The following is a 72,089-nucleotide window of genomic DNA, read 5'->3' as shown; positions in this document are numbered from 1 at the left end:
AAAATACAGTCAAGTAGAATTTAAATAGTATATTGTCGAGTGTGTGACATACTATTACCATAAATTCTCACTATTAATACAATTATGGTGTTAAGGTGTGTACACTATTTTTATCCCTAGAAGGCAAGCACCTTCTTTAACTGGGATTGGTGACACCTTAGAGTTATTCAGAGTTGGTTCACGTATCTTGCAGTATTCATCATAGTGTATTATCAAATTGAGTATGGGAGACACATTATCATATATTTGATCTATTGTGACATTGAGATTTATACTCTATTTCTGTCCTTAGAAGGAAAGCACCTTCATTATTGAGGACTGGTGACACCTCCCCAACACTCAATATGTTCATAATATTTCTGCCGTTGCACAGGAAAGCACCTCCATTGTTAGACGACACTGATAACTCTTAGATGATTGTATATTTTGAACCGATAGATCATATGTCACCACCCAACATTTCACCAAATTACCATATAATGGGTTTTTTGTGGCTTATATAAATCACGACTGTAGTGTATATTTTCTAAATTAATTAGGATGTTATTATTAAGGCAAAAGAGAAGAAATTATCTTAGTGTACAGCTTCACTATGTCCTAAGTGTTTTCATATATTTATTGCAGAATATAATTTAAACTCTTTATTCCGGTTGTCACTGTTAGCTTATATCACAGGTGTCTCATAACATTTCTAGATTTATTTTTTATAAGTGCAACATACTCCGCCTCCCTAACACACCTTGATCCAGGTACCCACATCTGAAGCAACTTGCTGTGATTCATCGGACCTGTGTACCGCTTCTCTGGTCTCCGCAAAGCCCCTTATTCCAGCACACGGCCCTCACCCGCTCTACCAGCCCGGCGGTTCCCTTCATCTCCTTGCTGCACAAGCAATAGTGGGCAACGCAGGACTAAACGACCTGGGACGCCCGGTCTTGGACCAGCCCACAGGAGAGGTATTTACTCCACCGATTGAGCACTGTGATTTGAACTCTGTGCTCTATTTGGGACCGCTCCGTTGTCTGCTATTCACAAGTGCCACATCAAGTGTTAATTTATGTGAGTGACTGCGGATTCTATACCAGCTGCTTCAACATATTATGACATCCATCATATTAGTACCATTCAAGGTGTACCTAACCATATAACATCATATACTTTTACCTATTATATTTAACTGTCATTGCAATCGTTTGTTTTTATTTTAGTGCTCATGGTTAATAAATTAATTATATATTTTTAAACGTTGGCTCTCACTTTTTTCCCTGGTACACTGCGCAGCCGTTCTTTCTTGTTTCATTAGTTTTTATTTGACACCCACTTAGTGTTTACGGCCGCGCGCTCTATCAGGGGAATCTCCTTTATTAATAAGTCTATTTATAGGCGCTTTTGCAAGCAGTTATTTGTTTTTTGTTTTTTCTGTATATGTACATTTGAGTTAGGTGGTCACAGCCCACCGCACCCCAACCTAGGGGTGGGGAGTATGTGAGTGCACCCCTCTCCAGGGAATGGCGAGTGCAGTGGATCCCCGTGTGTGTGTGTGTGTGTGTGTGTGTGTATGTATGTATGTATGTATGTGTGTGTATATATGTGTGTATATATATATATATATATATATATATATGTGTGTGTGTATATATATATATATATATATATACACACACATATACAGTATATATCAGTATATATCAGTATATATGTGTGTGTATATATATATATATATATACACACACACATACACTGCTCAAAAAATAAAGGGAACACTAGAATAACACATCCTAGATCTGAATGAATGAAATATTCTTATTAAATACTTTGTTCTTTACATAGTTGAATGTGCTGACAACAAAATCACACAAAAATTATCAATGGAAATCAAATTTATTAACCCATGGAGGTCTGGATTTGGAGTCACACTCAAAATTAAAGTGGAAAAACACACTACAGGCTGATCCAACTTTGATGTAATGTCCTTAAAACAAGTCAAAATGAGGCTCAGTAGTGTGTGTGGGCACCACGTGCCTGTATGACTTCCCTACAACGCCTGGGCATGCTCCTGTTGAGGTGGCGGATGGTCTCCTGAGGGTTCTCCTCCCAGACCTGGACTAAAGCATCCGCCAACTCCTGGACAGTCTGTGTGCAACATGACATTGGTGGATGGAGCGAGACATGATGTCCCAGATGTGCTCAATTGGATTCAGGTCTGGGGAACGGGCGGGCCAGTCCATAGCATCAATGCCTTCGTCTTGCAGGAACTGCTGACACACTCCAGCCACATGAGGTCTAGCATTGTCTTGCATTAGGAGGAACCCAGGGCCAACCGCACCAGCATATGGTCTCACAAGGGGTCTGAGGATCTCATTTCGGTACCTAATGGCAGTCAGGCTACCTCTGGCGAGCACATGGAGGGCTGTGCGGCCCCCCAAAGACATGCCACCCCACCCCATTACTGACCCACTGCCAAACCGGTCATGCTGGAGGATGTTGCAGGCAGCAGAACGTTCTCCTTGGCGTCTCCAGACTCTGTCACGTCTTTCACATGTGCTCAGTGAGAACCTGCTTTCATCTGTGAAGAGCACAGGGCGCCACTGGCGAATTTGCCAATCTCGGTGTTCTCTGGCAAATGCCAAACGTCCTGCACGGTGTTGGGCTGTAAGCACAACCCCCACCTGTGGATGTCGGGCCCTCATACCACCCTCATGGAGTCTGTTTCTGATCGTTTGAGTAGACACATGCACATTTGTGGCTTGCTGGAGGTCATTTTGCAGGGCTCTGGCAGGCTCCTCCTTGCACAAAGGCGGAGGTAGCGGTCCTGCTGCTGGGTTGTTGCCCTCCTACGGCCTCCTCCACGTCTCCTGGTAGCGCCCCCATGCTCTGGACACTACGCTGACAGACACAGCAAACCTTGCCACAGCTCGCATTGATGTGCCATCCTGGATGAGCTGCACTACCTGAGCCACTTGTGTGGGTTGTAGTGAGGTCATACAGGCACATGGAGGCCACACACACTACTGAGCCTCATTTTGACTTGTTTTAAGGACATTACATCAAAGTTGGATCAGCCTGTAGTGTGTTTTTCCACTTTAATTTTGAGTGTGACTCCAAATCCAGACCTCCATGGGTTAATAAATTTGATTTCCATTGATAATTTTTGTGTGATTTTGTTGTCAGCACATTCAACTATGTAAAGAACAAAGTATTTAATAAGAATATTTCATTCATTCAGATCTAGGATGTGTTATTCTAGTGTTCCCTTTATTTTTTTGAGCAATGTATATATATGTATGTATGTATATATATATATATATATATATATATATATATATATATATATACACACATACATACATACACAGTGGGGCAAAAAAGTATTTGGACAGCCACCGATTGTGCAAGTTGACCCACTTAAAACGATGCAATTTCCATCATAGGTACACTTTAACTGTGAAAGCCAGAATCTGGGGGGGGGGGGGGGGGGGGAAACTAGGAAATCACATTGTATGATTTTTAAACAATTTATTTGTATATTCTTGCGGAAAATAAATATTTAGACAATCAAAAAGTTTAACTCAATACTTTGTAATATAACCTCGGTTGGCAATTACAGAGGTCAAATGTTTCCTGTAGTTCTTGACCAGGTTTGCACACACTGTAGCAGGTATTTTGGCCCACTCTTTCATGCAGATCTTCTCTAGATCTGTCATGTTTTGGGGCTGTTGCCGGGCAACATGGACTTTCAACTCCATCCACAGATTTTGTATTGGGTTGAGGTCTGGAGACTGGCTAGGCCACTCCAGGACCTTGAAATGCTTCTTACGGAGCCACTCCTTAGTTGCCCTGGTGGTGTGTTTCGGGTCATTATCATGCTGGAAGACCCAGCCACATTCCATCTTCCATGATCTTACTGAGGGATGCCCAAAATCTCACGATACATGGCCCCATTCATCCTCTCCTTAATACGGATCAGTCGTCCTGTCCCCTTTGCAGAAAAGCAGCTCCAAAGCATGATGTTTCCACCCCCATGCTTCACAGTGGGTATGGTGTTCTTGGGATGCCATTCATCATTCTTCTCCCTCCAAACACGGCGAGTGGAGTTTATACCAAAAAGTTTGATTTTGCTCTCATCTGACCACATTACATTCTCCAAATCCTCCTCTGGATCATCCAGATGGTCACTGGCAAACTTTAGACAGGCCTGGACATGCGATGGCTTAAGCAGGGGGACCTTTTGGGTGCTGCAAGATTTCAATCCATGACGACGTAGTGTGTTACTAATGGTAACCTTTGTGACTGTGGTCCCAGCTCTCTTGAGGTCATTGACCAGGTTCCCCGTGTAATTCTGGGCTGATTCCTCACTGTTCTCAAAATCATTGATACCCCACGAAGTGAGATCTTGCATGGAGCCCCAGGTTGAGGGAGATTGTCAGTGATCTTGTATTTCTTCCATTTTTTTATAATTGCGCCAACAGTTGATCTCTTCTCACCATGCTGCTTGCCTATTGTCGAGTAACTCATCCCAGCCTTGTGCAGCTCTACAATTTTGTCCCTGGTGTCCTTCGATAGCTCTCTGGTCTTGGCCATGGTGAAGAGCTAGCAGACTGTTTGAGAGTGTGGACAGGTGTCTTTTATACAAATAACCAGTTCAAACAGGTGCCATTAATACAGGTAACGAGTGGAGGATAGAAGAGCTTAAAGAAGAAGTAACAGGTCTGTGAGAGCCAGAAATCTTGCTGCTTGGTAGGTGTCCAAATATTTATTTTCCACAATAGTATACAAGTAAATTGTTTAAAAATTATACAATGTGATTTCCTGTTTTTTTTTTTTTTCCAGATTCTGTCTCTCACAGTTGAAGTGTACCTATGATGGAAATTACAGACCTCATTTTTTTTTAAGTGGTTCAGCCTGCACAATCGGAGGCTGTCCAAATACTTTTTGCCCCACTGTACATACATACTTAAGCTTTAAACCAGGTAAGCGCATTTTCCCTTATGAGATAGCAGTAGCCAGGTCCCTAAAAAAAAACCTGAAAGTTTGTGATAGAGTAGGACTTGCAGTGAGATGGGGTCCTTTGATGTGGGCTGCAAGCTTAAATGCATTGTTCAATTCATGAACTAAGACCCCATTATTTATCCTTTTATGTATAAAAAAATATATAATATACAGTATATATATATATTAGTTCCCAGCCTGTCAAAATGTTGGAGCAACAGAACAGTAATGTCAGCGCCGGTGGCTGTACAGCGCCAAACAGAACAACACTTGAATTGCTCCGTCGGTGCATTTATATCGCTTGGATTCCCCTCATAGAGGTGAGGAGCAGCGTTAACCTTTTATTATATAGAATATTATAATATGATTTTTCTTATCAAAGTGAATTTTTAGTTTAGTGGCTGTTGCAGCTGTGAAGCAGCATCTATTGCCCATGTAGAAGTGCACAGAGCATGGAGACCCTTTCAATACAAGACTAAGATTTTTCACATTCAAAACTTTAGAAAGTAAAATGTGCCACTTTATTTAAATAGTTTATATACACAATCAGGTGATCACGTATTTTACGTATACATTGTCAGAAACAAACAAGGATAATCTGCTCAAGACATTATATTGTAGAAGACAAAAGTTTTCCTAAGGGAGCCAGGAGTACATAGAATTGAACCACTTCAGAGTCCTGAGATGGACTAACTTTTGTACATGGCCACCAATATTGTAACAAAAACAAAAAAAAACCCAGGTGTATTCACTGTTAAAAAATGGGATAGAATCTCCAGCACTTGATGTCTTTGAGCACAAGTTCATGTTGATATCAGGACTAATAAATCGTATAGGACTTTCTCTGTACATAATAGGAGAAGCAAGAACAGCAATGTCTTAACTGAGAAGCTATCTTGTCCATGTTTAGATGTTTCTTTATTGTTTTTTGTTCACATCAGACTTGAAGGCCCATTTATCATAGTATGTTTGTGGCTTAATCCCTGAAAACACCAGTTTTCGGGGGTTAACCGCATATTGTCAGCATCCCCTGAATGTATTTAGGAGGGACTGCAGCAGATCTCTCTGATACCTGCTGCAGTCCCTTCATTCCCGCCAGTGTCCACATCCCCCATAGGTTTCTATGGGGGATGTGATGCTGCTATATTCACCAACATCCGGAATGTGAAGCATTCCGGAGATTGGTCCACGCAGATACCGCTTGTAGCCCATGGGCTACACCTAGGGAACCCTCCAGGTAAATGGCCACTGGGCATGTGCAGAAGCTCACTGGGCACAGTGCAGGGACAGCTTCTCCTAGGGCCATGCAAATAGCCACATGTGTGAAACACAATTCTCTATTGCAGGTTAATACATTCGCCTGAAGCAATGGCAATTTACAATGCGATCCTGGGCAATTGAATATGTAAGCAATAATAAATGGGCCCCCAGTGATGATAAAGTCCATACCCTAAGTATATGCCTGGTCACTTGCGGTTCTGTACAGTAAAATAAAACACTGTTCATAAATAAAATGTCCATTACCAAAAAAAATTATATTTCTTTTGTATTAATATCCAAACTATCTTACTTAACACTGTTAAAACATTATGGCAAAACCTAATGTACCAATACCTTGTATTGTATATCCACATACATGATTAGGCACAGTGAACAAAATGGCTGAACCCTTTCCCAGCTATGTAATATGTTGAGCTCAGGTTCCCAACTAAGCATATTCAGACCCTAAAAGATGATTTAGCTGCAAACAGGAATCATTGCTCCCTAGGCTATAAGCACAACGCTTTTCAGGAGTGTATGAGCGAAAAACTACAGACCGAAATGATGATGCACCATATTGGTCCATTTTGCTCCTATGGTCGTGCAAACTGCCAGGTATGTGAAACACAATTCTGTTTGAGGAAAACTTCTCTATTCACAATCTGAAGATCAAGGCGCCGCTATATCACACACATGCATTTAGCTCCCATGTGGCATTGTTCTAACAGAGCCATACAGAGCTCTTAATGTGCAAAAGGATCACCTTGTTACTTGCAAGGTCTACAACACCAGTTGGCAGTTTATTTAGCTCAGAACATTTCACCCACCCATTAGAAAAACTTAGTAACTGCTAGAAGGGAGTATGGCACATTTCACTTTAAAGTGGGTATTGTGTACACCAGGCATGTCCAAACTGTGGCCCTCCAGCTGTTGTGAAACTACATATCCCAGCATGCCTTGACACAGTTTTGCTGTCAGAGAATGCTAAAGCTGTGTCAGGGCATGCTGGGATGTAGTTTCACAACAGCTGGAGGGCCGCAGTTTGGACATGCCTGGTGTACACTATTACATAGTAATAAGTAGAGAGTCACTGACCAGACTTAATAATAATAATAATTTCAGCAGCCTTTACTTAGAAAGAGTAGCACATGCAAAGATCAGAAAAACTTGCGGGTCGGGGACCGGGTATAGTGGACAGGGAGGCAAGGCCTGCTGGGTACTTAAAACTAACCCCTATGGTACCTGTCTCACTCCCAGACATCCTACACCCCAGCGTACTGCTCCTGTGCCGCCTATGGACTTGAAGAAAAGGATTTATCAAGGTAAGACCATAAATCCCATTTTTCAGATCCTATACTTTGCTCCGGTTGGTGCAGTGATCAAAATTTCGAGCTCTATATGTGCTGCTATTTCTAAATAAATGTTGGTGGATATATAAACAGTATAAAAAACAAAAGTCTTGTAAACGCCTCCCTACTTATTACTATGTGATGGCTTAACTTCCAAAGGATGGACTTTTGATTTCTTCTGATATGAGCGCCCCTGCAGTTGTTCACAAACCGCGAGTGCACAGACAATCGTTTGGATAGATAAACAGCAAACTGAAATTAGGTGAATACAAAGGTTTATTTGCGTGCATGCAGCTAGACCTTTGTGTTTATTCACCTACTCTCATTTTGCTTGTTTATGTTACTTTTCTGGCACGCAATGCAAGTTATTCCTCAAGGAGTGCACATTTATTTTATTTGTATGTATTTATATTCAACATAGTAATTCAGTAATATTTGGCATTCAGCTGAATATCAGATTCTTTTACAAAAGATACTGCCAAGTACCAAGCTGAATCTGAATATTACAAAATAGGAGTGTCCCAAGTTCTATACTTTTATCTTTTTAACATTTACTATTGGAATCAATAATTCTGTTCAATACACTAAAATTACAGGACAATTTGGATTCTGTTTTCCACCCCCGAATCTGTAAAAACGAATAAATAAATCCTTTATTATTCAGATAGCGTCTATGTCAAATTCTGAAGTCAGTGGTTGCATCTAATACCCCTTTTCCACCTGTTGCAGCCGGGAGCGTGACACGGCTGCGGCCCGTGCTCAGCCCCCTTTCCCACAGCGCTCACCAACCTGGCATATTGACGGATTAGTGACGCTGCTACTGATGCGGCAGGGGCGGCGCTGGGAGATCACATGATCGCCCAGCGCCGCCCTCCCATACACTGTGAATGGGAGCCGTGTCGCCTCGACACGGCTTCTGTTCACACTACACAGCTTACCGGGTTGGACACGTGTTCAACCCGGCAAGATACCCGGGTAGGATAATTTGCCGGGGGGGGGCATTTCCACTAGGAAAAAACATGGGTAAATGCGCGCCCCCGCACATTTACCTGTTTTTTTAAAGGTAGTGGAAAAGGGGTATAAATTGTGCTCTGCTGTACAGGCTGTTTATTAAATGAAACGGTCTAGCAAATGTATTTAAAAAATGTTTTCCCATATGGCTTGATAAATGCTTTAAAAGTGCATTTTGTGAATAGACTAGGTAGGGTTGTCCAAAAAGTAATGCCTAAATGCTCATAACTAATAGTAATATGCAACATTTATTTGAAACTTTGTCAGTTTAATATGTCTGCTAACTATATCCAGATGTGTCCACATACATCTTTGCTATATCCTGTCATGTATGGCACGGAGTTTCCATGCCAAAGACTCCATTTAGCCATGCCTTGTGATTTTTCTTAATTTGCTTTAATAAGTTACTTTATACATATTCTATTATGGCAAACAAAAAAATGTAAAATCCATCCACTCGCTACTCGTGAAAAACAGCTTAGCCGTGTTTTGCATGTTGTGCCAAATTGAGCAAAATAGCAAAGATGTAAGTGGACACATCTGTATGTATTTTTGTTTAGGTAGTCCAAGAAATACCATGGAATCCAAGATGAAACAGAGAGTGGTCACTGAATATCTGGAAAAAGACGGCTGCAGTGCTACAGAAATCCACAGAAGACTGAAAAAAACGTATGGTCCGCGTACAATTGACAATAGCAATGTCAGAAGGTGGATGAAGCATTTTAAATCGGTAGAATCGTCCATGTGCGACAAACCTCGTGGTGGCAGACCATCAACTAGTGACAGCAGAGAACCGACACAAAGTCGATGCCATGATTCAGAAAGACCATAGTGTGACCATCAGAGATATCAGTGAAGAACTTGAATGTAGCTATGGCACTGTAGAAACACTAATCAATGTTTTGGGATATCGTAAAGTGTGTGCTAAATGGGTTCCAGGGCAACTAACCAGGGATCGTAAGGTCCAGAGGGTGGAAGTGTGCAATGACCTTTTGAAACAAAGGCCCAATCAAAGCAATCAAAACACCCAAGTTCACCTAGGCCATAAAAGTTTAATTCACAGCGATCCGTAAACAAAGTCATGGCCACATTCTTCTGGGATTGCCGAGGTGGTATTCTCATTGATTACTTGAACCAAATCAATCAACAGTGATCAATACATTATTACACTTAAGCTGAAAGAAGCCATCCGCAAAAAAAGGTCAACAATTCCACTGTCAAATGTCATCATACACCACGACAATGCCAGACCTCACAATTCGATGGCAACATCTGCAGCCATTGCCAAAATGGGGTGGGCAATAATGCCACATCCACCATACAGTCCTGATTTGGCCCCTTCATCTGTTTGGCCCTCTCAAAAACCGTCTCCAGGTCAACATTTTGATGACAAAGAGGTTGTTAAAAACACCATATGTTCCTGGGTCTAACATCAACCCCTGGAATTTTTCCAAAGTGGCTCCACAGCTTGTTTTGAAAGGTGGAGAAAATGTTTGAGGGCAGATGGTGATTTTTTTTTTGAGTAGAGTCATTCTGTTACTAAGACTTGAAAGTATTTTACTGAAAATTGTAAAATTTGTATCTATAATACATTTTGAGTTATGAGCATTTAGGCATTTCTTTTTGACAACCCTCATATTATCTGTCTTGCTATTCAAATTGTTTTGGAAGTCCTTCTGACAACTTAGGTTCCCTTTCTGTGATTCATTTGGACAGTTCAGTCCCCTATGTGTGTAGGAGCCCAAATAGAGCCAATCCTAAACAACATCTGATCACGTCTGTTGGGATGGTGGGAAACATATAGGGGGTCATTCCGAGGTGATCGCTCGCTAGCTATTTTTTGCAGCGCTGCGAACAGATGGTCGCTGCCTATAGGGGAGTGTATGTTTGCTTTGCAAGTGTGCGATCACATGTGCAGCCGAGTGGTACAAAAAAGATTTGTGCAGTTTGAGTAGCTCAGAACTTACTCAGCCGCTGCGATCACTTCAGCCTGTTCTTGTCCGGAACTGATGTCAGACACCCGCCCTGCAAACACTTGGACACGCCTGCGTTTTTCCAACCACTCCCAGAAAACAGTCAGTTGACAACCACAAATGCCCTCTTCCTGTCAATCTCCTTGCGATCGGCTGTGTGAATGGATTCTTCGTAAAATCCATTGCTCAGCAACGATCCGCTTTGCATCCGTACGACGCGCCTGCGCATTGTGGTGCATAGGCATGCGCAGTTTGGACCTGATCGCAGCGAAAAAACCTAGCGTGCAATCAGGTCGGAATGACCCCCATAGCTAGATAAACACCATGGGCGGAATTCAATTCTTTTCGCCAGCAGCTGTGAGTGCTGGGTGCCTGACAGAGCAATTCAATTGTTACTCTGGTCGTGAACAGCGGCCTGTGCCTGCATTTCAGCAACCCCGGAGGTGGCATTCTGAAACGATCGAAAAGTGACCCATTTGGGTGCACAAAAACCCAGCACTTTGGTCTGGTTTAGCTTTTTATGCAGCTAAATCCAGGTTGTCTGGACACGATCAGCGCAAAAAAACAAACCCATATAAATATTGCCAACACCTCCACACACACACCCCGTCACTTTAGACAGGAGATCGGGCGCGATAAACAACTGAATTCCGTCCCTTATGTGTTTTATGTAGCAAATTTAGTTATAGACTTGACCAATAATCACTCTGGTCAAAGGAGCCGCTACTGCAGTATATGGAACTTACGGTATATAAAATGGTAGGACTCAAGCGACTATAGTCAGACATTTTCCGATAACTAGAACATCTACCACAATGTTCTGCAGCTGGACAATGCATAAATTGTGAAGTGTTTTACAGCAACAGTATGTTATAATTATTAACAGTCCATATGGTGACTGAGGAACAGTATGACAGGTATGGAGTAAATGTTATGAGGCCTTCTCATGCTATTGTCTATAACAAAATACTGTTTGAATTGTGCTTTAGCTCTGTATTACCTGCACTCACTAATTTTTTTTTAAATATGTTTTGTAGATATTGGGGGAAGGCCCAACCTCTGTTTTATGTAGTCTAGTCCAGTGGTTCCCAAACTTTTTTGAATCACGGCTCCCTGGAGTATCAGAATTTTTTTCACGGCACCCCTAGGCCAAAAGTTTCTTACTGAGAAATTTAGAAAGAAATTTTAAATTAAAGTAAATTATATTTAGACATCATCCTTAGGTTCAGTTCTGTGGTGAGTGACAGGATTCACTTCTGTTTGTACACCTATTTTATGATTGGCAGCCACAAGCACTAGTTCTGCCTGTTACATTGACAATAAATAGTTTGAACTGGTCCTGGACCACCAACCTGAGGCACCCCTGCAAGTGTCCCGCGGCACCTCAGGGTGCCTAGGCACACAGTTGGGAACCACTGGTCTAGTCTGATGAGATGAAGAAATCATGCGATTGTCGTTTCTACTAGCTACTGGTTTGCTTTGGATAGTAATGCTTAGAAACCAATCCATCTTATTTGTAGTGTCCATTTTCCTTTTTAATTTCCACATTTTATAAAAGTTGTGTATTAATCATTTTATTTTTAGGGCACCACAATCTTCTGTAGCACCCTCAGATAAATACCTGTTACCACACACTAATTCACATGGCTTTAAGTTACACAGTAATATGACTAATATCTGCCAGTTGTTATTTGTAAATAGTGGCGTTCACTTTCTTTTCAGTGGAAACCCCAGTGTCTCTTAGTGTCAGTGTTCTATTGCTCAAGGATCTCACACCAGACTAAGAACCATCTACTGCAGCTTCCATATTGACAAGCATATACAATACCTAAACAGCGTGTTGGTGGCATACATAGGCACTGGATCACCACTTTGTCCTGCTCTCCTGGTATAAAATAGTGCCACTAAAAAGTATTTTGTGTTAAATTCCTAAAAAGTTATTTTTTTCTCTCTGCAGCATGCAAAGAGCAATTTTCTTCTTTTTTATTCCCTGGTAAACATGTAACCTTGCCCAGCGTGTTATGTGTGGTTACTGCAAGGTGAAATGATTTCAGGCATGTAAGGCAAAACAAACACCAGCTGCTGGGAATGCGCGCACGCACGCGCGCGCACACACACACACACTGCCACACTGGTTCAGTCACATGTGCTGTAAAGCTTCTTGTCCCTGTTCTGTGTAACTATCGTCTCTATTGTAATCTGCCCAGACACCAAAGGATTCCTGTAAGGTGACGTTTTTCTGCTGCATGGGCATCCGTTTCTTGTCCCTTGAGAAAAAACTAAACCTATGGAAAGAGAATAAACAGTGTCAGATATACACTACAACAATGACTTCACCTCTCCAATCCGGGCAAATCTTTCCTTATCTAGCTCGGTACATTTAGATAGGCATTTAAATATAATTACAAGTCATTAGAGTATTGTTTTTCTGATGCACAGCTCCAGAGTGTTAGGCGAACAATGATAATTATGGGGGAAAATGAACTATGAGAATTTATACTTGGTCAATGAGCTACTGAAGTTTTTTTCCTGCAGTTCTAAATGGTAGATCCGCTATATAGACAAAGGTGATTGGACACAGACCGCAAACCGATCAATGACATTTTATTGACGCCAGTACTTCGTAGATCCACCACGAACAGGGATTACTGCAGACACCCTTCTTGGCAAACTGTCCACAAATTACTGGACAATGGAAGGTGGTATGTTTTGCCATTCCGCCTTAAGTATGGCGACCAACTGTGACTCTGAACAAGGTCGAGGTGGTCTAGAACCCATCTGTTGCTTCAATGCATCCCAAAGGTTCTTAACCACTTGCCTGGCATGGTCGCTTTAGATGCAACCATACCAGCAAGTGCTTTATCTCACCTGCTCACACAGGATGCGACCAGTCATATATAGTGTTAGCAGCTGCAGGGAAGAGAAACTTCCCTCTGCTGCTGCTCTCAGGGTGACCGGAAGGTCCCTCTGTCTTCCCGCACCCTGCCCCTGTGTTTGCCCTGCTGCCAATCACTGCTGATTGGTCAGCACGGCAGGACCCCCACCTTACAGCTGCAGACAATAGCAGCCACTGGAAAGTGTAAATCAAGCCCCCTCCCCAGAAAAAAAGAAATCCTCAATTTTTTATTAATTTTTTCTAAAATCATTTTGGATAAGGTCAAACTCTTGTTCTTCCTCTATTTCACTCATAAAGCCCCCCCCCCCTTCCCACCAAAATTTCTGAGCTGTTTTTGGGGAACAAAAATTGTCATTTAAGTAGTTAGTGCGGTTAAGATCTGGACACTGAGCTGGCCAGTCCATCCGGTTACTGAGTCCAATGACTTTTGTCTACATAGAAAAAACACTATGACAGTATGGAATACTGTGGCTAGGTATTGGTACCCACATCCACCAAGGATGTAGGAATAGAAGTAAAAAATAAGCACATTTTTAATGCTGCAGCTATGAGGCATCTAATGAAACTTTCTTATATTTCATTTTTCTGTACTAAATGGGCAACATTTAGAAAGATTCATCAGGTTTATTTTAACAATAAGTCTGTTGAGCTAACTTTAATACAGTTAGGGTCTACTACTATTATAACACTGCACATTTTATTTGCAAACCTGCAATACCTTCTGTCCCCACTTTAAACAGTCTGTGCATTCGTATCATATATGGCAGTGCTGGCAAAGCCCTCAGTATCTTCTATTGTTCCATTTTTTTTTATTTATTCTCATTTGGCATTCCGAATATGTAACTGTAAGAATCTGCAAGGTCAATTTCTCAATACAAAACAGCAGTAGCTACTTGTCTCTGCTTTAGGTCAATATTTCTGTGACCTCCAGAACATATTTGCCCCTTTAGCACATTATTTGAAATGGCTATAATGTTTAGCAGTGTAGTGACGTTGGACAAAAACATATGAAGTCTTCTCTTACTACAATGTACAAATAATTGCTGTGTTAGAACATGCTGTTAGTGCCACACTGCATAGCATGAGGAGTGCACAAAGGACCACTGCATTTCACCATGTACAAATGTGTTTCTTTAAATGCTTATTACTGTGTGAAAAATGACAGTTGTATAGTATGTACAAGATTATTACATTTATTAAGAACATTGGTGCAGATGTATTAAGCCTGGAGAAGGCATCAAGAAGTGATAAAGCAGTGACAAGTGCAAGGTGATAACATAGCAGCCAATCATCTCTAATATGTAAATTGAGTTATGAGCTGATTGGCTGGTGCGTTATCACCTTGCACTTATCACTGCTTTATCACTTCTTTATGCATTCTCCAGGCTTAATACATCTGCCCCATTGACGGTAGCACTGTCTGATACATGGTCTCCATATATATATATTTTTTTAATCATACATGCAACCCTCACACAGTCCTGTATCTGATCAAAGAATTCCTGTAATATATTAGCTCTACACTGGGTGCAAGGGGACTAAAGGGCCATACACATAAGGCGATATGCCGCCGAGGTGCCCGGTGCTAATATGGACGAGATTGTCCATATTGGCATGCATGTATAAGCGAGCCGGCACCAAAGATGTACGAGCGAGGGGCCACGCATCATTCATCGTTGGTGCCTACACACTGAAAGACATTAACGATATCGTTCATATCTTTCAGTGAAATCGCCTAATCTGTAGGGTCTATAACACAGGAGCTGTGGTCCTGCTCCAGCAGCAGAAATGAACTTCAGAAATTAAGAAGTCTGCAACACTGTACCAAAAATGAGTTGCAGGCAAAGAAAGTAGGTGGCACAGTGTCTTTACTGCATGATGTGAAATGTGGTTAGATTCTTCCATCCCAGACTGTAAAGGATCAATAATACCCCTTTCACACATACACCTAATATCCTGGGTTTTTGCACGTGAATGCACAAAAACCTGGGATTTCTGCATGTGTGAAAGGAAACAGCCTAGGGCCTATTTCAGACCTGATCGCAGCAGCAAAATCTTTCTCTAATGGGCAAAACCATGGGGGTAATTCCAAGTTGATCGCAGCAGGATTTTTGATAGCAACTGGGCAAAACCATATGCACTGCAGGGGAGGCAGATATAACATGTGCAGAGAGAGTTATATTTGGGTGTGGTGTGTTCAATCTGCAATCTAATTTGCAGTGTAAAAATAAAGCAGCCAGTATTTACCCTGCACAGAAATAAAATTACCCACCCAAATCTAACTCTTTCTGCACATGTTATATCTGCCTCCCCTGCAGTGCACATGGTTTTGCCCAGTTACTATCAAAAATCCTGCTGCGATCAACTTGGAATTACCCCCCCATGTGCACTGCAGGTGGGGCAGAGCAGATGTAACGTGCAGAGAGAGTTAGATTTGGGTGGGTTAGTTTCTTTCTGTGCAGGGTAAATACTGCCTGCTTTATTTTTACACTGCAGTTTAGATTTCAGTTTGAACACACCCCACTCAAATCTAACTCTCTCTGTACATGTTACATCTGCCCCACCTGCAGTGCACATGGCTTTGCCCATTAGAGATCATTTTTGCTGCTGCGATCAGGTCTGAATTAGGCCCTAAGTCCCAAGTCCACGACCCTGCTCCCAACCAGGGTCATGGAGCAGTGACCCGGGAATTTTCCAGCTTGCTAGACCCAGCAAATTCCCCCCAAAATTCCCACATATCTGAGAGCTGCATTACCAGTTTTCTAAAACTATACCATGTCGCACCACTGAATACATTTGGGGTTAGAACCAATGTTTTGGTTTATGTTCATTAAGAAAAAACAAATTGGCACTAATCTATTGTCAATTCTATTTAATTTAAATCTTGATGTCTTTTTTCAATATTCCCCTGTACAAGGGAATAAGCTCGCCATATTTTTGCTTCTTCGTTATCTCCCCATGATGAAGGCATGTACCTACTGCACCACTGAGACTTATGAAGTGATGGTGTATTGTGCATACAGATTATGACTGGCCATTCTGATTGGCAGCTGGAAGCATCTTTTCTGTTTATCAATCCCACTATCAGCCAGTCAGAATGTTACCAGCAACACATGAAAACACACGCACACTACATGCAAAATAATACATAAAACAAATGACACCCAGCAAAGCAGAGACAATGAAGATGAATCGTACAAGAGAGATAAGCCTTCTGATTGGCTGCAAAGTGGGATCATCTGCAATCAACCCAGCTGCTACCATGGGCATTATGGCTGTAAACATCCTATTGGAAAACAGACAATACATAGCAATAAAGATAAGGAATGTCACTAATTAATAACATTCACTTAAATAATAAAAACAGTGTATTATATGATATGTATGTATTATAAAAGTATAATACATACAAAATGGACTTCATATTTTGGGATATTAATTAAGTGCATTGCACCAACAAATGCAGTATAACAAAACATTGATAAATCGAACTTGAGAAGTCAATGGGCCTGATTCATGTTTGTAAGTAAAGCAACAAAGCAACCAACTGGGCAAAACCATGTTGTACTGCAGGTGGGGCAGATGTAACATGTGCAGAGAGTTAGATTTAGGTGGGGTGTGTTCAAACTGAAATCTACATTGCAGTGTAAAAATAAAGCTGTCAAACATTTGTGGGCTACATGCAGAAGCAGCCAGCATTTACCCTGCTCAGAAACAATATAAATGTATTTGCTCCCCTTGCATGGCAACATGGTTTGTTCCAGATATAAAGTTACTTGCTTATTTGCTTGACTTACAAATCTGAATCAGGCCCAATAGTCACAATTGGTCATTGCCATACCAATTTTGCCTTATGGGATCTGGGCCTTTACCCCACATACACAGACAAAAAAAGTTTGTATCTGTGCCATTTAGCTGTAAATGTGAAAGGATGAGCACCAGATCTGCATTGTATGTTCAAGTTTTATTGTAGTACAGGTTGAGTATCCCATATCCAAATATTCTGAAATACGGAATATTCCGGAATACGGACTTTTTTGAGTGAGAGTGAGATAGTGAAACCTTTGTTTTCTGATGGCTCAATGTACACAAACTTTGTTTAATACACAAAGTTATTAAAAATATTGAATTAAATGACCTTCAGGCTGTGTGTATATGGTGTATGTGAAACATAAATTAATTGTGTGAATGTAGACACACTTTGTTTAATGCACAAAGTTATAAAAAATATTGAATTAAATGACCTTCAGGCTGTGTGTATATGGTGTATGTGAAACATAAATGAATTGTGTGAATGTAGACACACTTTGTTTAATGCACAAAGTTATAAAAAATATTGGCTAAAATGACCTTCAGGCTGCGTGTATAAGGGGTATATGTAACATAAATGTATTCTGTGCTTAGATTTAGGTCCCATCACCATGATATCTCATTATGGTATGCAATTATTCCAAAATACGGAGAAATCCCATATCCAAAATACCTCTGGTCCCAAGCATTTTGGATAAGGGAGACTCAACCTGTATAATGTATTTACATAGATTATTCTCAAGAATGTATAACAATATGAAACAAGGAACTAAAAATACTGATAACCACCAGCAAAAAAGAAGTGGTTTGTGATTCCAGTGTCAGCCCCTTATGAACGAGGCAAATATAATCCAGTAACTGAGGCATATTTACTAAACAGCATCTTAACAAGGTCAACGCTCGTCGTCGGTTCTGTCCACAGGGTTTAAAAGAGCAATAACACTCCTTTTGCATTTAATCATGGCAGTGCAGTGTGGGAGTTTAGAGAGACCCCCTACAGACACTGAGAGGTGGGGGGGAATGGGCAGAGTACAGTCAAAACAGATACAGTGAAGGAGCCGGGTGCCCTCTGCGATGTAATTAGTAATATACATCGCAGCAGTGGGTGCCCAGCAAATAGAAATAGAGGTGGTGGCTAGTTCTGCACACAGGACATCTGTGCATTGGCACGGGCCGCACCACCTTAGTCGCATGTAACATCAGATGTGATGTTTAGATTAGTTTCATCCAATGCCAAGAACATTGATTTTCTGTTGTCATTTTCAAGAGTAATCAACATACACAAATCTTACTTAACCATATGATATAAATCAATGTGGAAAGCCGCACAATTTAGACTGAAAATGTATTTACACAAGAGGAGTGTGGTATGATATGTTGACATGGGAATATCGACATAATCATAATGAAAACATTCATCATAAATGTTGACAGGTTAGAATATTGGCACATAATTCCTGGTAGTCCAGCAGTGATTTACGTACTCCTGACGGCTCAGAGGCACCTGGAAAAAACTTTTTTTTTTAGATTTTTGCAAATTTATTAAAAATAAAAAACTAAGAAATCACATGTACATAAGTATTCACAGCCTTTGCCATGAAGCTCATAATTGAGCTCAGGTGCATCCTGTTTCCACTGATTATTCATTGAGACGTTCCTACAGCTTAATTGGAGTCCACCTGTGGTAAAGTCAGTTGATTGGACATGATTTGGAAAGGCACACACCTGTCTATATAAGGTCCCACACATCACAGTGCATGTCTGAGCACAAACCAAGCATGAAGTAAAAGAAATGGTCTGTAGACCTCTGAGACAGGATTGTCTCGAGGCACAAATCTGGAAAAGGGTACAGAAAAATATCTACTGCTATGAAGGTCCCAATGAGCACAGTGGCCTCCATCATCCGTAAATGGAAAAAGTTCGGAACCACCAGGTCTCTTCCTAGAGCTGGCCGGTTGTCTAAACTGAACGATCGGGGGAGAAGGGCCCTAGTCAGGGAGGTGACCAAGAGTCCGATAGTCACTCTGTCAGAGCTACAGCATTCATCTGTGGAGAGAGGAGAACCTTCTAGAAGGACAACCATCTCTGCAGCAATCCACCAATCAGGCCTGTATGGTAGAGTGGCCAGACAAAAGCCACTCCTTAGTAAAAAGCACATGTAAGCCCACCTGGAGTTTGCCAAAATGCACCTGAAGGACTCTCAGACCATGAGAAACAAAATTCTCTGGTCAGATGAGACAAAGATTTAACTCTTTGGCGTAAAGGCCAGGCATCATGTTTGGAGGAAACCAGGCAGCGCTCATCACCAGGCCAATACCATCCCTACAGTAAAGCATGGTGGTGGCAGCATCATGCTGTGGGGATGTTTTTCAGCGGCAGGAACTGGGAGACTAGTCACGATAGAGGGAAAGGTGAATGCAGCAATGTACAGAGACATCCTGAATGAAATCCTGCGAGCACTCTTGACCTCAGACTGGGGTGATGGTTCATCTTTTAGCAGGACAACGACCCTAAGCACACAGCCAAGATATCAAAGGAGTGGCTTCAGGACAACTCTGTGAATGTCCTTGAGTGGCCCAGCCAGAGCCCAGTCTTGAATCCAATTGAACATCTCTGGAGAGATCTGAAAATGGCTGTACACCGACGCTTCCCATCCAACCTGATGGAGTTTGAGAGGTGCTGCAAAGAGGAATGGGCGAAACTGCCCAAAGATAGGTGTGCCAAGGTTGTGGCATCATATTCAAAAAGACTTAAGGCTGTATTTGCTGCCAAAGGTGCATCAACAAGTATTGAGCAAAGGCTGTGAATAGTTATGTACATGTGATTTCTTCTTCTTTTTTATTTAGCAAAAATCTCAAAAACACTTTTGTCACGTTGTCACTATGGGGTATTGTGTGTAGAATTTTGAGGGGAGAAAAGAATTTATTCCAGTTTGGAATAAGGCTGTAATGTAACAAAATGCGGAAAAAGTAAAGCGCTCTGAATACTTTCCGGATGCACTGTAACTATAGATACTGTAATGCTGTAAATGTTGACCTAATGACTACATCCCCTACTAAAGAGCTTCAGGTAATAACTGTGTAGCAGATGCAGAGGGAGACCTATGCCAATTTGTAAAGTGTTTCTTAGGTGAAATTGCTTGTACATCAAAAGCTCATATGCATATGTGCAAACGTGATTCTGGCACTTATGCCTGCCTGTGTCTGTGAAATGGGGCAGAAGGGGGATGCGGTATTCTAAAAATCGGGTTGGGTACGAAATATCGGCAGTCAGGATCCCGACAGTCAGAAAACCAACAGTGGGATCCTGACGCCCAGAATCCCAACACATCCCGATAAGTATTCTTACCCAGACTTCCGGTGGGTGGCGCATCCAAGGTGGCCACATTTTAACTGAGCTCTGCTCACCAGACTATCTACTGCATCCACTCATTTTGGGCCCGTTTGAGCACACCTTGCTTTAGAGGATTATCTCCTCACATAGTGGGGAACAGATTGATGCCCTTTTTGTATAGGTGGGTGACTATGAGAGCCCCTTTCCCCGATGTCTGGCTCGCAACTGAGTCGCCGCGTGGAGAGAGACCTACTTGCTGTGGAGTCTCCATTACCACAACCCAATGCTATCTTACCCTACCCGGGTGTCCCAGTGCCACAATACCTGCTCTTCTGCCCTCAATGTTTTCTGGCTGCCGAACGATGACTCCGACGAGCTGCTGCTAGCCACGGATTGCTGATCGGCGGGGCCCAGGCGGCTGTGGCTCTGTGCCTGCTCCTAACACCACCTAGACTTGCTGCGGAGGCTGCCGACCTGGCCGTGTTTGTGACTGGCGGGACTGAGATACTATAGCAACTGCTCTGTGTATCTTCCCGGCGGCTCTTACATCTGCTCCTGTCCCGGCTGTACCAGTGACTGGTGCAGCTGGGATAGCAGCGGCTCTCGTCTCTCCTCTCAACCCGGCTGTACCCGTGATTGGTGGGGCTGGGGTAGCCGCGGCTCCGTGTGTCCTCTGGGCGGATCCTGTTTCTCCTCCCGACGAAGACTGTGCCCGTGGAAGGCAAGACCTGAGGTGGCCACGAACCTGGGTCTCCCCTTGCTAATTACTGCACCACCCATTAGCGCCACCAAGCTGGCTTTGCCTGCCGCAATGGGGGATCTGACAGTACCCGAAATCAAGTGGAGGTCGCTGCTGTGGAAAACGTGGATCGGCGGTGGTGTTTTACTAGCCGCTCCTACATCTCTGAAACGCCGCGGTGAGACCATTCCTATCCATCATTTGGGCTGCTGCTGCTCAGTGAATCTGATCTGTCCTTGAACCCACAGACGCTTCTCTCTCTAGAAGAGAACTGAGTGCTCCCCGGTGACTGTATGTGGGCGATCTGCACTCTGCCCCATTATTACTTTTGTTCGTCACTTTTTCTTTTGTTGCTAACTTTCACCTTTTTCTACACCCTGATCATACCCTATCTCGCTTCCGCCCCCCCCCCCCCCTTTGTGTGTTACCTGTGCCCCACCTTTACTCTCTCCCCAAACGACCATTTACACTTTGCTAAATTGCTCTATAGCTTGAGATGAGCTGTACCTGATATTTTTAATTACAACTGCTCTTCTTGTGGCTGAAATAGTACCTGGGATGGTGTTCTAGCATATTTGGATATTGTGACTGCTTCCATTAACTTTCACATTGATTTTATTATTGTGGGACAAACACCATTGAACTATACTTATCTGCAAGACTATACTCTTCATAAGCCATCACCTACGTGTGCTGTTTGGTGCACTGTTATATGTCTAATGGTTATTGTTTAGTGTTTCCCTATTATACTATCTACTACAACTGAATTATATTGCCCACACATAAGCAATAGGTCCACTATAGTGTTAAACCTTGAAATGGTGCTACTCTGATCCCAGGGTATGCACAAGGGTGTCTCCATAACTCCTGACATTGTACTTCAAGAGTTCACATTTACTGATGTTAATGTTTGCTGTGATAACACATCACTAATACGCACTGCCACCTAGCGGTTAGTATTTATAATACATCCGTGGCTTATTGTGTGTGCACCTTGGATCTTTTCAGGCGCTACCCTGCTCATTGGTGGTCATCATATGTTACGCTGCCTACTGGTGCAAAGTATTATTGCAAACTAAATTTCGCTCTTCATCATTCAAAATAGTGCACTGCGGATTGTGTCAAATACTGACCCACTCCTTGGCCAGGCATATATATATATATGAGATAATACTTTCATTTGATATCTTAGGTGAAAGTCAGGTGGAAAAAAACAAAAATGGGTGCATTGTACTTATGAGATGTCTCTTGAGTTATGCTCCATCTCTCTACTGGTACCACTTATATCAGCAGAATGTTTTTCTCTTATATAATGTAACATTGAATGACAGGATTACCTCCTGTTATAGTATTCGTATGAATTGACTAATTACTTTACATTTGTGCCATTTCAACCGGGTACTCACTTTAGTACTATACTACTAGTACCTAAAACCTCCAATGTGACACTGTTTATTTTAACACATCCTTAAGAGGGATTATACCCTTCTTTTCTGAAATGTACCTTGAACACTAGATTTAAGTTGTTGGTGAGCTTCACTTGCATTTCCTTGGCTTATCTTGTTAACTTTTACCAGTTGATGGAGAAATTCCTGAACAAAAATACCTCAGATAATATGGTCAGAATAAAATCTCAAAAACTCCTCCTCCCAGGACTCACAATCTACAGCTACAATGGCTGCCGATTCTGATCCAATCCCCCAGCTGGAATCCTCAATCCCAGTGTCTCAAACTGCTAAAGAAATTCTCTCAGTGTTTATGCCCCACATTGATAAAAAACTGGATGAATTCAAGGATTCGTTTCCTCTAACACATGGGTCTTCATCCTGTGGCCCTCCAGCTGCTGTGAAACTACACATCCCAGCATGCCCTGCCACAGTTTTGCTATTAAGGTATGCTAAAACTGAGGCAGGGCATGCTGGGATGTGTAGTTCCACAGCAGCTGGAGGGTCGCAGGTTGAAGACCCATGCTCTAACACTTCAAGAATCTCAGAATTGGAACAAAGGGTAAGTGATGTGGAAGATACGGCTTAGGCTATACAATCCTCAGCTAATTCTTCAATCACAATGTTCCGGGAACGTCAAGATAAATTAAATGATCTTGAAAATAGAAATCGAAGAAATAATCTGTGCTTTATCGGCATCCCGGAGCATGTGAAACCCTCAGCCCTGGGAGAATTTTTAACCTCCAAACTAGCCCGTGCTTTACATGTCCCTGACACAGTGGAATTCCCACAAATTGAACGGGCACATAGGGTAGGAATAGAAAGGCCCTAACTCCCGCCCCAGACCAGTGGTAGCCCGCTATTTTGATTTTAGGACCAAGAAAATGATACTAAGAGCACATATAAAACTGGGTCAATTAATTATTGATGATAATCATATTTTGGTTTCATCTTGGTTTTCCAAGATTTCTCAGCGGTAGTCACCCAAAAACGCAAAGCTTTCTCATTAGTCTGTAAATTTTTGGTTGAATCACAAAAACACTTGTGGATGACTCAGATGATGCTCGCAAGCATTTATTATCTTCCTCTACCCCTCTGAGCTCACCAACTTCCCCCTCTACAAGGTCACCTAATCGCTGAGGGCCATTATTATTGTTCCGTGATATATCCCTTTTGCGACCTCCTCCCTTAAGGTTGGGCCCTATGGTTTACCTTTTACTATATCCCCCCTGAGATGTCAATTACAAAACCGATTTCGTCTTTGTAAATGTTTTTTCTCGATATGTTAATCATTTGTTTTATGAAAGAATGTTTGGTCGGTTTCAGTGTCCCCGCTGAAACCCTCCATGTGTGTTATTTCATTTTGTACATTCAGAGGTTTGAATTTCCTCTTTTTGTTAATATGCTTTTTATATTGTGACACATAAGGATTAGGAAAATGGAGTTGTGGCTATATGCAGAGGGTTGCTCCCCACTCGCTGGGATGGGGACTCCCATTATTACCTTTCGTAATCTATCATCAAACTCTCTGAAACAAAAACTGGGATTGGGTAATGACATATAATGTACAATTATTACCCTATTCTCCTCTTAGTGAATCAAATAAATGTTTTTCATGAGGCCATTACCAGGTGCTTCCGTAATACTAGTTTTTCTCCAAGATCCTCCCATCTCCATTTAACGAGTTTTGTCTGATTGCCATAACTCCTGACCCTTCCTATTTCATATATTCTTTATTGTATGATATATTTATCATCCTTCTATGTGTCTTCGTTCTTTGATATTATTTGTTGGAACTTCTGATGTACTTCACTATATGTAATGTTTTATCCAAACACAATTACATATGTTGTGATCTGCTGCTTCAATAAAGAAAAGTAAAAAAAAAAAAAAAAAAAAAGGATTCTTACCCTACTCCTAACCCACCCCTCCCACAGTCTAACCCTAACCACCTACCGCAGCCTAAACCTAAACGCGCCCCCCACAGCCTGTCCCTAACCTCCCCCACATCCTAACTTTAACCCTACCCCTAATACCTAACCCTAACCCCAGTACTTACCTCAGGGATGTGTCGGGATTCCGACAGCTGGTATTTTGACTGTATCCCCGAATATCAGCCCAAAGACAGAGTAAGACACCATGGGACCCCAGGTAAATGAGGGATACTGGTTTGTGACCCCTGTTTGTCAAAATAAACACACATAAGGTTTTAAACAATTTAAGACTCACTGGGTCCTGGGCAGGAGCCTAAATTGCCTAATGGATAATTACTATTTGCGTAGGCCCTGTATAGTAAGGATTTGTTAAACTGCCATATAGATGCACATATGGCTGAGAAAAACATATTGTTCCTGAGTGCAGCGTTAAGAGCAAATCAAAAAATAAGAATTTACTCACCGGTAATTCTATTTCTCGTAGTCCGTAGTGGATGCTGGGAACTCCGTAAGGACCATGGGGAATAGCGGGCTCCGAAGGAGACTGGGCACATCTAAGAAAGAAGTAGGACTACCTGGTGTGCACTGGCTCCTCCCTCTATGCCCCTCCTCCAGACCTCAGTTAGGAAACTGTGCCCGGAAGAGCTGACACAATAAGGAAGGGATTTGGAATCCCGGGTAAGACTCATACCAGCCACACCAATCACACCGTACAACTCGTGATACTATACCCAGTTAACAGTATGAATAACAACTGAGCCTCTCAACAGATGGCTCCAAACAATAACCCTTTAGTTAAGCAATAACTATATACAGGTATTGCAGACAATCCGCACTTGGGATGGGCGCCCAGCATCCACTACGGACTACGAGAAATAGAATTACCGGTGAGTAAATTCTTATTTTCTCTGACGTCCTAGTGGATGCTGGGAACTCCGTAAGGACCATGGGGATTATACCAAAGCTCCCAAACGGGCGGGAGAGTGCGGATGACTCTGCAGCACCGAATGAGCAAACTCAAGGTCCTCCTCAGCCAGGGTATCAAACTTGTAGAATTTTGCAAATGTGTTTGAACCCGACCAAGTAGCAGCTCGGCAAAGTTGTAAAGCCGAGACCCCTCGGGCAGCCGCCCAAGAAGAGCCCACCTTCCTCGTGGAATGGGCTCTCACTGATTTAGGATGCGACAGTCCAGCCGCAGAATGTGCAAGCTGAATCGTGCTATTTTTTCAGATCCAGCGAGCAATAGTCTGCTTTGAAGCAGGAGCACCCAGCTTGTTGGGTGCATACAGGATCAATAGCTAGTCAGTTTCCCTGACTCTAGCTGTCCTGGAAATAGATTTTCAGGGCCTTGACTACGTCCAGCAACTTGGAATCCTCCAAGTCCCGAGTAGCCGCAGGCACCACAATAGGTTGGTTCAAATTAAAAGCTGATACCACCTTAGGAAGGAATTGGGAACGAGTCCTCAATTCCGCCCTATCCATATGAAAAATCAGATAAGGGCTTTTACATGACAAAGCCGCCAATTCTGACACACGCCTGGCCGAAGCCAAAGCCAACAGCATGACCACTTTCCACGTGAGATATTTTAGCTCCGCGGTTTTAAGTGGCTCAAACCAATGCGACTTTAGGAAATCCAACACTACGTTGAGATCCCAAGGTGCCACTGGAGGCACAAAAATAAGATTTTACTCACTGGTAAATCTATTTCTCGTAGTCCGTAGTGGATGCTGGGAACTCCGTAAGGACCATGGGGAATAGACGGGCTCCGCAGGAGACTGGGCACTCTAAAAGAAAGATTAGGTACTATCTGGTGTGCACTGGCTCCTCCCACTATGACCCTCCTCCAGACCTCAGTTAGGATACTGTGCCCGGAAGAGCTGACACAATAAGGAAGGATTTTGAATCCCGGGTAAGACTCATACCAGCCACACCAATCACACCGTATAACTCGTGATACTATACCCAGTTAACAGTATGAAATATAACTGAGCCTCTCAACAGATGGCTCAACAATAACCCTTAGTTAGGCAATAACTACATACAAGTATTGCAGACAATCCGCACTTGGGATGGGCGCCCAGCATCCACTACGGACTACGAGAAATAGATTTACCGGTGAGTAAAATCTTATTTTCTCTGACGTCCTAGTGGATGCTGGGAACTCCGTAAGGACCATGGGGATTATACCAAAGCTCCCAAACGGGCGGGAGAGTGCGGATGACTCTGCAGCACCGAATGAGAGAACTCAAGGTCCTCCTCAGCCAGGGTATCAAATTTGTAGAATTTTGCAAACGTGTTTGCCCCTGACCAAGTTGCAGCTCGGCAAAGTTGTAAAGCAGAGACCCCTCGGGCAGCCGCCCAAGATGAGCCCACTTTCCTCGTGGAATGGGCTTTTACTGATTTAGGATGCGGCAATCCAGCCGCAGAATGCTACAGCTGAATTGTGCTACAAATTCAGCGAGCAATAGTCTGCTTAGAAGCAGGAGCACCTATTTTGTTGGGTGCCTACAGGATAAAAAGCGAGTCAGTTTCCCTGACTCCAGCCGTCCTGGAAATATAAATTTTTAAGGCCCTGACTACGTCCAGTAACTTGGAATCTTCCAAGTCCCTAGTAGCCGCAGGCACTACAATAGGTTGGTTCAAGTGAAAAGCTGATACCACCTTAGGGAGAAACTGGGGACGAGTCCTCAATTCTGCCCTATCCATATGGAAAATCAGATAAGGGCTTTTACATGACAAAGCCGCCAATTCTGACACACGCCTGGCCGAAGCCAAGGCCAATAACATGACCACTTTCCACGTGAGATATTTCAAATCCACAGTTTTAAGTGGCTCAAACCAATGTGATTTTAGGAAACTCAACACCACGTTGAGATCCCAAGGTGCCACAGGAGGCACAAAAGGGGGCTGAATATGTAGCACTCCCTTTACAAATGTCTCAACTCCAGGCAGTGAAGCCAGTTCTTTCTGGAAGAAAATCGACAGAGCCGAAATCTGGACCTTAATGGAACCCAAGTTTAGGCCCATAGTCACTCCTGACTGTAGGAAGTGCAGAAAACGACCCAGCTGAAATTCCTCTGTTGGGGCCTTCCTGGCCTCACACCACGCAACATATTTTCGCCAAATACGGTGATAATGGTTTGCGGTTACTTCTTTCCTGGCTTTTATCAGCGTAGGAATGACTTCCTCCGGAATGCCCTTTTCCTTTAGGATCCGGAATTCAACCGCCATGCCGTCAAACGCAGCCGCGGTAAGTCTTGGAACAGACAGGGCCCCTGCTGTAGCAGATCCTGTCTGAGCGGTAGAGGCCATGGGTCCTCTGATATCATTTCTTGAAGTTCTGGGTACCAAGTTCTTCTTGGCCCATCCGGAACCACGAGTATCGTTCTTACTCCTCGTTTTCTTATTATTCTCAGTAACTTTGGTATGAGAGGCAGAGGAGGGAATACATAAACCGACTGGTACACCCACGGTGTCACTAGAGCGTCCACAGCTATCGCCTGAGGGTCCCTTGACCTGGCGCAATATCTAGTTTTTTGTTTAGGCGGGACGCCATCATGTCCACCTGTGGCCTTTCCCAACGGTTTACCAACAGTTGGAAGACTTCTGGATGAAGTCCCCACTCTCCCGGGTGTAGGTCGTGTCTGCTGAGGAAGTCTGCTTCCCAGTTGTCCACTCCCGGAATGAACACTGCTGCCAGTGTTAAGACGTGATTTTCCGCCCATCGGAGAATCCTTGTGGCTTCTGCCATCGCCATCCTGCTTCTTGTGCCGCCCTGTCGGTTTACATGGGCGACTGCCGTGATGTTGTCTGATTGGATCAGTACCGGCTGGTTTTGAAGCAGAGGCCTTGCCAGACTTAGGGCATTGTAAATGTCCCTCAGTTCCAGAATATTTATGTGTAGGGACGACTCCTGACTTGACCAAAGTCCTTGGAAATTTCTTCCCTGTGTGACTGCCCCCCAGCCTCGAAGGCTGGCATCCGTGGTTACCAGGACCCAGTCCTGTATGCCGAATCTGCGGCCCTCTTGAAGATGAGCACTCTGCAGCCACCACAGTAGAGATACCCTGGTCCTTGGAGACAGGGTTATCAGCTGATGCATCTGAAGATGCAATCCCGACCACTTGTCCAAGAGGTCCCACTGAAAGGTTCTTGCATGGAACCTGCCGAATGGAATTTTGCTTCGTAAGAAGCTACCATTTTTCCCAGGACTCGTGTGCAGTGATGCACCGATACCTGTTTTGGTTTCAGGAGGTCTCTGACTAGAGATGACAGCTCCTTGGCTTTCTCCTGCGGGAGAAACACTTTTTTCTGTTCTGTGTCCAGAACCATCCCCAGGAACAGTAGGCGTGTGGTAGGAACCAGCTGTGACTTTGGAATGTATAGAATCCATCCGTGCTGTTGTAGCACTTCCCGAGATAGTGCTACTCCGACCAACAACTGCTCCTTGGACCTCGCCTTTATAAGGAGATCGTCCAAGTACGGGATAATTAAAACTCCCTTTTTTCGAAGGAGTATCATCATTTCTGCCATTACCTTGGTAAAGACCCTCGGTGCCGTGGACAGTCCAAACGGCAGTGTTTGGAATTGGTAATGGCAATCCTGTACCACAAATCTGAGGTACTCCTGGTGAGGATGGTAAATGGGGACATGTAGGTAAGAATCCTTGATGTCCAGGGATACCATGTAATCCCCCTCCTCCAGGCTTGCAATAACCGCCCTGAGCGATTCCATCTTGAACTTGAATTTTTTTATGTATGTGTTCAAGGATTTCAAATTTAAAATGGGTCTCACCGAACCGTCCGGTTTCGGTACCACAAACAGTGTGGAATAGTAACCCCGTCCTTGTTGAAGTAGGGGCACCTTGACTATCACCTGCTGGGAATACAGCTTGTGAATTGCCTCTAGCACAGCCTCCCTGCCTGAGGGAGTTGTCGGCAAGGCAGATTTGAGGAAACGGCGGGGGGGAGACACCTCGAATTCCAGCTTGTACCCCTGAGATACTACTTGAAGGATCCAGGGATCCACCTGTGAGCGAGCCCACTGATCGCTGAAATTTTTGAGGCGGCCCCCCACCGTACCTGGCTACGCCTGTGGAGCCCCCGCGTCATGCGGTGGACTCAGAGGAAGCGGGGGAAGAATTTTGATTCTGGGAACTGGCTGACTGGTGCAGCTTTTTCCCTCTTCCCTCGTCTCTGTGCAGAAAGGAAGCGCCTTTGACCCGCTTGCTTTTCTGAAGCCGAAAGGACTGTACCTGATAATACAGTGCTTTCTTAGGCTGTGAGGAAACCTGAGGTAAAAAATTTTCTTCCCAGCTGTTGCTGTGGATACGAGGTCCCAGAGACCATCCCCAAACAATTCCTCACCCTTATAAGGCTCTATGTGCCTTTTAAAGTCAGCATCACCTGTCCAGTGTCAGGTCTCTAATACCCTCCTGACAGAATGGACATTGCATTAATTCTGGATGCCAGCCGGCAAAATATCCCTCTGTGCATCCCTCATATATAAGACGACGTCTTATGTTCGCAAAATAGTATCCCTGTTTGACAGGGTTACAGACCACGCTGCAGCAGCACTATCTGCAGGTCTCAGTCTAGTACCTGAGTGTGTAAATACAGACTTCAGGATAGCCTCCTGCTTTTTATCAGCAGGTACCTTCAAAGTGGCCGTATCCTAAGACGGCAGTGCCACCTTTTTTGACAAACGTGTGAGCGCCTTATCCACCCTAGGGGATATCTCCCAGCGTAACTTATCCTCTGGCGGGAAAGGGTACGCCATCAGTAACTTTTTAGAAATTACCAGTTTCTTATCGGGGGAACCCACGCTTTTTCACACTTCATTCACTCATTTGATGGGGGAACAAAACACTGCCTGCTTTTTCTCCCCAAACAGAAAACCCTTTTTTAGTGGTACTTGGGTTAATGTCAGAAATGTGTAACACATTTTTTTATTGCCGGGATCATGTAACGGATGTTCCTAGTGGATTGTGTATATGTCTCAACCTCGTCGACACTGGAGTCAGACTCCGTGTCGACATCTGTGTCTGCCATCTGAGGGAGCGGGCGTTTTTGAGCCCCTGATGGCCTTTGAGACGCCTGGGCAGGCGCAGGCTGAGAAGCCGGCTGTCCCATAGCTGTTACGTCATCCAGCCTTTTATGTAAGGAGTTGACACTGTCGGTTTATACCTTCCACCTATCCATCCACTCTGGTGTCGGCCCCACAGGGGGCGACATCACATTTATCGGCATCTGCTCTGCCATCACATAAGCCTCCTCATCAAACGTGTCGACACAGCCGTACCGACACACCGCACACACACAGGGAATGCTCTGACTGAGGACAGAACCCCACACAGCCCTTTGGGGAGACAGAGAGAGAGTATGCCAGCACACACCAGAGCGCTATATAATTTAGGGATTAACACTATATTGAGTGAATTTTTCCCAATAGCTGCTTGTATATACAATATTGCGCCTAAATTTAGTGCCCCCCCTCTCTTTTTAACCCTTTGAGCCTGCAAACTACAGGGGAGAGCCTGGGGAGCTGTCTTCCAGCTGCACTGTGAAGAGAAAATGGCGCCAGTGTGCTGAGGGAGATAGCTCCGCCCCTTTTTCGCTGACTTTTCTCCCGCTTTTTTATGGATTCTGGCAGGGGTATTTATCACATATATAGCCTCTGGGGCTATATATTGTGATATATTTGCCAGCCAAGGTGTTTTTATTGCTGCTCAGGGCGCCCCCCCCCCCAGCGCCCTGCACCCTCAGTGACCGGAGTGTGAAGTGTGCATGAGGAGCAATGGTGCACAGCTGCAGTGCTGTGCGCTACCTTGGTGAAGACTGCCGCCTATTTTCCGGACCTCTTCTTGCTTCTGGCTCTGTAAGGGGGACGGCGGCGCGGCTCCGGGAACGAACACCAAGGCCAGTTCCATGCGGTCGATCCCTCTGGAGCTAATGGTGTCCAGTAGCCTAAGAAGCCCAAGCTAGCTGCAAGCAGGTAGGTTCGCTTCTTCTCCTCTTAGTCCCTCGATGCAGTGAGCCTGTTGCCAGCAGGTCTCACTGTAAAATAAAAAACCTAAAATAAACTTTCTTTCTAGGAGCTCAGGAGAGCCCCTAGTGTGCATCCAGCTCGGCCGGGCACAGAAATCTAACTGAGGTCTGGAGGAGGGTCATAGTGGGAGGAGCCAGTGCACACCAGATAGTACCTAATCTTTCTTTTAGAGTGCCCAGTCTCCTGCGGAGCCCGTCTATTCCCCATGGTCCTTACGGAGTTCCCAGCATCCACTAGGACGTCAGAGAAAAGGGGCTGAATATGCAGCACTCCCTTAACAAAAGTCTGAACTTCAGGCAGTGAAGCCAGTTCTTTTTGGAAGAAAATTAACAGAGCCGAAATCTGGACCTTAATGGAACCCAATTTTAGGCCCATAGTCACCCCTGACTGTAGGAAGTGCAGAAATCGACCCAGCTGAAATTCCTCCGTTGGGGCCTTCCTGGCCTCACACCACACAACATATTTTCGCCATATGCGGTGATAATGTTTTGCGGTCACATCCTTCCTAGCTTTAATCAGCGTAGGGATGACTTCCGCCGGAATGCCCTTTTCCTTCAGGATCCGGTGTTCAACCGCCATGCCGTCAGACGCAGTCGCGGTAAGTCTTGGAACAGACAGGGCCCCTGCTGCAGCAGGTCCTGTCTGAACAACAGAGGCCATGGGTCCTCTGAGATTATTTCTCGAAGTTCTGGGTACCAAGCTCTTCTTGGCCAATCCGGAACAATGATTATAGTTCTTACTCTTCTCCTTCTTATCATCCTCAGTACCTTGGGTATGAGAGGAAGAGGAGGGAACACATAACCGACTGGTACACCCACGGTGTCACTAGAGCGTCCACAGCTATCGCCTGAGGGTCCCTTGACCTGGCGCAATATCTTTTTAGCTTTTTATTGAGGCGGGACGCCATCCTGTCCACCTGTGGTCGTTCCCACCGGTGTACAATCAGCTTGAAGACTTCTGGATGAAGTCCCCACTCCCCCGGGTGGAAGTCGTGTCTGCTGAGGAAGTCTGCTTCCCAGTTTTCCACTCCCGGAATGCACACTGCTGACAGTGCTATCACGTGATTCTCCGCCCATCGAAGAATCCTTTTGGCTTCTGCCATTGCTATCCTGCTTCTTGTACCGCCCTGTCGATTTACATGGGCGACAGTCGTGATGTTGTCTGACTGAATCAGCACCGGTTGTTTTTGAAGCAGGTATTCTGTTTGACTCAGGGCATTGTAAATGACCCGTAGTTCCAGAATATTTACATGCAAGGAAGTTTTTGTCCTTGGACGTTTTCTTCCCTGAGTGACTGCCTCCCACCCTCGGAGGCTTGCATTCGTGGTCACCAGGACCCAGTCCTGTAAGCCGAATCTGCGGCCTTCACGAAGATGAGCACTCTGCAGCCACCACAGCAGAGACACCCTGGCCCTTGGTGACAGGGTGATACACCGATGCATCTGAAGATGCGATTCGGACCACTTGTCCAATAGATCCCACTGGTAGATCCTCGCATGGAACCTGCCAAAGGGAAACGCTTCGTAAGAGCTACCATCTTTTCCAGGATTCGCGTGCAGTGATGCACCGACACCTGTTTTGGTTGCAGGAGGTCCCTGACCAGAGATGATAATTCCTGGGCCTTCTCCTCCGGGAGAAAAACCTTCTTCTGTTCTGTGTCCAGAATCATACCCCGGAACAGCAGACGCGTCGCGGGAATCAGCTGCGACTTTGGGATATTCAGGATCCAGCCGTGCTGATGCAGCACTTCCAGAAATAGTGCTACGCTGACTAGCAACTGCTCCTTGGACCTCGCCTTTATCAGGAGATCGTCCAAGTACGGGATAATTATAACTCCCTTCTTTCTAAAGAGTATCATCCTTTTGGCCATTACCTTGGTAAATACCCTCGGTGCCGTGGACAGACCAAACGGCAACGTCTGGCATTGGTAATGACAGTCCTGTACCACAAACCTGAGGTACTCCTGGTGAGGTGGGTACATGGGGACACCCTCTTCCAGGCTTGTAATAACCGCCCTGAGCGATTCCATCTTGAACTTGAACTTCCTTATATAAGTGTTCAAGAATTTTAAATTTAGGATGGGTCTCACCGAACCATCTGGTTTCGGTACCACAACATCGTGGAATAGTAACCCCGCCCCTGTTGAAGGGGGGGTACCTTGATTATCACCTGCTGGAAGTACAGCTTGTGAATAGCGTCCAGTACTACCTCCCATTCTTTGGGAGCAGCCGGCAAGGCAGATTTGAGGTAACGGCGAGGGGGAGTGGCCTCCAACTCCAGCTTGTATCCCTGAGATACCACTTGTAGAACCCAGGGATCTACCTGTGAGCGAACCCACTGGTCGCTGAAGTTCCGGAGACGCGCCCCCCTTGGACTTAGAGGAAGCGGGGGGAGTATTTTGGTTCCAGGGAACTGGCTGTCTGGTGCAGCTTTTTCCCTCTTCCCCTGCCTCTGGGCAGAAAGGAAGCGCCTCTGACCCGCTTGCCTTTTTGTGGCCGAAAGGACTGTACCTGATAATACGGTGCTTTCTTAGGCTGTGAGGAAACCTGAGGTAAAAATGTCGACTACCCAGCTGTTGCTGTGGATACTAGGTCCGCGAGACCATCCCCAAACAATTCCTCACTCTTATAAGGCAAAACCTCCATGTGCCTTCACCTGTCCACTGCCGAGTCCATAATACTCTTCTGGCAGAAATGGACATTGCATTAATTTTAGATACCAGCCGGCAGATATCCCTCTGTGCATCTCTCATATATAAGACCACGTCTTTAAAATGCTCTATGGTTAGCAAAATAGTATCCCTGTCTAATCTCAATATTATCTGACAGGGTATCGGACCAAGCTGCTGCAGCACTACACACTGAAGCAATTGCAGGTCTCAGTATAATACCTGAGTGTGTATATACAGACTTCAGGATAGCCTCCTGCTTCTATCAGCAGGCTCCTTTAAGGCGGCCGTATCCTGAGACGGCAGTGCCACCTTTTTTGACAAGCGTGTGAGCGCCTTATCCACCCTAGGGGACGTCTCCCAACGTAACCTGTCCTTTGGCGGGAAAGGGTACGCCATCAGTAACTTTTTAGAAATCACTATTTTCTTATCGGGGAAACCCCACGCTTCTTCACACACTTTATTCAATTCATCTGATGGGGGAAAAACCACTGGATGCTTTTTCTCCCCAATATATAATACCCTTTTTTGTGGTAACTGGGTTAATGTCAGAAATGTGCAACACATTTTTCTTTGCCGTAATCATACAACGGATGGCCCTTGTGGATTTTACATTTGTCTCATCGTCGTCTACACTGGAGTCAGACTCCGTGTCGACATCTGTGTCTGCCATCTGAGTTAGCGGGTGTTTTTGAGCCCCTGATGGCCTTTGAGACGCCTGGGCAGGCACGGGCTGAGAAGCCGGCTGTCCCACTGCTGTACGTCATCTAGCCTTTTATGTAAAGGAGTTGACACTGTCGGTTAAAACCTTCCACATATCCACCCACTCTGGTGTCGACCCCGCAGGGGGTGACATCACATTTATCGGCACCTGCTCCGCCTCCATATAATCTTCCTCATCAATCATGTCGACACAGCCGTACCGACACACGCACACACACAGGGAATGCTCTGACTGAGGATAGGACCCCACAAAGTCCTTTGGGGAGACAGAGAGAGAGTATGCCAGCACACACCACAGGGAGTAACACTTTTGTACTGAGTGATTTCTCCCTAGCAGCTTTTTTACACAGTTTTTTGCGCCTAAATGTTGTGCCCCCCCCTCTCTTTTTAACCCTTGATGCCTGGATATTGCAGGGGAGAGCCTGGGGAGCTGTCTTCCAGCGATGCTGTGAAGAAAATGGCGCCGGTGTGCTGAGGTAGATAGCCCCGCCCCTTTCTCGGCGGACTTCTCCCGCTTTTATATGTATTGTATGGCGGGGGATTATGCACATATACAGTGTTATACACTGTATTATGTGATTTTAGCCATGGTAAGGTACTCTAATTGCTGCCCAGGGCGCCCCCCCCCCCCCCCCAGCGCCCTGCACCCATCAGTGACCGGAGTGTGTGGTGTGCAGAGGGAGCAATGGCGCACAGCTGCAGTGCTGTGCGCTACCTTAATGAAGACAGGAGTCTTCAGCCGCCGATTTTTCCACTTCTCTTCGTTCTTCTGGCTCTGCGAGGGGGACGGCGGCGCGGCTCTGGGACCGGACGACCGAGGCTGGGCCTGTGTTCGATCCCTCTGGAGCTAATGGTGTCCAGTAGCCTAAGAAGCCCAAGCTAGCTGCAAGCAGGTAGGTTCGCTTCTCTCCCCTCTGTCCCACGAAGCAGTGAGTCTGTTGCCAGCAGATCTCACTGAACATAAAAAACCTAACAAATACTTTCTTTTTCTAGAAGCTCAGGAGAGCCCCTAGTGTGCAACCAGCTCGGCCGGGCACAGAATTCTAACTGGGGTCTGGAGGAGGGGCATAGAGGGAGGAGCCAGTGCACACCAGGTAGTCCTAATTCTTTCTTAGATGTGCCCAGTCTCCTTCGGAGCCCGCTATTTCCCATGGTCCTTACGGAGTTCCCAGCATCCACTAGGACGTCAGAGAAAAGGGAGTAAAAAAGGAACAAACCATATTGCAATGCAAGTGGTGCAAATGCACTTATTGGGCTGATAAACTGCACAGTATATGGCCGCAACCGAGCCCTAACATTGGTCTGTTGGGCATGAAAAAAATCTTTCAACATGCCCAAAAGTGATAATTTGTGCTCAGATATTGGGGAATTGGATAAACACCAATACTCACCATCGGACAGACCATTTATCTTATAGTTTATGGCAAGGATATTGCTAGTTTTCAGCAGGGCAGATAATTAGTCTGTCTGATGGTCACTTAATTTTCAGAAACCATTCCCAAATATAGGTTTGTTGTTGTAGTCCCTACCTGTGTCTAGCAGGCCATACTCCTACCTGGTACAAGCTGCAGTATTTTGTCCATTTAGCACTACAAAGCTTTTTCTGTAGCATCAAGCTTCCCTGACAACCTCCACAGCAGTGGGTATCTGTAATGGTTTGAGGATTCTGTATCGGCAAAGCTGCACATATCATCCAAGAAAATAGCATGGTGGACATTTGCCCAGTGATTTGCACATGCGCAATACAAATAGCGCTGCATAAGCAGACTCTGGCACAGCATACCTCCCATGATCCATAGGGGTCATTTATGGCTGGAGAGGACATAGGAGAAATATCTAGTGCATGGGTCTTCAACCTGTGGCCCTCCAGCTGCTGTTGAACTACACATCCCAGCATGCCTTGCAAATCTTTTACTATAAAGACATGCTAAAACTGAGGCAGGGCATACTGAGATGTGTAGCTCCACAGCAGCTGGAAGGCCATAGGTTGAAGACCCATTCTCTAGTAGTGTGATATACTTCCCTTTTCCTTGACTCTGGCACAGCACCAGAGTCTACTCACTAGCGCCAACAGCTAGAGAGGAGGGGGCCCGGACGCAGACTGTACATGGGTCCCCTCCTTTCTTAATGTGCCCTTGTTCCACCGACTATAATCATTAATGGGGGACATGTACTAAGCAGTGATAAAAGTGGAGAAGGGAGCCAGTGGAGAAGTTGCCCACGGTAACCAATCAGCTGCTCTGTATAGTTTTGTAGTATGCAAATTATAAATGTTACGTCAGTGCTGATTGGTTGCCATGGACAACTTCTCCACTGGCACACTTCTCCACTTTTATCACTGCTTAGTACATCTCCCCTATGACATATGGGTATTTTAAGAGGGTAAATGCTTCTATATCAGATGTACTTTGTCTCATGGCTCTATGTCAGATTACCTTCAGCGCTGTTAATCTGTCTCAAACAAATGCAATGCAAATGAATTCCACTTTTACTAATAACGGTGTAGAGCCGTTATGTGTGAAGAATGACACGAGATATGACGCCATACTGATGATACACATCAGAATCATGCAATTTCACGGTGAGTACATGCTCAACGAGTATGGACCACATTGGTGAGTAACGGCCCTTTTACCTGGAAAACGCCACCATGGAGAGGAGACAGAATAGCCATGATGTGAATATAAGCAAATAACTGTATGCTGTGTGGATGTCATCACTACAAGAAATTAAAACATCTTGGTTTATGATCGGGTAGCCTCAGTAATAGTAGGAATGACAAAAAATAAAATAAAAAAAGGCCCTTTTTGTAAATATAGAAAATGGTTGTATTGGATAATAGGTTGGATAATTGTATGTAATATGATATAAATAAATAGGTGGCTAAAAATAAAATGTGATCACTGTGCAAGCACTTAATAATGAGCTAACTGTAAATAAAGGTAGTTCCACTGGCAGAGTTGGAACGGGAGCAGTGCTGACATGAATCCCTCCCACACAATTGCCTAACACATCAAGCACGTATTGTTATCATTACTTCTTTTTTCTATAATCATTGCACAATCATTGATGAAGATAGGCTTATTTATTTATTTTTTTCAGAATATGGCACTTCATCACAAGGTAGGCAATTTGCCAGCTGTCAGGATCCCGGCGGTCAGGATACCGATGCCAGAATCCCGACAGCCAACAATGCCGACAGCTGGAATCCCGGCGCACAGGGGCTATTCCCACTCGTTGGTGTCCACGACACCCATAGAGTGAGAATAGAACCTGTGGCGAGCGCAGCGATCCACCAAGCCCGCAGTGTGGTGAGCGCAGAGAGCCCGCAAGGGGACACTTAGCGCTCACCCCGATGCCGGCATTCTGGCGAGCGGGATGCTGCTGTCGGGATCTTGACAGCCGGCATACTGCCTGCCGGTAAATAGTATATAACCCCATCACAATAGTGGAACATGACCTGTAGTGCCTTGCATAAATGTATGTGATTTGTATGAATTGTATGAATACCTTTACAACAAAAGGATTAATATGAGCGGTGTGATCTTTAGCCTGCATATGCATTGGGACGCATGATTACAAGATATCTAGAAGAAGCACTGAGTAATAGCTGCCACTTCGTCAATAAAGTGAATTTGGAGGTTATTTAGAGACTTTATATACACTTTAAAGGTACATACATACTTGCCGAGAAAGTAAACGTCGGTCATTTTTAACCTTCCTGAATGACGTTGTTTACCATATTCGCCAGTGTCGTTGTTTACTATATTCGCCAGTGTGTATGCCACTGATGACGAGCGATGCGTGGCCCCGTGGGTCGGCTATGATCCTCGCTGTCGGCCGTGCATGCAGCTCAATTTGGACTGTCGTCCAATGACTGCATGCATGGCCCAGCCGCTGCGTGACATCGCTGGGCGATATGGTCGTTATTTCGCTCAGTGTGTACGCACTACCGACGACCGCCCCGGCCCAGGAGTGGAAACACTAGCCGACGTCGCTCATAGAGCACATCGCCTAGCGTGCACCCACCTTTAGTCTAGCTGGAGAAATTTTCAGTTTATCCAGTTTTAACAGGACAAAACACTAAAATATTTATGATTGAGACTTTATTTTTATTTAGTCAAGATCATTGTAATCTTATGCTGGGTACACACTAGGCCGATCTACTGAACAATCTGACAATCGGTAACTGCATATACACTTACCGATCACCCCAACATCACAACTGGGCGAGCATTTCCATGTGCTCACCCAGTTGTGATGTTGATCACCGGCGGCCTCTGCAGCAAGTCCATACACACAGATATATCGGCCACCGGCTGTGCTGCAGGACAGAATCGATAGGTCTGTTTACAACGTCGTTCACAGACATATTGGGAGTACACACCCACCGATGTGCCCACAATATAATACCCGCTCAACTGAACGGCCAATGAGTCAGTGTGTACCCCCAGCTTTAGCTGTAGCACTTATCACATGTATTTTGGTGATTTTATTAATTCAGTGATAGGTATTGCCAGTGAAAATAACCTCACACACAGATATCTGCAAGGCTAAATATTATTGTGGGGTCTTTTTTTTACTACATAGTACCACCATCACTTCTGAATAGTTCTCAAGAAGCTTCAAATAAGGGGATATACTCAAAGGTGTTGGTAAAGAATTCAGGGTGTTACAGCTGTCTATAGATGCAAAATAGATTAACATATTACCATAAGTAAATACATTTATATTACTTAATATGAATTTGAGCAACACCACAATCGTCAACACCATTTTCCTGTTATTTTTTACATTTTTACTAGGGTATAGCAAACTAGAGTATACTGTAAAAAACAAAAACATGACTATTTGTCTAGACACCTATGAAAATCTAAACCTGAGGAGTGTACACAGTAGGCAAGAGACCATCATGGACCAGTGTAAGCAGGAAATCAAGGCACAATATCAAATGATAATGACATGAGGGATATGGTTATAATTAAGCAGGTTAAGAGCCACTTGCTAGAAATAACAGAAATATATTAATGCAATCTTTAGTAATCTCCCTTTGACAGCACCATTTGGTACTAAAGATAAAACACTGGGTAGCACTAATTGGAGTTTACTATTCGGAACTATTCCTGTAGCTTCACGACAGTTTAAATACAAAGACAGACAAAATGTTTTTTTATAGGTGCAAGTGGTTGGCTTATCAAGAATTGCAGCAGAAGGGCACAGTTTAAGGACACTACTTACAGCCTCTTGATACCAGATTCCTGGGGATTGGGTGCTTTGGGCGTAATCATAGGTGACGGATTTGGAAGTTTATTTTCCTCATCTGCTTCATCACTGGAGAAAAACAATATGTCAGTACAAATGCATCATAATGAAACACATTTTGACACTAATCTAGAAAAACCATTACAAAAAGTTAAATTAAATGATAAACGCCACCTTTTTCTAACATAATGCTAGTAACTTGTATTACTTTACTTATGGCTTAAATTTAATGTTGCTTGTGGAACGGCCAACCTAGCACTTTTCATTTCCATGTTGCAGCTTATGGCTCCAGGTGTCCGTTTCTCTAGGTTTACTAAGGGAAACCTTGTTACAGAAAGCCACGTAAATGGAACACCACTCCAATGTGCCACTCTCCTGGGTACACAGAGTTCTAGTCCCACCACTGCAAGCTATTCACTGTGGAAACTATGTAATAACCCATGAATGGTGTGATGGGAAGGTGACTATATTTACTAAGCCTTGGACGGAGATAAAGTACCAGCCAATCAGCTCCTGTCATGTCACAGGCTGGATTTGAAAAATGACAGTTAGGAGCTGATTGGCTGGTACTTTATCTCCGTCCACTTTATCTCCATCTGAGGCTTAGTAAATAGTGTGCTCAGGCAGACACTTCCAACCTTTAGCTGTAGCTAAAATACTTAACTTAGTAGGTTGGCTGTTTGATGAGCACAAATTAAGTTTAACCGATGAAGTCAGATATCTGTGTGTCACGCCACATCTGCGTAGCATACCAGGTGGAGATTATGAGCAACTGGTAACAGTGAAAAAGAAAGATGCAATGGAGTTTATATCTGTGCACCTTGTATAAACATTGTAAATTCAATAAACTTTATAGTTTATTCAAGTTTTAGACATGCTCATATTCAAAGATTCAGGTTTTACTTTACTTAATAATTTCAATATGGTATGCGGCAAAAACATTAACGATGTGGTATTATGCCAGAAGGCACATCACAACCCCATGATAGCATTTTGATAAAGGTTAGAGAATCATAACCTCACATTTATTTATTTATTTTCCTTCAAATGAGCATGAAGATAAAAGAGTAGTGCACCCTATCTGAATTGGTCTCTGTGGAAGACCCATATGTAACATTCTATAACAGAAGGAGACTGTTCATATTTCATTGTGCTGTTAACCCATGGTACATATGTAATATCACTTTATGCTGCAAACCGAGAAATCACACAATTATCAGGCAGAATGGTATACAAAGAAAACAATAAGAACCAGACCAATGTGCACAGAAAAAGCAGCCTATGGGATCCAATTGATATAAAGCGTCACCAACACTTCAATAACATAGATACAGACAAAATCACCAATATAGAATCCCTTGGCGCTCAATAAATTCGGCAAGATCGCTTGTTCAAAATCAGGCGGCCCAACACGGATTTCTCTCTTCTGGATTTATTCCTCAAAGAAAAGAGAGCACACACCTCATAGGACAATACATTTTGTTTCTCTGCAAATGTTTACAAAAACAGAAGGTGATATGGACTCCTACCATATAGAGGGGTCTACATGTGAAGTAGACAGAATAGCATGTATCTTGAGAGGGTTAATCCCACAAGGAAATCATAATGCACCCGTCCTCAAAAGGAAGAAGTTATCCAAAATAGTGTAATACAGTAATTTAATAACTAAACATGAACAGAGGCAGAAGTACTGGACTCTCACCCGGTGGAATGGTCTACTAGGAATTAGCAGACAATTAAGCATAAGTGTGTTAAAGCCAGGTGTCCCTGCAAACTCAGTATCCAGCCGGTTCGAATCAAGATTTCTTCCCCCAACCTCCTTACCAATGCGTTTCAATACTCCTGGTATCTTTATCAAGGCATGCCTTGATAAAGATACCAGGAGTATTGAAACGCGCAGCATTATGATTTCCTTATGGGATTAACCCTCTCAAGACATATGCTATTCTATCTATTTCACATGTAGAACCCTCTATATGGTAGGAGTCCATATCACCTTCTGTTTTCGTAAACATATGCAGAGAAACAAAATGTATTGTCCTATGAGGTGTGTGCTCTCTTTTCTTTGAGGAATAAATCCAGAAGAGAGAAATCCGTGTTGGGCCGCCTGATTTTGAACAAGCGATCTTGCCGAATTTATTGAGCGCCAAGGGATTCTATATTGGTGATTTTGTCAGTATCAGGCAGAATGGTATCCAGACTATAGATCTACACTAAAAAGGTTTACAATCAATAGGTATGATATAGGTAGATATGCATTGGGTCGACAAGTTCAAAAGGTAGATAGTCCAAATGGTCGACAGGGTCAAAAGGACAACATGACAATGGTCGACACACATATGGTAGACACAAGTTTTTTATTTTTTTTCAACTTTTTCATACTTTACCATCCACGTGGACTACGATTGGGAATAGTATCCTGTCCGAAGTATGGTGAGCAAAGCAATCCATGCGAGGGGACGCAGTACACTAATCGGGCTTGTCTGTGGCAGAAAAGTGAAAACATCCCCACCCAAAAAAATGTGTCTACCTTTTTTGTATTGACCATTTCCATGTCAGCCTTTTGACCCTGTCGATAGTTTCTACTGTCTACCTATTCTATGTCGACTTTTTGAACCTGTCGACATAGGTGTGCGCCGAAGCCGACATGGTGATGCCGCTCAGGACTCCACCCCCCCCCCCCCCCCCCCCCCCCGCATTATGGTCTACTCCCCATCCAGGACATAGACTGCTTACCCTGGCGGTGAGCAGTCTTATGTCCCAGAGCAATGGGTGGAGAAGGTGGTCCGTTACCTGGCGGAGAGGGGGTGGCATCCAGAGCGACTCCCACGTGTCGGCTTCTGCGAATGCCTGTCGACCTAATGCATGTCTACAATTAGTGGTAGACCTATTGACTGCAGATCTAATAATCCACACCCATGCAGAATACATACAAACCCCTAATTGTGACGTTTAATCAACATGTTGCTGTCAGTTATTTATAAACTACAATTCCCAGCAGGTCCTGCCAATTGGACATGCTACAAAAATATAAATTAGCATGGACATTTTCAGAAAAAATTATGTGTTCTGGGTGATTAACAATGATAACATGGGAACAAATGAATGTCCCAACTTGTCCCCAGAAAAGGATATGTACATCTCAGGACTAGAAGACTGGCACAGTACAAACTCTTAGCTATCATGAAGTTTAACATTGTCATTTATTATATAAACACGGTTGTCTAAGCTGATGAGGCACCTGCGGCACTCCAGCTGTTGCTGAACTACATATCCTAGCATGCCCTGACACAGATTCAACATGCCCTTACAGAGACACTGTGGTAGGTCATGCTGGTAGTTGTAGTTCCATGGCAGCTGGAGTGCCACAGGCTGCCTACCACTGGTCTACACGGTCAATGGTGATCAAATAAATTAGGCCTTTAAACACGACTACCAAAAGGCATCCTCACAGACGTACTGTCTGACAGTGTTACATGAGCACTTCCTGTACGCAAACTGCGGAAGGTGGCAGCGAATGGCCCATGAATTAACCACCTTTAAATGTTACCAATCGCTGCTATTACCAGTCAAATCACTTAGCACTCACAGCAAGAAAGGATAAGACTAATTACTACCTTTTATAATAAGCAATCTCTTCCTGCAGCATAAAGACTTTGGCTTTCAGCTCGTTTCTCTCGTGCAAGACGTCTCGCAGTTCTTGCAGTGTAAACCTGGGCCGACTTGAATCTTTGAGGTCAATAGACATTTTCTCTGAGTCAAAAATATAATCTTCACTTATGGCTTCAGTCTAAAGAAAGAGCGAGAGCCTTCTTAATATATTTACTGTATTGTATATCTAGGACATGAAAAAGTAAAAAAAAAAAAAAAAAGTATACAACTCTGAACCAGATAAACTATGAAGGAGATTGTCCATGATTACACAGCGGTGACAGCGGCAAGTAGCATGAGACAGATTGTTACCTTCTCCGTTTTCTCTTCACCATTTTGCAGCTGCTCTCCTTTCAATCTTTCTCTCAGTTTCCCAATTTCTGATCTCATGTTACCGAACTCCTGTTCCTTGGTCTGCAGGTATGCCTCCAGCTCCACCTTCTGTTCAATCAGCGATTTCCCCTGCGCCTCCACCACTGTAATGCGATGTCGCAGGTCATGATTAATCTTCATGAGGCGATTCTGCTGCTGCTGTAACTGCAGTGTGTCCGAAAAGGTAAGTTAGAACTATTGGAGTAGTCACTCAGCAATCATATAGCTTCATAACATGTACCAAGCATTAGGGGCCTGCCAATGTCAGACGGAGATGGGACATTTGTTTCTTCTGCGCGTATGTCTATGCTGCACTGTACATGCGGCCTCACATAGGAGACCATACTCAGAACTGCACCTAACAGAGGGGGTAATTCCAAGTTGATCGCAGCAGGAAATTTTTTAGCAGTTGGGCAAAACCATGTGCACTGCAGAGGAGGCAGATATAACATGTGCAGAGAGAGTTATATTTTGGTGGGTTATTTTGTTTCTGTGCAGGGTAAATACTGGCTGCTTTATTTTTACACTGCAATTTAGATTGCAGATTGAACACACCACACCCAAATCTAACTCTCTCTGCAAATGTTATATTTGCCTCCCCTGCAGTGCACATCGTTTTGCCCAAATGCTAAAAAATTTCCTGCTGCGATCAACTTGGAATTACCCCCAGAGTTAGGTATAGACACAACCTTCTGTATTTCACCGTCTACTGATGCAGACAGTGGGCATCTCAATCCTTGCACATGTGCATGCATGGGTGTACACCAGGGAAGGACTTTGTAGTCGCATTTGCATAAAATTGCAGGCACAAATGCAGAATTAGAATAAGCCCCTTACATATACTGCAGTAAATCAGGCAGAAAACATTGCTCCAAATATACATAATCAGAATCTTATCCTCATTTCACATTCCCCTAACATAACCCTAATTGTTCTGAAAGCAGAACTGCCCCATCACTCTCCTCCTGAAATACAACCACCTCCATGAAGAAACACACAAAACAGACTCCTCTTCCCTGTCCAACAGTGACAGGCTAAACTGATACCGCATTGCTTACTAACTAACCTCCTCTCACCATCTCCATAACAGCCTGTGGGTCATTTACACTGCTTTACTAACTAAAAGACAACATTTTATTTGGTTTTTGCATATAAACAAGGGGAAAGGGGACATGAAAAAGGGACCATGGGTCACAAGAGTGCAATAACACAGTGACATCTGCAGCATACATACATAATATGTATCATGTCATCTAATACATAATAAGCACAGCAGTCTATAATAGTACAAAGGTTAGACATGTGTAACACTAACAGGCATTAAAGTAACAAAAAATTATAATGTACTCATGAGGGACAAGGTATTTCTCATTTAGATTAAACCAACGGTCTCAGATCTTATGGGAATTGTCCAAACTCTTGGAGAGAATGGCAGTCAGTTCTGCCATATGCAGTGGACAGACAGAGGTGGTGGCAGGGAATGGCTACTATAGTGGTGACAGGGCAGAGGGAAGTGTTACTGCAGAATTGGGGGGTGGGCAGAGGAGAGGGAGGCCAAATATATTACAGGGGAGGGGAATGGCCAACTTTCTTTACATAACAAAAGGTGTTCACTTTTATTTACCAAGCAATTCTACTTTACGTCTCCATTATCTACCCATTCTTCTCAAGCCGACGCCTCTGTCACCATGCAAATGTTTCCCTGCCCACCTTCCCCACCCATTCCTCCCTCAAATCTCATGACTGTGGCACAAACTTCAAATAAAAAATAAAACAAATAATAAAAAAACAATTACCACCATTCAACAAGGTGTTTCCTCATGTCATAGCTAACACACCCACTCAGCTTCTCCTACGCCTCCAATTCATTCTCACCAGTAAAAAGTTTCTGAAATGTATCTCATTCTAAAAACTGCACCCTCAAGAATATTGCCATCCAACTTCTCTACACCCAAATTCACACTTCCGAATTCTAATCTCAAAATACTCAACCTCACGCACACACACAAAAGATATATAAACATGAGCAGCCACTCCCTGAAATTAAACAAAACCCTTAAGGCGCTTAACACTCAATACCGTGATACACAAGGGCATAGCTACCATAGGTGCAGGAAGTGCAGCTGCTATGGGGCCCAGAGCTAAGAGGGGCCACCTTTTCTTTTACAAAGTTACATGTGTTATATACATTCTTTACCATTGATAGATACATAGGGGCTCCTACACTCTTTTGCCTTGGGGCCTACTATATATTTAGTTATGCCCCTAGATCTGCTCATTGTAATGTGGTATAAAATATACAGAAGGGCACTGTAATGTTACATTATATGAGCTGGGGCACTGTATATCATAATGTGAAATGGGAGTACTGTGTTGCACAATGTGTACTAGCAGTCCTACAGCCAATGGGCCTCATTCCGAGTTGATCGCACGCTGCAATTTTTTGCAGCCCGTGCGATCAGATAGTCGCCGCCTATGGGGGAGTGTATTTTAGCTTAGCAACTTTGCGAAGGCTTGTGCAGGGGAGCTGTGCCAAAAAGTTTTGTGTAGTTTCTGAGTAGCTCTGAACATACTCTGCCACTGCGATCACTTCAGCCTGTCAGGTCCCCGAAATTGACGTCAGACACCCGCCCTGCAAACGCCTGGACACGCCTGCATTTTCCTCGACACTCCCAGAAAACGGTCAGTTGCCACCCAGGAACGCCTTCCTGCTGTCAATCACCTTGCATTTCGCGCTGCGATCCCGATCTTCATTAGTTTCATCGCTGCCCGGTGTCCCCCATCGCCGGGCAGCGACGCGCCTGCGTATTGCTGCCGCAGCGTATGCGCAGTTCGGACCCGATCGCACAGCTGCGAAAAACCGCAGCATGCGATCAGGTCGGAATGACCCCCCCCATATTCGACACTTTGTGCAAGCGCCAGACTCGTACTGCGCGTGTGCAGTATGGGTCTGCGATGATAGACACAGGACGGCATCAGACTGTCAGTGACTGACAGCCTTCTGCAGTTTGGGGACGAGGAGGAGGAGGCGACTGCCTCAATTTCTTAAAAAAAAGGAGGCGTGTAGCTGGTATTGCCGGGGAGGGAACAGGCCAGGATCTTAGTCAGACGACAGAGATTTCCTGGCTTCTGTAAAGTAAATGCAGCGGCCAGTTTGTGCGACCCCATGGGCCATGCAGCCAGCTGATGGGGTCAGAGAATGATTTTGACTATCTCGTAGAAAAGATAGTCAAAATTGCACTTAGCCAAAATCGCACATAATCAGTATCGCAAGAACAGTCATTATGTGCTTGCGATACCGACTTAGTCCCTATCGCATAGTGAGATTCAGGGTTAGCCCGAATCTCACCATGTGTACACACCTTAAGATATAGCTTTCCTTTGAAAACGTAATAATTATTCCAATACTCACCGCTTCCACATCCTCATTCTTAAGTACAAGTTCTCTGTCTTTGGCTCTTATTTCATCTCTCTGCTTATCTACCACCTCCTTCAACTTTTTCATTACTTGCCTTTCTCTTTCTGACATCCCTAGAATAGAAAACAAATCACGGTTATTAAGGGAAAAGTCTACTGAAGTATCTTCACAGGCGATGCCGGCTCAATCCACTCAGCAAAGTATGCAAAGCAAGGAGGTGCCAGGCAGAAGAGGCGCTCTGCTAGTTTGCCAAGTCCATTGATGCTGCAGCTGCCCCTGTAGAATTGTATGAGAGGCAGCAGCACCGGCAGCGGGCCCCCTAAAGCGCGGCTCTTCAGTCTACCGCAGCTGTTGTTCACTGGGTACCAAAATGTTCTAATGCAGAGTTTCCCACACTTCACTATTACAGTCCACATTTAAGGATATCCATGCTTGAGTCCAGATGCGTAAATCAAATTGACTGGGAAACTAATTAAGCCACCTGTGGTCAAGCAATGGTGGTCTTTAAATGTAATAGTGGATTTTGGAGAACTCTGTTCTAATTATTAAATACCTCCCCCTAATATATATCCTGCATGTATATATGTGTGTGTGTATATATACATACATATATATATATATATATATATATATATATATATATATATATATATATATATATATAAAATATGTAAGACCCTTTCTCGCGCTGACAACGTGAGACAGCTATACCTTCGGGAATTTACCCTGTTAGACGGGGTACAGTCGTATAAACAAAAATAAAAAGGAATGTTCCCAAGGGAGCTATATACAATATTGGTGTGTTACAGACTTAACTTCACATTAGTCAGTCATCATTAAAAGGTCATTTTTATTTATAAAAATACAGTGAATTTCAACTGTTTGAAGTCATCTATGACAATGAACGGTTCTTTATACATACAGTAATTAGATTGACATTATTCCATTCGAGTCATACAACTTTTTGACAAATATTCTTCCTTGAAGTAATGCCAAGTTCGCTGTCTATTAACTCAACGCGTTTCATCCAACGGACTTCATCAGGGTTTTTACAATCAAAATTTTGCAATACAGGTATTCATCACAGCAAGTCTTCAATAGGCAGATAAAGTGTTAAGATGGTGTCAGATGGGATATCAAAATTTATCCCGTATGGGATATCAATAAAATTTTCATTGGATATGGCCCATAATATTTTAAGAACAATGGGGGTCATTCCGAGTTGTTCGCTCGCAAGCTGCTTTTAGCAGCTTTGCACACGCTAAGCCGCCGCCTACTGGGAGTGAATCTTAGCTTCTTAAAATTGCGAACGAAAGATTCGCAATATTGCGATAAGACATCTCTGTGCAGTTTCTGAGTAACTCGAGACTTACTAGGCATCTGCGATCAGTTCAGTGCTTGTCGTTCCTGGTTTGACGTCACAAACACACCCAGCGTTCGGCCAGACACTCCTCCGTTTCTCCAGCCACTCCCGTGTTTTTCCCAGAAACGGCAGCGTTTTTTCACACACACCCCTAAAACGGCCAGTTTCCGCCCAGAAACACCCATTTCCTGTCAATCACATTACGATGACCAGAACGAGGAAAAAACCGTGAGTAAAATTCCTAACTGCATAGCAAATTTACTTGGCGCAGTCACAGTGTGGACATTGCGCATGCGCACTAAGCGGAAAAATCGCTGCGATGCGAAGAAATTTACCGAGCGAACAACTCGGAATGACCCCCAATGTGGATAACTGTAGTTGTGCTTCTCTGTGATTCAAAACACTTCTAACTGTATATATACCCTCCTCGTGCCTCACCTGTCTAGCCTTTCCGCACATCTCTGATCAAAACTCACCTAATTCCCAGGAGTTTATGTTGCTGTGCCAGTGTCCAGATGTGCCCTACTGGCTCACATAGTGTGTGTAAATCTGGCTCTGGTGCTAGTCAGTGCCTCCTGAGTCATTTAGCACACTGCACATCCCTACTACACATGTAAGTGTAAGTGCAGGCTAACAGAGTGTGGGGGTCATTCCGACCTGATCGCACGCTGCGGATTTTCGCAGCGCCCCGAGCAGGTCAGAACTGCTCATGCGTATGCACTGCAATGCACAGGCGCATCGTACGAGTGCAAAGCGGATCGGCGCCCAGCGATGGATTCTACAACGAATCCGTTCGCATGGGCAAGGTGATTGACAGGAAGGAGGTGCTTCTGGGTGTCAACTGACCGTTTTCCAGGAGTGGTTGGAGAAACGCAGGTGTGTCCAAGCGTTTGCAGGGCAGGTGTCTGACGTCAATTCCGGGACTGAACAGGCTGAAGTGATCGCAGCAGCTGAGTAAGTTCTGAGCTACTCAGAAACTGCACAAATTGTGTTTGCATCTCTCGGCTGCAGAAGCAATCGCACCCTTGCACAGCAAATATACACTCTTCTGTGGGTGGTGACTATGCGTTCGCACGGTTGCTAAAAACAGTTAGCGAGTGATCAACTCGGAATGACCCCCTTTGATCTGAAAATCCCTCTACAAAAGAAAATGCAACATTGCAGCCTATAGGTTTAATGGCAAACAAATAATTACAGATATTTTGTATTTGGTTTTGGACCTATAATAAGTGAATGAATCACTTGTGTAGTTAAGTATCAGAGGATCAAGCGCCAAACACCTTGCGTGCTAAATTATAGTGAACACAGCAGAAGAAATGAGGACTGCGGTATCCTGCGTTACTTGGGTGAACGCAGGAGGTAATATTTTTATATATCCTGTGTCCAGTCTTTGGTAACTATCATCAGAAGTGTCACAAGGGATGTGCAGACCACACCCGGGTGTCACGACACCCTTCCAATCCAGTTCATAATAGGATACTTAAGGGGTCATTCAGACCCGATCGCACACTAGCTTTTTTTTGCAGCGGTGCGATCGGGTCTAAACTGCGCATGCATATGCTCCGCAATGCGCAGGTGCATCGGCCGCCGGTGACGGGGATCGCCGGACAGCGACGGATTTAACGAAGAAAGCAATTGCACCGGCAATCGCAAGAAGACTGACAGGAAGAAGCCGTTTGTGGGTGTCAACTAACTGTTTTTAAGGAGTGTCCGGTAGAACGCAGGCGTGTCCAGCCGTTTGGAGGGAGGATTCCTGACGTCAGCTCCTGGCCGGATCATCGCAGCGGCTGAGTAAGTCCTGAGCTGTGCAGAGACTGCACAAACTTTTCTTCGTGCAGCTCTCTGCACAACCATTCGCACCACTGCACATCAACTACCCCCTTCCCCTGTAGGCGGCAACTACCTGATCGCAGCACTGCAAAAAAAAAACGCCTGCTTGCGATCAGGTCTGAATCACCCCCTTAGTGTCTTCAATTCATGTGACATATGAACAACATGTAAATACATATGTGTACCTCAGGCCAGGTTGTTGCATACGCAGTGCCTAGACAAAGCTTGTACAGATTTGCTGAATGCGGACCACAGAGCTGAGATTTATGCCCTTATTTATCAATGAGTGATAAATTTCACTGTGAGTGATAAATTGCACCAACCAATCAGCTCCTAATTGCCATGTTACAGGCTGTGCTTGAAAAATTACAGTTAGGAGCTGATTGGCTGGTGCAATTTATCACTCACAGTGAAATGTATTACTCATTGATAAAGAAGGGCATAAATCTGTAATGACTGCAGATGTCGGGAAACGTATATTGGCAATGGAAGAGGTTTAAACCCAACTGTCCAGGTCTCTCCCTACAGCAAAGAAGCCAGTGTGGCACAAACATCTTAGCACTGTGTGCATGGCACCTTCCACATATTCACACAACTCTCATCCTTCTGGAACACTAGGGCTGAATTGCAGCAGGTAGTGGGCCATGTTTGATCAATGGGTCAGAGTTTGGACACTTCTAATTTAAAAACGAGACAGACACACCCTGTGTGTATTTTATCACTCTGGGGAGGTTTTAAAGGTCTCAGCCACCTGTTTACATTTTACCCGCATTTTCCAGATTGTAGTTAACACACTATGGGGGTAATTCTGAGTTGATCGCAGCAGGAACTATGTTAGCAGTTGGGCAAAACCATGTGCACTGCAGGGGAGGCAGATATAACATGTGCAGAGAGAGTTAAATTTAGGTGGGTTAATTTATTTCTGTGCAGGGTAAATACTGGCTGCTTTATTTTTACACTGCAATTTAGATTGCAGATTGAACACACCACACCCAAATCTAACCCTATGCCAGTGGTTCTCAAACTTTTTTGAATCATGGTGCTCTAGAGCAGTGGTTTTCAACCTCGGTCCTCAAGTATCCCCAACAGTTCATGTTTTCCAGGTCTCCTCACAGGATTGCAAGTGAAATAATTTCCTCCACCTGTGGGTCTTTTATAATGTGTCAGTGAGTAATGAATACAGCTGTTCAACTGCTAGGTGACCTGGAGTACATGAACTGTTGGGGGTACTTGAGGACCAAGGTTGAAGAGCGCAGGTTCTCAAACTCGGTCTTCATGACCCCACACAGTGCATGTTTTGCAGGTCTCCTCACAGAATTACAAGTGAAATAATTAGCTCCACCTGTGCACTTGCTGGGTTACCTGCAAAACATGCACTGTGTAGGGTCCTGAGGACCGAGTTTGAGAACCCCCGCTCTAGAGCACAGGTTCTCAAACTCGGTCCTCAGGACCCCACACAGTGCATGTTTTGCAGGTCTCCTCACAGAATCACAAGTGAAATAATTAGCTCCACCTGTGGACCTTTTAAAATGTGTCAGTGAGTAATTAATACACCTGTGCACTTGCTGGGTTATCTGCAAAACATGCACTGTGTGGGGTCCTGAGGACAGAGTTTGAGAAGCCCTGCTCTAGAGTATCAGAATTTTTGTCACAGCACTCCTAAGCTAAAAGTTTCTTATGGAGAAAATTAGAAATAAATATTACATTAAGTAAATTGTGTTTATATGTCATCCTAAGGTTCAGTTGTGTGGTGAGGGACAAGATTTGCTTCGGTTTGTCCACTTATTTTATGACTGATAGACACCAGAACTGGTTTTGCCTATTACATTGACCATAAATAATTTGAATCGGTCTTGGACCACCTATCCAGGGTACCCCTGCAAGTGCCCCCGAGGATCCCCAGGGTGCCTAGGCACAGTTTTAGATCCACTGCATTATGCTGTTTTTTTTTTCTTTTAACGTGGTACATATGGAACAAATAATACGGAAGAATAATCTCATCTTTTGGTGGTTCTGCCTTGGACTTTGTGTAGACTGTGATGAAATCTTTAAGAGTCATGTCTTTGTACCGCTTCCTGTTCTATATTGACATACTGAAAAGGAAGTCAAGGTCAAACACTCCAGGATCAGGACTCAGATCAGACATTAAAGTACAAGATTGATACAGAAGGGCCCTACACGCTTGCGATCCGCCGCCGAGCTGCCCGATGGCGGATACAGTTGACCCAGCGGCGGGGTGGCAGTGACGGGGGGGAATGAAGTTTCTTCACTCCCCACGTCGCCCGGCACCATAGCAGTGCAGGCAAATATGGACGAGATCGTCCATATTGGCCTGCATGCACAAGCGACGGGGAAGCAACAATGAAAGAGCGCGGGGCCGCGCATCGTTCATCGTTGCTGCCTCCACACTGAAAGATATGAACGGTATCTCGTTCATTAATGAACGAAATCATCCATATCTTTCAGTTTTATCACCCAGTGTGTAGGGCGCAAAAGACAGAGCTATGAACATTCACATAATAACAAATCAAAGCATTAAAGGGAAATGAGTAAGTACTGTATAAAGGGGGTCATTCCGACCTGTTCGCACGCTGCCGTTTTTTGCAGTGCAGCGATCAGGTCCCTACTGCGAATGCACCGCAATGCGCAGGCGCGTCGTATGGGTACAAAGTTGATCGTTGCTGAGCGATGGATTTAACAAAGAATCCATTCGCACAGCCGATCGCAAGGAGATTGACAGAAGGTGTTAATGGGTATCAACTGACCGTTTTCTAGGAGTGTTTGGGAAAACGCAGGCGCGTCCAAGCGTTTGCAGGGCGGGTGTCTGACGTCAATTCTGGAGCCAGACAGGTTGAAGTGATCGCAAGGGCTGAGTAAGTTCAGACCTCCTCAGAAACTGTACAAAATGTTTTTGCAGAGCTCGGTTGCACAGGCGTTCGCATACTTGCAAAGCGAAAAATACACTCCCCTATAGGCGGCAACTATCTGATCGCAGCGCTACAAAAAATAGCTAGCGAGCGATCAACTCGGAATGACCCCCAAAGTGCCTGTTGAATACCTTGTGTGTGCCCGTCAAAAAGCACGAATGGGCCATGTTACCAAACATCACAATAGGATCCAACCACCAGGTAATGCAATAATGCCTGATGAGGAGGAACGGTCAAAACAGTCATCTGCCTATTGCAAAGGATAAAATGTCTAGAATGTAGGCAAATGACCCTAAATATGCAGAATGGAAATCCAGTCATAGTACTGAACACCACTGAGACTATACCAATATCTAGTTACCTTTGGAAAACACGTCACACAGTTCTGTCTGTACCTCACAACTTCGCCTATAAGACAGCTGCCCAGCACAACTGATCCTTCAAAGATAAGGGGCCAAATGTAATAGAGTGAGAGTTACAAAATGTGAGAGATTTGGTAAGGTTTTGCAGTGGCAATTATTTACACAGCAAGATCAACCTGGTTTTGCAGTGTAAATGATTGCCACTTTTAAAAAAACTGAAAAACCTTACCAAATCTCTCACTTTCCGAAACTCTCACTCTATGACATTTGGCCCAAGGTGTTCCTAAATGTAAACAGTAACAGCAACGTAATAAACTATGAAGCAGATGTATTAACCTGGAGAAGGCATAAGGAAGTGATAAACCGGTGATAAGTGCAAGGTGATAAACGCACCAGCCAATAAATTAGTTGACAGTTAGTAGCTAATTGGCTGGTGCGTATATATCACCTTGCGTTTATCACTGGTTTATCACTTCCTTATGCCTTTTCCAGGTTAATACATCTGCACCTATATTATTTTAAGAATAAAAAAAAACAAAAACCATTGTGAATCTGGATTCCCAATACTATTCCAATACACTGATATAGTTAACATGACAAGACAAGTTTCCTAGATGTTATTTACAGTTTTTCACATTGGTAAGGTGGCACTTAGTAGATTTTACTTTCTAAGCAAAATTCATGACAAATAGGTATCAGTGTTTTAAAGACACATAAACCCTGTGCATTCAATAGTCACCCTGACCAAGCACACGTACAAAGTCTCTTAGAACTAGTGATGAGCGGATTCGGTTTTACTCGGTTCTCAAAACCGAATCTTATTGGCTATCCAAAACACGTGACATCAGTGAGCCAATAAGATTCGGTTTTGAGAACAGAGTAAAACCGAATCCGCTCATCACTACTTATAACCAGACTAGCACAATATTGATGTTCTTTTACAGCAGGCTTTTATACTATTTTCATATTCAATTGTCACCTCAGAATCACCACACCTTCAGACCTAGATTGTGGCAATGCTCCAGCCATCTGTAATCACCATCAGCTGAGCATGCTTCACTATTTCCAGCCCAAGCTGATCTATTCTAAGTGAACAGACTGGAGATTTATTTTTGTATGGAGCATATAAATATCCAAAAGAAGCACAACTATATTTAAATAAGAGCAGAGACCTGGACATGCGAGATTGTAGAGTAATAAGTCAGGTGTATAATACAATATTTACAAGCCACTTTACTGACAGTAACAAGGCTAATGTAATTTGCAAAATAATACAGTCAAACCCCTATTTTATCATGTTCAAGGGGGAAAAAAAAACCTAAAACACTCTAAATAATATGAAAGTTGTAAAATACCCCAAACTAAATAAAATAACAAGGGAGGTACAAAATAATAATATATTCACATAACTCCCAACATTACCCCCTCCAGGAGGGACAGAATGCTCTGCTCCTGGACTTTTCTCTTAATGTATGATTGCCATCACATGTGCTGAAACACCTTTCTTATCCATTAACCTGTTCAACACAGGTTCCAGCAATCACAAATTAAGAGAAAAGTCCAGGAGCAGAGCATTCTGTCTCTCCTGGAGAGGGTCATGTTGGGAGGTATGTATTCGACACAATGCAATCTGTAGTTGACCACAGCAGTGGTTACATAGTTAGTTCAGGCATGTAAAATGTATATGCACTGTGGACATTACATTAAAAAACATAGCTGTACAGTAAATATATATATAAATTAATTTTAGAAAAACAAAAGTCTTAGGATATATGCATAAAAATCATGCAAGTGCTGCAATTTTTTTTTTTCAATGTACATTGCAGCGGAAATACTAATGTTTTACTTCATTATCACTGCTATGTACAGTACTACATGTAACTCGCAGGGACAGCGGATGCGAGAACCGTTGTCCATGCGAGTCAGAGCGAAGGCACGCGCACACTGCTAGTTTCTGGAGCTGAACAGCAGCTGCAGGAGAGTGATTATAAGAACCCTCTCTTGTGAGAATGCTTCCGTAGACACAAAGTGGTTTACGCCATCTGTGGGTGCTTTTCAGGGTTTGGTACATATGGGTCAGACCATAGTCCCCATTGATGATAATAATGGGGATTGCAATCTAGAGCAGTAGTCAGCCTTTTGCAGGTTTCTGTGACATCTCCTACATTAGCTGGTTGTTACAGTGTTCCGATACATAACGTTATGCAGAATTTGTATCATTTTGTAGTTACTGAAGTTTCTGCACAATTTTATTTAAAATAAAATAAAATAAACAAACAGCTTAATAAATATACCCCTCAGGCCTCATACCAATTGGTGTTAAAACTATTATTATATTTTATTTCTAAGGCGCCACAAGTGTTTTGCAGCGCCGTACATACAACACACATCAGAACAGCACAGAGTACACAGAACCTAACATTACAGAAACAGAAAAACTAAAACAGAGCATAGGTAACTATTAGCATCACATTTCTCAGTACACAATACAGATGAGATGTAAGGAATCAAATAAGTAATCAGTATAATAATAGGAGAGGGCAGCTGTGGAAAAATAGGAATGTTCATGAACGAGAGGAGATGCAGGTATAGACAGTCACTGAGTAGGAGAGAGCTGTAATTGAAGTGCAAGAGTAGAGGGCTGTGAGAACGGGAGGGAAGGGGTCCCTGCTCCAAGGAGCTTACAATCTATGGGGAAGGGGGAGACAGACAGGTGACATGAGGCACAAGCAAGTGGAAGGTGGCCTGGTGGCAGGATATAAGCGAGGCAGAGGTGGCCAAGGCATGAGGCAGGGGGTTTGGAGTGCGGCCTCAAGACTATGTTATGCTGAAGGGTACAGCTTGATGAACAGGTGAGTTTTCAGTGCCCATTTGAAGCATTCAAAGGTTGGGGAGAGTCTAATAAAGCAATGAGGAGAGGATGATCCACATGCATTACTAGTGTTTTTAACATTCGTCTAGAACATGTAAATGTATCTGACAATAGAACCCATTAATCAGCATGCCTATTCACGTTTTAAATTGTGATAGGGCATGTTGCAGATTTCTGAACACTTCATGCTTCTTTTGATGAGTTGTTGTTGCAAGTTAATACATGAGGCCAAGGCAGTTAATAGAGAACTGAACACGGCATCCTAAGGACAATTGTGCCTCAAAGAGATGTAGCAGCCCTATCACAGCCTGTGTATATAAAGTAAATACAATGTATGTAAAATATCATGCCCTAACATTCTCTAGAAGCAAGAGGGCCCATGGTCACTCCAGCACCAGATAATGAAAATGCCGAATAGGCAACTGAAATTCAGGCTTTATGGGATTGGAGAATTACTTATGAAAAGATACATCTATCCACCTACCATATCAGACCTATATACTGTATCTGTCTGGAAGCGTTTAGCTTAAGCAGCAGTCACTTAAGGGGGGGTACACACAGAGAGATCTGTGCTTAAATTCTAAGCAATCTGACTAGATTGCTTGGAAGTTAAGCATGGATCTCTCTGCGTGTACCCCCTACAGCGATAGCGATGCACGGTCCCGCGGGTCGCTATCGCCGGTGCTAGATTGTGCCTGCATGTAGGCACAATCTAGCAGGTCGCTCATTTCACCGCTGTGTGCAATGAGCACCCCCCCCCCTCGCTCAGCACACATCGCGCTGTGTGGGGAGAGATGTGTGCTGAGCGGTCACTGATCGATCGCTCAGCACATATCTCTCCCCGTGTGTACGGGGCTTTAAAGGTGGACAAGCCTGCCAACATTTCCTTTTCACTCCAACATAAACTATACTGTCATATGTCATAGTCTAACTACACATTAAATCAATCAGATTAACTACCAGCACGGAACTGGATACAAATAGTAGTAGTAGCAGTAGTAGTAGTAATAATAATACAGGTTGAGTATCCCTTATCCAAAATGCTTGGGACCAGAGGTATTTTGGATATCGGATTTTTCCGTATTTTGGAATAATTGCATACCATAATGAGATATCATGGCAATGGGACCTAAATCTAAGCACAGAATGTATTTATGTTTTATATGCACCTTATACACACAGCCTGAAGGTCATTTTAGCCAATATTTTTTATAACTTTGTGCATTAAACAAAGTGTGTCTACATTCACACAATTCATTTATGTTTCATATACACCTTATACACACAGCCTGAAGGTCATTTAATACAATATTTTTAATAACTGTGTGTATTAAACAAAGTTTGTGTACATTGAGCCATCAGAAAACAAAGGTTTCACTATCTCACTCTCGCTCAAAAAAGTCCGTATTTCGGAATATTCCGTATTTCGGATATTTGGATATGGGATACTCAACCTGTAATAATAATATAATAATAATAATAATAATAATAATTACAGAACATAGCAGGTAGTGTCTTTAGTGGTCAGTTGGAGATTATTACCAATGACATCCTAAAAGGTTTTCCATTAACAGCGAACATCATTTTCCAACAGAACACAATTTCTAGGTAATTGCTAACACCAGTTAAGCATTAAAGCTGCTTTACCACCTGTAAAATATGGAGGAGATGTATCAATCATTAGAGAGATAAATGACCAGTCAATCAGCTCCTAATTACCATTTCACATGCTGTGTTTGAAAAATATCAGGAGCTGATTGGCTGGTACTTTATCTCTCTCCAATGTTTGATACAAATCCCCCTATATTACTATTAAGTTCCCTTGTCCAAATTGGAGCTAGGAAAGGCTTTTCCAGGCTGTTATCCTCTGTTTCACTCAAGGGACCGGGAGTAAACTGATGCTAATATATAAAGATGGGGATCGGCTTTGATTTGCCAGTTCTATATAGCAATACGGACACAAACTCACAAAAAAAAATAATAATGTGCATAGCAGACCCAGGGCTCTAGGTAGGTTGAATATGAAGAAGGTGGACCAATAGTAAAATAGCTTCAGAAGTGTTATGCTGGGTACACACTAAGCCATGTGTGTACCCAGCAACATGACGGGCCTGGCTGTGGGGCAGGCATCAGCAAGTGCATAAACACTTGCCGATGCCGCCAGCGATACACTACGGAAGGGGGGTCATGCTGCATTCGGCAGGATGGTATCGTCAACGACATCCCCAGATTGACAACAGGGGTTGTCATTGACGACCCGTAGGTGCGCGCATCGTTCAACGCATAGTGTATACACATTGGCCGATATTAGAAACGATATTGCTCAGAAGGATGAAATTGAGCGATATTGTTTAAAATATCACCTAGTGTGTATGCACCATTAGAGCAGTAGTGGCGACAGGTCTACTTTAACACAGGTATAACAGTGTGGTACAAGCTGATGCCAAAAGAGAGTATGGTGCCCATTTTGCCTTTGCACCTTAACTAGAACAAACAAAAAGGAGATTTATGGTAAGAACTTACAGTTGTTAAATCTCTTTCTGGGCGGTACACTGGGTTCCACAAGGAATACATCGGGGTGTAGAGTAGGATCTTGATCCGAGGCACAAACAGGCTAAAGTTTTGACTGTTCCCAAGATGCTCAGCGCCGCCTCCTCTGTAACCCCGCCTCCGTGCACAGGAGCTCAGTTTCGTTAACCAGTCCAATGCAGTAGCAGGCAAAAGAGACGACAACCGTTAGTAGCCACGTACACCACAATCTCACGACAGGAGAAGGTATCAGCGGCTAATGCCATACAAACCCAAAGAAGCTAAGTGTGTCAGGGTGGGCGCCCTGTGGAACCCAGTGTACCGCGCAGAAAGAGATATAACAACGGTAAGTTCTTACCATAAATCTCCTTTTCTGCTGCGGGGTACACTGGGTTCCACAGGGAATGACACTGGGGATGTCCTAAAGCAGTTCCTTATGGGAGGGGACACACTGTAGCGGGCACAAGAAACCAGCGTCCAAAGGAAGCATCCTGGGAGGTGGAAGTATCGAAGTCATAGAACCTTATGAACGTGTTCACTGAGGACCACGTAGCCGCCTTGCACAATTGTTCAAGGGTCGCACCACTGCGGGCCACCCAAGAAGGTCCAACAGACCGAGTAGAATGGCCTTTGATGGTAGCAGGAGCTGGAAGGCCAGCCTGTACATAAGCATGTACAATCACCATTCTAATCCATCTGGCCAAGGTCTGCTTATTCGCAGACCAGCCACGTTTGTGAAAACCAAAAAGTACAAAGAGAGAATCAGACTTCTGAATGGAAGCTGTCCTCTTCACATAGATACGGAGAGCCCGTACCACGTCCAAAGACTGCTCTTTGGATGATAATTCAGGAGAGATAAAGGCCGGAACCACAATCTCTTGGTTAAGGTGGAAAGAAGACACCACCTTAGGTAGATAACCAGGGCGTGTCCGAAGGACTGCCCAGTCACGGTGAAAAATTGGAAAGGGAGACCGACAGGATAAGGCACCCAAATCTGAAACCCGTCTAGCAGAGGCAATATCCAGCAGAACAAAACCTCAAGAGTAAGCCACTTAAAGTCCGCAGACTCAAGAGGTTCAAACGGAGACTCCTGCAAGGCCTCCAGAACCACCAACAAATCCCAAGGAGCCACAGGCGGGACATAGGGAGGTTGAATCCGTAACACACCCTGAGTGAATGTATGAACATCAGGCAGAGTCACAATTTTTATCTGAAACCACACCAAGGCAGAAATATGAACCTTGATGGAGGCCAGACGAAGGCCCAAGTCCAGGCCCTGTTGTAGGGAGGCCAAAAATTTGGCCGTACTAAACTTGTAAGCGTCATGATTGTTAGCTGCGCACCAAGCAAAGTAAGAATTCCAGGCCCTATGATAAATCCGAGCAGAAGCCGTTTTATGGGCCTTCAACATGGTTTGAATGACCGCCTCAAAAAATCCTTTGGCCCTCAGAATGGAAGCTTCAAAAGCCACGCCATCAAAGCCAGCTGGGCCAAATTCTGGTATACACAAGGGCCCTGAATGAGGAGGTCTGGGCGTTGTGGAAGTAGAAGAGGACGCTCTATCGAGAGACCTTGTAAGTCTGAGTACCAATGCCATCTGGGCCACGCTGGAGCGATCAGATGCAGGATTCCTCCTTCTTGCTTGAACTTCCTTATCACCATGGGCAGAATTGACACCGGACGGAACGCGTACGGCAGCAAACCGAAAGTTCCATGGAATTGCCAGTGCGTCCACGAACGCTGCTTGAGGATCCCTTTTCCTTGCTCTGAAGACCGGAACCTTGTGATTGTGTCGAGACGCATCAGGTCTACGTCTGGTAGGCCCCACTTGTCCACTAGGAGTTGATATAATTCTGGATGGAGGCTCCACTCTCCGGCGTGTATGGCCTGACGACTGAGGAAGTCCGCTTCCCAGTTGAGGACCCCCAGAATGAACACCGCCGATATGGCTGGTAAATGGCGTTCTGCCCACTGAAGAATCTTTGACAATTCCATCATTGCCATGCGGCTTCGAGTGCCGCCTTGATGATTTACGTACGCCACCGTGGTGGCGTTGTCCAACTTTACTTGAACAGGCCTGTTCTGTATCAGATGCTGGGCCAGGTTCAGAGCATTGAACACTGCCCGCAATTCCAGAATGTTTATCGGGAGGAGAGACTCCTCCTTGGTCCACCGACCCTGAAGGGAGTGTTGCTCCAACACGCGCCCCAACCCCTCAGACTGGCATCTGTCGTCAGAAGGACACAGTTGGAGATACAGAAGGGACGACCCATGCTCAATCGTTGGTCCTGGAGCCACCAGTTCAGTGACAGACGAACCTACGGAGACAATGAGATCATTTGAGACCTGATCCGGTGAGGCAGGCTGTCCCACTTGGCAAGAATCAGCTTCTGCAGAGGGCGGGAATGAAATTGAGCATACTCTACCATGTCGAAAGCCGACACTATGAGGCCTAGTACTTGCATCGCCGAGTGAATCAACAATCGCGGACGAGAGAGGAAGCATCAAATTTTGTTCCAAAGGTTCAGAACCTTCTCCTGAGACAAGAACAACCGCTGGTTGTGAGTGTCCAACAATGCCCCCAGGTGCACCATGCTCTGAACAGGGACCAAGGAGGATTTCTTCCAGTTGATGAGCCACCCGTGGGCTTGCAGAAACTGGACCGACAGATCCAGATGACGGAGGAGAATTTCTGGGGAATTCGCCAGGATCACCAAGTCGTCCAGATAGTTAGGATCCTGACACCCTGACGGCGGAGTAAAGCCGTCATTACCGCCATGACCTTCGTGAAGACTCGCGGAGCTGTGGTCAAACCACAAGGTAAAGCTCGAAATTGATAATGAAGGTTGCCAATAGCAAACCGCAGGTACTGCTGATGCGACATGGCAATAGGAATATGGAGATAAGCATCCTGTATGTCCAGGGAGACCATATAGTCCCCAGGCTCCAAAGCCAGAACAAAGGGGGTAATTCTGAGTTGATCGCAGCAGGAACTTTGTTAGCAGTTGGGCAAAACCATGTGCACTGCAGGGGAGGCAGATATAACATGTGCAGAGAGAGATAGATTTGGGTGGGGTGAGTTCAATCTGCAATCTAAATTGCAATGTAAAAATAAAGCAGCCAGTATTTACCCTGCACAGAAACAAAATAACCCACCCAAATCAAACTCTCTCTGCAAATGTTATATCTGCCCCCCCCTGCAGTGCACCAAAAATTTCCTGCTGCGATCAACTTGGAGTTACCCCCAAAGATCGAAGAGTTTCCATCCGAAATTTGGAGACTCTCACCAATTTGTTCAAGGACTTGAGGTTGAGAATGGTCCGGGAGGAACCATTCGGTTTCGGGACTAGGAACAGCAGTGAATAGTACCCCTTGCCTCTCTGAGCCAGAGGCACCAGCACTACCACTCCTGTGTCCAGGAAGGATTGTACCACCAAATGAAGAGTTTTTGCCTTCACCGGATCCGAAGGGATGTCTGTCAGGCAAAATCGATGAGGGGGACGATTTTTGAAGGATATGGCATATCCGTGAGGGACGACTTCCCGTACCCAGGAGTCTGAAGTGGTCTTCAACCATTCCAGGGTAAACCTTGGAAGTCGGCCTCCCACCCTGGGATCCCCCAGGGGGAGACCCGTCCCGTCATGCAGCAGGCTTGTCTGATTTGGAAGCAGGCTGACGGGCAGCCCAGGCACGTTTAGGTTTGGGCTTAGTGATTTTGGAAGTGTGAGCCTGTTTCGATAACGCCTGACCCTTTGCTTTACCTTGAGGACGAAAGGAACAACTCTTAACCTTCGGGACCGAAGGAGCAGTACTAGGTAGACATGCTGTCTTAGCAGAAGCTAAGTCAGCCACAATCTTGTTGAGATCCTCACCAAAAAGAATGTCTCCCTTAAAAGGGAGCACCTCCAGGGTTTTCTTAGAGTCCAGATCCACAGACCAGGACCGTAACCAGAGAATCCGGCGAGCTAAAATGGATGTAGTAGAAGCCTTGGCCACCAGAATACCGGCATCAGAAGCCGCCTCCTTAATGTAATGAGATGCTGTGACAATATATACGAGAGGCATTGTCTAGCATTATCAGAAAAGTTGGACGGCAGCTCTGCTTCCACCTCCCGAGCCCATGCTTCAATAGCTTCTGCAGCCCAAGTAGCTGCAATAGTGGGAAGATGCACAGCTCCTGCAAGGGTGTAAATAGCTTTTAAGCAACCCTCCACACGCTTATCAGACGGTTCTTTCAGAGAGGTGACAGTAGTTACAGGCAGAGCAGAGTACACTTCCAGCCGCGCCACTTGCGAATCTACCAGTGGACCAGTGGTAGTGTTTCCCAATTCTTACTTAGCTCCGCAGCGAGGGGATAGCGAGCCAGCATCTTCTTGTGAATTTCTTCCTGGATTTTCCCAGGATTCCTGACGTATGTCAACTAAGTGGTCAGAATGAGGCAAAACTTTTTTAATAACCTTCTGACGTTTAAACCTATCCGGTTTCTTAGCAGTAACAACAGGTTCTGGGTCATCATCAATTTGAAGAATCAGCCTGATAGCCTCCAATAAGTCAGGAACATACCATGCAAAACAGATTCCCCATCAGAAACATCTGGGTCAGTGTCTGAGAAGTGTCTGGAACATGGGTGGATTGTGAGGAAGTAATGGCCCGCTTAGAGGACCCCTTGGTCTTAGGCGGGCGAGGGTTAGGTGTTTGTTTGTTCAGTGAGTGATTCAATTGCTGTAACTGAGTGGACAGGAGATCTGCCCATGGTGGATTGACCGCAGGGACAATATGTGGCTGTACTGGCACCTGAAATCCCATAGGAGGCGAAAGTCTAGTTACCAGCGTATTCAGTAGAGAGGAAAAAGTAGCCCAAGGTGGGTCATTATGGACCCCCGTTGCTACGGCTCTACTGGGGGGCAAGGAACCTCCAGAACCTGAACCCTCCGCTGCTATGTTTTCCTCCAATGTGTCTGCAGCGTCACCACCACGCAGTGTGGAATCAGCCGCAGAACCGTCGCCCCTTGAAGCTGACATAATATGAAAGCGTGAACCACGGGCAACACAGTACAATATCAGCAGTATAATACCTAATCAAGAACCCCCTGTGATAGTATAAACAGAGGATTCAAGAGGTATATAGTGACTGAAAATCACAGAGAAAAACACATAATAAGTATATCCTGTGAAATACCTATATCAAATAACCTTGACGCACTTAGCCCCCCTCAGGGTACAGAATATAGGGATAGCAATCTGAGTGAGATACACGGAATAGAAATCACGCAGCAGCTATATGCACACACACAGTCACATGTACAATGCAGAAATTATGACAAGCAATAAACCTGCCCTGGACTAGCAATACTAAGTAAAGCTATACAGATCAATAGATATATCAATGCACAGTAAAGACTGGATGTATATCACAGGGTACTTGTGCTACATAGCCCTGAAGTAATACACTGTTTCTTAACTAACACTGTCAACAGACATGTAGAATACTCAAGTGTCCTATAAAATGCACAGCGCTGACATGCAGGCAGCTTTACAGAGGAGGCTTTGCTTAAACAGTCCCAGGATCAGCTCAGCATGTGAAGATGGCGCCCAAACGCTGACAGGGAGTGAGAGAGAGAGAGAGAGAGAGAGAGAGAGAGAGAGAGAGATGCAGCTCCAGGACAGGAACATTTACTCTAAATGGCGCCCTGGGGCTGGGGGAGGGGCTACAGGTCAGAGCCTTATTCCCTTGCTGGACTTCACCACCGGGTACTGTGGGCCATATGTAAACGGTTTTCGTAAAACCGACCTGTGCCCCTGCCCTGGTGGTCTAGTGGGGTCCCTGTACTACCACAGTGTCCACGCCAGCGCGCGCGGACCGCCTCCCACTGGCCACGCTGGATCGCGATTTCCAGCGGGTCCCGCCTAGGGGACCCTCTTCCCTCCTCCCTGAGTGCGGCTATGCAATCCCGGAAAGCTGCGGCTGGTGTGGGTGTCTGATGAAGAGAATCGGAACCTCCGCTGTAAGTACCCGGCAACCAGGGACACGGGAGTATACAGCGTCGCTGGGGGAGGTGATGGAGCTTCTTTCTTCACTTTAAAAAGCTCTTTTCGGGGCTGCTGGAGCAGCCCTGCCGGTTAGCTGCCTGCACTGCAGGCACCAACTTACAAACGGAGCTCCTGTGCATGGAGGCGGGGTTATAGAGGAGGCGGCGCTGAGCATCTTGGGAACAGTCAAAGCTTTAGCCTGTTGGTGCCTCGGATCAAGATCCTACTCTACACCCCGATGTATCCCCTGTGGAACCCAGTGTACCCCGCTGCAGAAACAATGATTACCAGAAAGCCTTTAACACAAGTATGAGGCACAATGGAATCCCCCCCCCCCCCCAATATGGTTACCTTCATGCTTCTGAAATTCTTCCTCTGTTAAATTGACATCCTTCAGAGACAGATTTGATAGAAGTTGTTTGTTTTCCTCCTGCAGTTGGGCTATTTGGCCAAGGAGATCCTGTGCTTCCCCTCTCCAAACATCCTCTACCAGTTCTAGCTCCTAAAAGAGCAGCACTTCATTACTGGCACATATCACAACAGCTCAGTACTACAGACCCATCCGCTCCCACTCTCTAGTTTATGTTTTCAGGCAAAACACTACATGTTTTAAATATAAAATTACACAGCAGACTGGGCAAATGCTGCATACTTACAGGAAGTTCACGCGTGAGAAGGGCAGACCTGAAACTGAGGAATGGTAATACTGGCTGATAGCTGGATGTGTTAAGGGGGATGTGAGTGGGGGCAGTGGGGGCACCGTATACCCCTTTTACACCGCCATTAAAAACCTGGGTTATTGCCGCGATAACCCGGGAGTGACTTGGTGTAAAAAGGATGAACCTGGGTCCAGTTAGCCGGGAATCCAACTCAGCTAGCTTGCAGGGTTGGTCCTGGGAAGAACCCGGGTCATGGTGCAGTGTAAACGGGTTAGCCGAGTCGATGCGACCCGAGACCTGTGCACTGCATAGAGAAGAGGCGGAGCTTGGAGATCATGTGGGATGAAAATAAAAAAGGACTAGGGAGGGCCACATCAATAGCACAGCCCCCAGATAAGCATTACTGACCTATATGGTGTGGGCTATGGGCCTAATTCAGCATAGATTACAGTAGGATTTGTATCTAGCGCTCTGCTTGTTTGGATATCTGTTGTGGCAGCAAAATTGTAATGGAGGTAAAACCCAAAACCTCTAAATATGTTCAACTTGAAGATATACAATTGCGCCCGAGTCAATTATGTATATGCGATTAATGAACATACATGATGTTATTGATGCAATGCTAATAATAAACTGTGAAAATGTAAGTATTACTTGAAATAATGATCTACACACTGTATTCTTTTGAGAATTAAAACGTATCTTTAATCAAGGAATGGTGCATTAAATCCACCTGATGCATGCATGAAAAATGGAATGATAAATGAAGAAGAAGAAAAAAGGGGGGGGGGGGGGGTTTGGGGGAAAACCAGTTTCAATTTCTGCAGTGTTTAAAAGGGGAAAACAATAACAGAAAGGTTACTGTTTAGTAGGTTTGAAAGTGACGCACACTGCAGTGACTTTTCTGTAATACACTCAGACCGGTGGCGTCCCACCTCTGTAGTGATAATGTCCTTCTAGCTGTCTATAAGTCCAGAGCCGATATGGTTGTGAATATAAATGTCCTGTGGAGGTTCCAGAAATGAGTGTGGGGTACCCCTGGTGGACCGCTGGCAGTGTGGGATGTGACTGGGGCTGGTACTAAGGTAATTAGGACTCCGAACGCACAGTCTTCCCTTGCGCCCTGATCAGCCGCGGTGTCGCTCTGACAAGCGCACCGTGGTTCTCAGGGCAGCTGGGACGCGGTCACCATCTTGGAGAGAGAGAAGGGAAAATGCTTCTAGCCCTGTTGGGCTGTCCGCTTTGCCTTCTCCTCTCCTATGGGGTCCCTCACCTTATGTAGTGTGGTGAAACACCACCACACTACATGCCGGGCTAGAGACGTCTTCAGACCAGTGCTTGAGACTTGTGATTGCCACTTGTGACTGCCAGCACACACCAGCCTCTCTGTCATTCTCTGTTGCGGAATCGTGCTTTGACTATTCTGTGGCAAAAGCTTTAAGTGTGCCATATACTTTACCTTGTAGACTAGATCAAAAGTTTCCAACCCATCCTTGACACTTGAGCCGTGGAGGAAGAAAGAAACAGAGGACGAACGAAGGGACAGCGTACTGATCGAGAAACCGCTGCGGTCACTTGACCGGATCGACCCGGAAGGAAGAGAGGGCACTGAGGAGAAGCGAAATCAGCTGCTGGCAAGAAGAGGACAGACGGAGCTGAGGAAACAAGGTAAGGGACCCCGTAGGAGAGGAGAAGGCAAAGCGGACAGCCCAACAGGGCTAGAAGCATTTTACCTTCTCTCTCTCCAAGACGGTGACAGCGTCCCAGCTGCCCTGAGAACCACGGTGCGCTTGTCAGAGCGACACCGCGGCTGATCAGCGCGCAAGGGAAGACGGTGCGTCCGGAGTCCTAATTACCTTAGTACCAGCCCCAGTCACATCCCACACTGCCAGCGGTCCACCAGGGGTACCCCACACTCATTTCTGGAACCTCCACAGGACATTTATATTCACAACCATATCGGCTCTGGACTTATAGACAGCTAGAAGGACATTATCACTACAGAGGTGGGACGCCACCGGTCTGACTGTATTACAGAAAAGTCACTGCAGTGTGCGTCACTTTCAAACCTACTAAACAGTAACCTTTCTGTTACTGTTTTCCCCTTTTAAACACTGCAGAAATTGAAACCATTTTTCCCCCAAACCCCCCCCCCCCCCTTTTTTTCTTCATTTATCATTCCATTTTTCATGCATGCATCAGGTGGATTTAATGCACCATTCCTTGATTAAAGACACGTTTTAATTCTCAAAAGAATACAGTGTGTAGATCATCATTTCAAGTAATACTTAAATTTTCACAGTTTATTATTAGCATTGCATCAATAACATCATGTATGTTCATTAATCGCATATACATAATTGACTCAGGCGCAATTGTATATCTTCAAGTTGTCTAATTCAGCATAGATCGTAGATGTGCAAAAATCGCACATATACAATCCATTACACCGACATATGGGAGGACACCCAGAACAGGGCAAGTCCACCCCGCATGCCGGGTCCTGCCCCTCCCGCATGTTTAGGGTTGCCCTTTGCCTATGCAGCCTAGCTGCTAAGCCAGACGGCAACCCGCCATCTTTTGGTCTCAGCGGCTGCGTGTGATGTCACGCAGCCACTGCGGCCCACCCTGCAAACGGTCCAGACATGCCTGTGTTGCCTGAACCGCGCCACCCACAAAACACTGACGCAACGCCGCCCACACAATGCGAACGCCTCTGTCAATCAGGCAGAGGCGTTCTCATATGTTAGATGCCGTCACATCTCACAATGTGCGCAGGCGCAGTGTGGCTTCTGCACGTGTGCACACTTCAAAAGGCACCAGCATGCAAACGCAATCGTATCTGCGTTCCATGCTGAATCGGACCCTTGTTTCAAACTAATATTGAAGTATCTCTGCAACATTCATTGGTGTAATTTTAAGTTTAGCTTATGTTCTATAAATACTATGACTCCCCGCAAGAGAAAATAATAACAACAACAACAAATAACCACATCAGCAACAAAGCATAAACTACAGTTATTCTGTAGGGGGAAACTTTACACGGTCTATGCATGTAGTATTGTGTTGCATATATACTGTAGATGTGCTTCTTATGACACATTAGTACGGATGGAAAAAAAGAAATGTGTCATGTTTCCCACAACCATACACGAATAGTAAACGCAATAGTAACACAGAGGAACATATAATAAGGCGCACTGGAAACCCCTGTGCATCGGGAACAATGAGGAGGTAGCTGTGTGTAAGAACTGCATGGCACCCATCGGTGCTGCATCAGAGAAGGAGCTGTGCCCTGTGGCACTCACATACGGAAAGTGCTGTCCGTAGGGGAACGTTATATACAGGTATCACACACACACACTAGTGATGATGGGGACAATATAGTGATAATATAGTGGTGACGTCTTTATGCAGCACTGGCTCAACCTACTGCGGGACAGCAGCCTGAACCAGGCAGAGGAGGAGATGAAGAGTTGGGACACAGGAGAAGTTACATAGTGACACCGGGGTCTCTGCAAGAGGCCAGAGATTGGCAGAGTCCCAGCAGCAGGGAATGTGGGAGAACTGTGACAGTGTATGATGTGTTCTCCTTCCCCTTCCCTCACCTTCTGGTGCTTCTTCTCCTTCTCTATCCTGTCCATCCGCTCTACTCTCAGCCTGTCCAGCTCCAGCCTCAGCTCTTCCATCTCTGGGTTAATGTTGTTCCTGCTGACCATGACCTCCAGGATCTCCAGTACCCGGACCACTTTGGGCATCAGCCGGCTTATGGCCTCGCAGCCGTACTGGTCTATGACCCTCTCAAACTCCTGCCCCACCGCAGAGGCGATGTCATACACATCCATGACCGTCAGCTCGGCCACATTCTTCTCCAGGGCTGGGGTCCCTTCCATGGCTTCTCCCCTCCTCCTCCTCCTTCCTGTCCTCAGTGCAGCCTGCTCCCGACAAGTAGCCGGGGGAAGGGAGGTCTCCTCCTGCAGAGAGAGCTCAGATCATGTAGGATGAGATCTCAGTAGCACACGGACTACATAGTCTCCGGTTGCGGCTAGTCCCGGCCTTCCCTGATTATCCCAGTACTACAGAAAAGCTGCCAAGCAGCCCCAGGCAGCAACTCTGTGCGGCCAACACGCGATCTAGTTACATGACACCAGAGGGCGCTACTGCGCATGTCCAGCCTGGCATCCGGATTAACCCATTCACTGACCTATACATACACATATTGCAGCCTTACAAATACACGTATAGAACTACTGCTATTCACATATATTAGATTTAGAAGTGATATGTGTATTATTGTCACTTTACAAATACTAAATAATCATACTTGTAATTTTAACATTGTGGTCTACTGTACATATTTAAAACGTTACCAGTGTAGGGTTTGTATGTTCTCCATGTGTCTGCGTGGGTCTGGTAGGGAATATAGAGAGTACTCTCCACTGGGGCATCGACTGAAGTTAATGGGCAAAATATATCCTGCAAAGCACAACAGAATATGCGTGTGCTATGTAAATAACTGCTAATTTAAAGAACGCAGTTTATAAATGTTTGTCATTCTGTGTGCCATTGATATGTTATAATTTTGACTGACACTTTTAGAGCTAATTGGCCAGAAATCACAGAAAGTCCAGCAGACGACACGTCGGAAGGAAGCAGACTGACTCTCTTTACCTGGTTCCACATGGTACACTGAGAATCTCAGATAAATTGCTTTTTTACAAATAAATTGTACGGACATTTAATTGTGATTTATTTTTATTTATATTTTTAGTTAATAAACGTGTATAAAGTGTATTACATTATTGTGCTAGCTTTCTTTCTCCTATATGCGAGTCATATCCTTGCAGAGGCGTAGCTAGGGTTTTTGGAGCCAAGGGCAAGATGGAAAATGGCGCAACCCCCCCCCCCCAAAAAAAACAAAACAAAGCCAAAAGAAGCATGTGCGCGTGCCGAAGGCGCGTGCGCCAAACAAATTGGTGTGGCATGCCCCACAGTGCCAGATACAGTGGCCCTCATTCCGAGTCGTTCGCTCGGTAATTTTCTTCGCATCGCAGCGTTTTTCTGCTTAGTACGCATGCGCAATGTTCGCACTGCGACTGCGCCAAGTAATTTTGCTATGAAGATAGTTTTTTTACTCACGGCTTTTTCTTCGCTCCGGCGATCGTAATGTGATTGACAGGAAATGGGTGTTACTGGGCGGAAACACGGCGTTTTATGGGCGTGTGGATAAAAACGCTACCGTTTCCGGAAAAAATGCGGGAGTGGCTGAAGAAACGGAGGAGTGTCTGGGCGAACGCTGGGTGTGTTTATGACGTCAAACCAGGAACGACAAGCAGTGAACTGATCGCAGATGCCGAGTAAGTCTGAAGCTACTCTGAAACTGCTAAGTAGTTTGTAATCGCAATATTGCGAATACATCGTTCGCAATTTTAAGAAGCTAAGATTCACTCCCAGTAGGCGGCGGCTTAGCGTGTGTAACTCTGCTAAAATCGCCTTGCGAGCGAACAACTCGGAATGAGGGCCAGTGCCCCACAGTGCCAGTTACATTGCCAGATACATTGCCCCACTGTGCCAGATACATTGCCCCACTGTGCCGGATACATTGCCCCACTGTGCCGGATACATTGCCAGATACAT

At 44.7% G+C, this 72,089-nt stretch overlaps 1 protein-coding gene across 4 annotated transcripts; it reads right to left on the bottom strand.

Moving 5' to 3' along the window:
• Positions 1–12,092: 12,092 nt before the first annotated feature.
• Positions 12,093–70,599, bottom strand: RILPL1 (Rab interacting lysosomal protein like 1). 4 transcript variants are annotated; one of them, XM_063964497.1, is made up of 9 exons: positions 70,061–70,599; positions 66,145–66,295; positions 47,875–47,993; positions 44,403–44,627; positions 44,057–44,229; positions 40,416–40,508; positions 37,813–37,896; positions 16,677–16,764; positions 12,779–12,867 (listed from the first exon to the last, which is right to left on the bottom strand). In XM_063964497.1, the coding sequence occupies exons 1-9, from the start codon at positions 70,343–70,345 to the stop codon at positions 12,862–12,864; spliced, it is 1,224 nt and encodes a 407-aa protein (XP_063820567.1). In that variant the 5' UTR covers positions 70,346–70,599; the 3' UTR covers positions 12,779–12,861. The 4 variants fall into 4 exon arrangements, with proteins under 4 accessions (XP_063820566.1, XP_063820568.1, XP_063820567.1 ...); XM_063964496.1 differs by lacking the exon at positions 16,677–16,764 and having other exon boundaries at positions 12,093–12,867; XM_063964499.1 differs by lacking the exon at positions 37,813–37,896 and having other exon boundaries at positions 70,061–70,597.
• Positions 70,600–72,089: the final 1,490 nt, after the last annotated feature.

This window comes from Pseudophryne corroboree, chromosome 1 (genome assembly GCF_028390025.1).
Source record: "Pseudophryne corroboree isolate aPseCor3 chromosome 1, aPseCor3.hap2, whole genome shotgun sequence".
In the NCBI taxonomy this organism is placed as follows: domain Eukaryota; kingdom Metazoa; phylum Chordata; class Amphibia; order Anura; family Myobatrachidae; genus Pseudophryne; species Pseudophryne corroboree.
The sequence above is the reverse complement of the archived record's forward strand: the minus strand, read 5'-3'. Positions and strand labels throughout refer to the sequence as shown.

What these genes read in the sequence shown, in the direction of transcription:
- RILPL1 (XM_063964496.1), bottom strand. Translation starts at nt 70,345, where the DNA reads ATGGAAGGGACCCCAGCCCTGGAGAAGAATGTGGCCGAGCTGACGGTC. An exon ending in AGGAGAAGAAGCACCAGAAG is followed by an intron (nt 66,296 to 70,060) that starts GTGAGGGAAGGG and finishes CTGCTCTTTTAG; the next exon opens with GAGCTAGAACTGGTAGAGGA. An exon ending in GAGATTGCTTATTATAAAAG is followed by an intron (nt 40,509 to 44,056) that starts GTAGTAATTAGT and finishes GTTTTTCTCCAG; the next exon opens with TGATGAAGCAGATGAGGAAA.